Genomic DNA, 72089 nt, shown 5'->3' with positions numbered 1-72089 from the left:
AGATCTAAGTTTAACACAGGACAGTGAGCCACAAGTGCGAACAGGGAACTGTCTGGAACATATTGCCTTCCCCAACTGAGGTCCACCAAGACTAGTGATTTTGGAAAACGTTTTGATATATGCACAGTATATTTAGATATTTTTGTAGTTAGTACTTTAAAAGGGAAAATATGAATATACAAAACTGTGCCAGGTGTGGATTTGTGGTGTATCCAGCTGAAAAGGTTAATCTCATTGGTCAGGTAAGTCTGGATCTTTATAATATCTGAAGACATTTAATTTGCGGCATTTACAGTAGTGCTTTTCATTAGTTTAAATAATAAGATAGATTATTGTATATTAAATGAATCTAATAGCACCAAAGCAGTGAGCAACTTCCATATTATATCCTGATGCAGGAATATTAATCAGTTTACCGGTTAACGATGAAATAGAAATTATTTTAATGACAGTGATTCTTCATCTGTCTTTCTCATATAAGCAGAACTGGCACAAAGCATGCTTTCACTGTGAGATCTGTAAGATGGTTCTTACGGCCAATAATTACATCAGTCATCAGAAGAGACCATATTGTCAAGTGTGAGTATAAGGCAATTTTTGTTTTATATTTTATGTGAAATACACATTTTTGTTTTAAAGCATCTACTGTTCCTGTAAGGATACTCACACAAAACTTTGTGCAACTATGCATATCACTGTGACAATCCATCAGTTTTGCTTATGACTTGTGTGCAATTTACAGACACAATCCAAAAAACAACACCTTCACTAGTGTCTATGAAACCCCTGTCAACATTAATGCCAAGAAACAGGCACAAGCTGTCAGTGAGGTGAGCTTACAATTACATCCAATATGCCATTAAACACACCATGGCTTTGATTATTACTTACACAGAAAGCAATAATCATATAAAAATAATGACCCAAAAGCTTCAGTATGTTTGTTTTTAATTATTGATCGGGTGTAAGGTAAAATATTATGTATGTATGTATGTATGTATGTATGTATGTATGTATGTATGTATGTATGTATGTATGTATGTATGTATGTATGTATGTATATATGTTATTAATGGATTAATGTTAACACTGAAATGGCATGTCAGTGGCCCACTAATAAAAGTCATAATAGTGCTTTTTATGAGTGTTGTAAAGCTGTTTTAAGGAAAGTTCAGAGGCTGTGGTGAGTCTACATGTTTGGAATGGGGACTGAGTTTCTAGGCTGAGCTATTTCGGTGGTATGACTGCGACTCGACACCTTACTCTGATCCACTTTATGTACATGGTGTTTAAATTTATGCATCATGAATGCAGCCCTCTTCTTTTCCTGTTCCTCTCTCTCTCTCTCTCTCTCTCTCTCTCTCTCTCTCTCTCTCTCTCTCCCTCTCTCTCTCTCTCACTCTCTCTCTCACTCACTCACTCTAAACCTGGGATACCCACCTGCTCATGTCTGTTAGTGTCTCTCTAGACTCTGCAGTTGTAGACTACAGTCTATTAAATCTCCTTTACTTCCTGGAATGATCACCAAAGCATTTTCCTATATAGAAATGTTAGAAAATGAAGCCTGTTATAAAACTAAGGAGAGGCCACATGCTCTGATCAAGAGTGTTGTATCTCTGTGTGTATGCCACGACTGAACATTGTGATTCTGAAAATATGTAGACCTTTTTTTTTGAAAACTGTTGGTCTTTGATGATTCACTTAAAACAATACAGTATGTTGGTTTGCAGATTAAATATCGAGAGGATGGTGAACGGTTTATGTCCACCTTCCACTATGACATGTCCAAAGAGATAGAGCAGGCTCGTAAAGCCAGCCAAATGACCAGCCAGGTAAGAGATCAGATACAAATACAAATAAAAATAATAATAATGCTAAATAAATTTTTTGTAGTATCTTTTTTAAACTCAATGCCACTTTACAGAAGGAACAAAAGTTTTCCAGTTGTGAAATGGCTAAATCCAGGATCAGTATAATGAATAATGTCTGTGTTAAACTGTCCTCAAGGGCTACGAATCTTCAGAGCAGCAGATATGGTACTCAGGGAGTGTAAGCAGCCAGGAGGTAGTTCGCATGACTCAGGCACAGAAAATCATCAGTGATGTAAGTAATCTCAGATCTCTATAAAATTAAGGATGATTGTGTGGTGGTAGCAATCATTAAACATGAAAGGATATTTCTAAAAGCCTGTCTGGTTTTAGGTGGAGTACAAGCGTGGCCATGAGGAGCGAGTGTCCCAGTTCACCTCTGTAACTGACACACCTGGGATGCTACATGCTAAGACTGGAACATCACTGGCAAGCGATGTATGAACACCTTTGCATAGTAATACTCCTAATTCACTCCTAATTCAGCAGAACTCCAAAATACTTCTGCTCAAATATCATCACAGAAGGAAACTTGCTGAAAATCAATCTTTGCTTCTCATACAGTCTGATAGCAGCAGAGAATATTTGATGGTTTATAGGGAAATGCTTTAAATGCACTTATTTTCAGTGTGGTTTTAAATATTCCTTCATATCCCTGGATCTTAATTGACAGGCAAAATACACAGAGGGATATGAGCAATCCAAAGGCAAAGGCAGCTTCCCAGCCATGCTTACGCCAGGATACGAAGTGGCCAAGAAAGCCAACACTCTTGCCAGCAATGTAAGAAAGGAATCATGTGGACCAAATCACATATTGTGATTTGATTATTTTGAAAAATGCATAATTTGTGTTTTTACACACATAGCACGTGAAGCAGAATTTTGCATGTGTTCTATTAATTTTCAGGTTGAGTATAAGAAGGGACACGATGAGAGGGTTTCAAAATACACCACTGTGATAGATACACCTGAGGTACTACTGGCTAAAAGTCAAGGAAAGATTGCTAGTGATGTAAGCACAAACTCTCTCAGACATTATTAATATATCTCAAAGATTTTATGAGACTTATCTGTGGCTATTTGCAATTGATTATTAAAAAACTCAAAAAACAGGTTGTCTACATGGAGGAATATGAACAGCAGCGGGGCAAAGGAAGCTTCCCTGCTCACTTTACTCCAGGTTACCAAGTGGCCAAGAAAGCAAATGAAATGGCTAGCAAAGTAAGTACTCATACCTTACTTGTACGCTTTCCACACTGAGATTGTACCACATAAACATTGCCTATCTTGTGCAGGTGAAATACCAACAGAGGTATGAGCAAGAGATTAAGGGTAAAGCTTGCACTGATGCTGGAGCAGCTGAGTTCACTTTGGCTAAAGAGAACGCAGAAAAGTTTAGCCAGGTAATAAAATTCCTTCCTTTTACATTGAAGGACTATATAATGTAGTTTCTCCAGGCGCATGTCTTAAAAGCCTAAAAATATTCATCAGTACTTACTGCAAGAAAACATACAATTTCCTGTCTGCTAATAAGTTGATCTTTAGGTAAAAGTATTTGCACATTTAGTTCTCATTGCTAGGAATGTGTAATAACTGAATTGCAAAGAAAAGTTTTGACAACCTCTTTAGAAAAATGTAAATAAAAACTAATATCTGAATTTTTTTCCAGTAAATGATTTGTTGGTTTTAACAGAACTAAATGTATAATTATACATTTAACTGAACTACATGTATAATTATTGACTGCATACACACATTTACTCTTATAGTAATAATATTATGACAAGTGCATATGCTTGTGATTTGTTTTCAGTCATCCGTGTCAAATTAAATGGTTAATAGTTGTAAGGATTGGTGACTGTGTTTGTGTTCACCATAAGCACTTATTAATAAATCACTTATTAATAAATCGACTTATGAAAATGACATTGTACATTGATTTTTGTGGATGTGACTATTGTATCTCAGCATGCCTATACAGAGGAATATGAGCAGCAGCGAGGCAAAGGAAGCTTTCCTGCTATGATCACTCCTGGATACCAGATGGCTAAGAAAGCCAATGACATGGCCAGTGATGTGAGTTTTGACAATCTCTTGTCATAGAAATACAGTACAATTTTATGATACTGTAAATGAATACTGTAAAAAATAGTGATAGACATCTTTTTTTTTATTATTGATGTGTCATTTCTGGGTGAAATCTTCATTCCTATAGTAGTTAGGGAATTAATCATACTGTCATGACTCCCATATAGGAATTGAATGTTGTCACTCCAAAAGCTCCCAGCAGACCAATATAGTTCCACCGTCTGAGTTTGTGTGTGACAGCGTGTTATCTCACACTACGAGAATGCAACCTGACATGGATATTGTTGTTTTTGAGCAGCACAAGTAATATCTTCCCTGCCCATTTTAACCCACAGCTGAAATATAAGAAGGACCTGAATAAGATGAAGGGCTCTACCTCTGCCTACCATTGCCTGACCTCCGAAGACAACCTGGCTATGAAGAATGCCTGCAAGATTAACAAGCTCGTTAGTGAGGTGAACTCTGGATTTTAATTTGCTTGTTTTTAAAAAAAATGTTTCATCATACATGAGTCATATGTACAACGTACACTTATTCACGCTAAAGTTAGGAGCAGTATGTAAACAGTTAGAACATAACTATTCTAGTGCACACTTAACATTCTTGAAACATCATCTGACGTGTGTCAATAAAACCATCAGGATGAAGTGTGGTTCTATGCAGACATATATGGCGAAGCAAAGTGTCATGCTATTGAGGACAGAGACCATTTAAAACAAGTCATCTGTCATGAGATTATTTAGACACAAAGGCACCACCAACCCTGTGATGTGTTCATCTTTCATGGCTCTCCTGCTGAGTTCAACTCCTCACACACTGCACAGAGACAAAAGTGACATCATGTCACTGAACCACTCAGAACATAGACATGTCTAAATACCTCTTTTGATACCTGATGACACCATATCATCATCTCTGTCTGATTTATGTTCAGGGGTCAAAGAGCAAAGATGCTTTTGATTAAAGAATGGGAAGGTCACTAAAGGTTTAAAATAGAGCCACATTGTATTAGATCATGGTTGTTTATATTACAGGTAATCACCAATTTTTTTTATTTATTTAGGTTGAATACAAGAAGGATCTTGAGAACACAAAAGGACACAGCATAAACTATTGTGAGACACCACAGTTTAAAAATGTGTCCAAGATTGCCCAGTATACCAGTGATGTGAGTATGGCATTTATGTGCCCGTTCAATGAATGAAAGCATTTTCTATAATTAAGTGAGATATTACTGTGTAGAACTCACAGTGCTTTATGTCTAATAATCACGATAAGAAACAGAATCATATGGTTACATTTGGAATATAAATTCAAAATAATATAAAAATATGTCTACAAAGATTTGTATTTCTAACCACATACTAAGTCATCAAAATAATGTAGGTACTGTATACAATTCTTAAATCATATTTTGTTTGCAGAATAAATATAAAGAGAAGTATGCCAATCACATGAAGGGTCACTATGAAGGAACTGGGCTCGATAAGAAAACTCTGCATGCCATGAAAGTCAGAAAGCTGGCCAGTGATGTAAGACTTAATTTCTAAACATCCTTCATCTTAAAACATCGTAACTATGAATTCTTTTTTAACTACTACTTGGTATTTTGTTTGTTAATAAGTTAATCTTTTCAATATCAGATTGCTTATAAGTCAGAATATGAACAGGAGCAGGGTGAATACAACTACCCTGCTGAAATCACCCCAGCTTATCAGACCCAGAAGAAACTGGAGCCTCTCAAAGAAGTAAGTCTTCTAATATGTACAATTTTGAAAGTGCCATTTACAAAAAAATAAATACATAAAAGGCATTTTATGTCAGTAAACACAGTACATTAGCTTGTTGTGGAACAATTAGCTTTTGAAGCAAGTGATGTCAAAGTTATACCTTTTTCCTGCACAGAAAAATTACAGACAGCACATTGACAAGCTAAAATACAGTCAGGTGACAGATACTCCTGACATTGTACAAGCCCGAATCAATGCACAGCAACTTAGCAATGTAGGTATCCATCTTTTTCTCTAACAGTGAATTGTAGTCTTGGTTATGGTCAAATATAATAGACTGAACTATTCTGAACATACTATTACTAATATACATTGTTTTGTTGTTAATGTACAAAATGTTTATCTAATACAAATATATAAATTCCTTATAACACGTAGTATTCAAGTAGAATGTAAAGCATTTCAAACAGTAAATTGTTTTGATTGATACTTTTTCTCGTCTAAATCCTAATTCTAGATCTGATATTTGATAGTGTTAACGTTCATCACTCATTATATCAAAACTTTTGATAAACATAAGATAAACATGCTGTACTGTATTTTACAGTTGAACTACAAAGCCAACTATGAGAAAACTAAGACCCATTATACCTTATCTCAAGATACACCACAGCTTAAGAAAGCCAAAGCCAATGCAGATCTCATTAGTGATGTGAGTATATTTTACGAAATATAGTCAAACTTATTTTGTTCTCTAGTTTTTGATCTGTGTATCTGTTTGTATGATTAATGCTCTTATTGGTCATAGATCAAGTATAAAGAGGAGTGGGAGAAGAATAAGTCTAAAGCATGTGACATTGGTGTGGACACACTGACCTTTAAAGCTGCAAAAGCTTCAGGAGATCTGGCCAGTGATGTATGCGTTCCTTTGCTAATTCTATGACACAACTTTTTTTAAGTTGTTTTAATTTTGGAATATAATCTCAAAATAAGATGTGATGATAGGAAATTTAACATATCTTGCAGATTAAATATAAAGAGTCATTTACAAAGAACAAAGACAGATCAGTTGGTATGAATGTAAGTGATTCGAAGACTCTTCACTGTCTTCAAGTGGCCAAGTTGAACAATGAGGTAAAGAACTTTTTTGACAACACAAGCTATAAAAAACTATACATTGGTATATGGTTATATTTATATATGGTTATAGTATAACAATTGTTATATATCCTTATGACCATAGATTGCCTATAAGAAGGACTCAAAGGAGGCTCAGAGCAAGTGCCACCTGTCAATGGACATGGTGAATCTAAACCATGCGAAGAAGGCCCAGGCACTGGCCAGTGATCTGGACTATAGGAAGAAGCTTCATGACTACACCATCCTGCCTGATGACATCAAAGTGCAACAGGCTAAGAAGGCCTACAACCTGCAGAGTGATGTAAGAAAAAGTGGAAGCAAACATTGGATTACAAGAACTGTTTTTATTTGTTTGCTTTTTTGGTATTGCGCTTTTGAGCTTGCTATATGGTTTGATCCTAACAGAACCAGTACCGCTCTGATCTGATCTGGATGAAGGGAGTGGGCTGGGATTCTGATGGCTGCCTGGATGTTGCACAGGCCAAAAAAGCTGTAGATCTTGCAAGTGACGTAAGTCAATTGTATGTGCAGGAGAATGTGTTTTATTTGAACATTTAAGTGGTATTTACTCTACAACTTTTTATTTTGCAGCAAAAATACCGTCAAAAAGTGGACAGGGTGAAGTTCACCCAGGCAGCTGACACTCTGTCTATCAAGCATGCCAAGAAGAGCCAGGAATTGCAGAGTGATGTTAGATAACCTTTTTTGTCTGACTACATATTCATGTTCTAAATCACTTTACTGAGAGAGTCTTATGTTTTTTGACTGATCTCTTTTCAGCTGGCATACAAGGCAGGCACAGAGCAGATGATCCATAGGTACACTGCAAGCAAGGATGAACCTCTATACAGGCAGGCCAAAGCTAATGCAGAGATTCTTAGTAATGTATGTGTTTATTTGCACGTCATTCATTCACATATGAATTTCCCTAGAAATTATTTAAGACTTTATGATAATAAGCCAATGGTGTTTTCTATTTGCATTCTTCAGAAAACCTATAAGAGTAAGGCCCAGCAGGACAAAGGCTTTGAGCTACGCATGGATGCACTGTCTATCCTTACTGCCAAAGCTAAGAGGGACCTTGCTAGTGATGTGAGTGGCCAAATTAGAATAAATTTTAAAACATTACCTGTAGAGTAAAACTACACAATTCAGAGTAGTGTGCTGCATAAGCATTCTTTGGACTTTCCCACATTTTGCAGTGACTGGTTAAACAATGTGGTAGATACTTGTGCAACACAATGTAATCTATAAAGACAATGGTTACGTGACTGTTGCATTAACAGTCCCTGTCATTGTTTTGTAGGTGAAATACAAGCAACAGTATGAGATGACAAAAGGAAAGATGATTGGGGTAAAGACTGTGAAAGATGATTCTCAGTTGGCTCACTCAACACTGGCCACTAAACTCCACAGTGACCGCAATTATAAGAAAGCATATGAGGACAGTAAGACCAGATACAGTGCATCACTTGATATGATGAACATCAGTCAAGCTAAAAAGGCCCAAGATCTGGCTACAGAAACCACCTACAGAACTTTCCTGCACAAGTACACAAGCCTGCCCAGTGACATGAAAGTGGAGTGGGCCAAAAAAGCCTATGGCCTACAGAGTGATGTAAGAATCAGATATAACTATACATTTTATTCATGTATGCCTGCAGGTATAGACAAAATGAAATATGTTGACAGTTAATTATGTATGAACTGGTTTCTCTTTCAGAAAAAGTATCGGTCAGATTTGAACTGGATGAAGGGTGTTGGGTGGGAGACGTCTGGATCGCTTGATGTACTGCAGGCTAGGAAGGCTGGCAATATCATCAGTGAGGTACTGATTAACTGTCTTATCTCTCAGCATTACTAGCATTTGCAAGACCCCCAAAAACATAATAGAACTAAGCTAAACAGTGTAATTCTCTTCATTTCTATTTAACTCATATAGCACTTACATATATATATATATATATATATATATATATATATATATATATATATATATATATTTCAATTTATGAAAATATACAAATGCATACAGTAAATTAGGGTTAGGGTTAAAAAAAATACACAAATGTGTATTATTCATTTAATCATGGCCTTGAATACAGAAACACCTCACAGAAAAATACTAAAAAAACACATCTGAGAACTGCATATTCTATAAAATATTGCATTATTTATTTAGTGTATCTGAAAGTCCGTATGACGATTTATTGTTTTTTTTATATGTTTTTATGTACCTTTGAAAGTGTAAAGTGTAAAAAATGTAATACATAGTTTATTATTATCTGCTTTGGAGTATGAAACATAAGAATTGTGCAGTATCCATGAGCCATTTTCATTGAATGTATAATTATAGTATAATGTGTGTTTCAGAAAAAATATCGTCAGGATGTGAGTGCTCTGAAATTTACCAGTGTGGAGGATACACCAGAGATGGTACAGGCCAAACTCAGCAACAAACTGGCACTAGATGTAAGCCCATTCTTCACCTATCGGGATCAGCATTATATTTGTACATATAATGCATTTATTAAATAAGTCCATATAGTCAATAGTAGAAACATTAGAAAGTTGAATTTATTTATGTTGGTTGTATGTTCATATTTTGTGATCATACAGAGGTTGTACAGAGAGAAGGGAGAGAATGAGAAGCACACTTACACAATGACAGGAGACCTTCCAGAGCATGTGCAGGCCAAGATAAATGCTATGAACATCAGTGAGGTGAGCTTGTTTAATGTGCTGTTTCAGGTCCATCATTATGCCTCACCTTAATGTACACTTATTTAATGTATTCTTCCTGTGTGTTTATTTTTAAGACACGCTACAAAGAATCATGGACGAAACTCAGAGATGCAGGCTACGAATTACGTCTGGACGCCATTCCTTTCCAAGCAGCCAAAACCTCTGGAGATATATTTAGCAATGTAAGAGTGATCCTATCTCGTATTTTATTCTGTTGTCATTTATCAGGGCAAAGTAAATGAGCTCTATATTGTTTCACTTCTAGCAAAAATACAAAGAGCAGTTTGAGAAGTCAAAGGGTAAGATGATTGGTCTGAAAGGATTACAAGATGACATTAACATTGCCCACTCAGTGCATGCCACCCAGCTACACAGTGATGTGAGTACACCAGCTATATCCACTATATTGAAAACTGCAAACTGTTTTATATATTCTTGAATATATGAATATTTGAATGATGTCTTACTGATTTAACCCATGCACACATCGTAGATTAAATATAAGAAAGATTCTGCAAAGGGGCACTCTCAGTTCCACCTTCCAATGGACATGTTAGATGTGGTTCATGCTAAGAAGGCCCAGGCTCTGGTTAGTGACCAAGACTACAGATTTTCTCTGCACAACTACACTGTACTGCCTGATGACCTAAAGGTACAAGCAGCCAAGAGAGCTTACGAGCTGCAGAGTGAGGTAACCTTTGATTTCTTCTAAGAATAAACGTCCTTAATCAGTTGCTGGTATATTGTAAAATCACATGTTTGTGTAATATAGAAACACATTTATGCATGGATTTACTGCATATATGTATGCAGGCTCTGTAACAAAGATTATCTAAGACATATGCAGTAGTTCTTAAAGGTGCACGTATATGTAAACTGACTGATTTTTGCACAATTACTGACTTCATGTTTGTCTAATAGAAAACATACCGCTCTGATATGAATTATTTGCGAGGAGCTGCTTGGATTGCTACTGGTGCCTTACAGATAGAAGGCTCCAAACGTGCAACAGAGCTGATCAGTGAAGTATGGTGTATTGGTCTTGTTGTTTATCATCTAATGTAAAATCTCAAATAAATAAATGAATGAATAAATAACATTATAATCTTGCAATTACTCTTTTTTCAACAGAAAAAATATCGACAGCAGCCGTATGCATTTAAGCATACATCTGTTACAGATTCCCCTGACATTGTTCATGCCAAGTTCAGCAACAAGATCAGCAATGAGGTACCTTTATTTTTTTCATCCTATGTCTTCACTGTTTTTTTATACACAGTTAAAAGTAGGAGAATCAGTCTGTATGTTCAAAATCAACAGCGGCTGTACAAAGAGAAAGGCGAGAACCTCAAGCATAACTACACCATCACGGCTGAACGACCAGAGATCACCCAGGCCAGGATTAACACTGCTAATTTCAGTGATGTAAGCCATTTAGGACAACTTCATGACAGTTATTTTGTTTACATAACTATATATATTTTAAACTGATATTTTAGATTATTATTAATTAATTTCTCTGTATTTCATTGCTATTAAATGCAATTAAGGAATCTTGCATTTGTGTTCTTCTTCCAGACCAAGTACAAAGAGTCCTGGCACACGCTGAGAGCTCAGGGATATAAACTGACAATGCAGGACATCCCGTTCCAAGCAGCCAAAGCATCCACAGGCATTGCCAGTGATGTAAGTAAATCCATGCTAATTTTACATATTCTGTAAATGGCTAAAGGCATAGCTCATGATTTTCTGTCTAGTGAGTGAGGTCAGTGCAGCATGATTCATTCAACCAAATGTTTTATACCTTTTATATCAGGCGTGCATTAATATTATTACTTTTTTATGCTATTAACTGGGAATATTATAACCTGAAAATTCAAATCAATTCCATTCTACAGTACATGTACAAGCACAACCATGTGTTGGAGAAAGGCAAGCACATTGGCGCACGGAGCATTATGGATGACTCTCACCTCCTACACTGCTGGCAGATGGCACGTCTGCAGAGCGACAAGGACTACCGTAAAGATGTCATGTCCACCAGTGGGCAGTATCACCTTGGACTAGACCTGATCGACCTGGTTCATGCCAAAAAAGCCCAGGCCCTGGCCAGTGACCAGGACTACAAGACACGCCTCCATTCCTACACTGTTTTGCCTGATGACATGAAGATGCAGTGGGCAAAGAAAGCTTATGAGCTGCAGAGTCAGGTGAGAGGAAAAAAAAGCTTATTGAGGAAGAGTTTAGTAGAGAGAAAAAACTGCTTGGTAAATATATGCAGTTTTTCTGATACCGTGCATGATCTTTTTCTCAGAATATGTACAAATCAGACCTAAACTTCATGAAAGGAGTGGCCTGGGACTCAGTTGGTGCACCTCAGATTGAATCTGCAAGAAAAGCTGGAGAGATAATCAGTGATGTAAATCCACACTATCAGAACTAAAAAACACAATGGCTTTAAACAAATTATCCACCTGTTTATGCAATTTAACCAAACGTTTGGTTTTCTACAATTTAAACCTCTCTTGTTAATGCAGAAGAAATATCGTCAGCTTCCTGGCAATCTGAAGTTTACCCAGGTGGCTGATTCCCCTGATATTGTCCATGCCAAGAACAGTTATATCCAGTGCAGTGAGGCAAGTTGTTAGCTAATGTCTTACAAAATAAAGTGATGCATAGAGAAATAAAAGAATTGCCAAAATAATAATGCAATATGTTGCCATTGGGTAACAATCTGTTACTGTGCATTACAGAGATTGTACAAGTCTGGTGATTCGGAGTCCATGCACAAATACACCCTGCACGCAGATCACCCTGACTTCATCAGAGCAAAGATCAATGCACAGCAGATAAGTGATGTACGACAGAAACATTTTAAGCTTTAAAAACATACTGAATTCATTTAATTAATGTCACTGGCTCATTTTCTATCATATGTTTTACTCTACAGAAAGTTTATAAGGCATCAGGAGACCAGGTGAAGGCAGCAGGCTATGACTTCAGACTAGATGCCATACCCTTTCAGACAGCCAAGGCCTCTAGAGAAATTGCTAGTGATGTGAGTCTGTGTAACAACTTTTATTTATTTATCAGACCTATATACAAGGAAAGAAGCTACATTTTCTGTCCAAGCAGCTGTTGGGTTGAATTAAAGTTTATCTATTTTTCTTTAGTTCCACTACAAGGAGGCCTTTGTAAAACAGAAGGGCCAGCAGATTGGACTCCTCAGCGTCGATGATGACCCCAAGATGAGACATTCACTGGCTGTAGGCAAGCTGCAGAGTGACAATGAGTACAAGAAGCATTACCAGGAGACACGGTCTCAATTTAAGATCCATGCAGACCAGCCAGAATTCCTGCATGCTAGGAAGAACCAGGCTCAGGCCAGTGACATCAGATACCGCCAGCATCTTCATAACTACACATGTGACCCACAGCAGCTGAACCTCCAACATGCTAAACAGGCCTACAAGCTGCAGAGTGATGTGAGTTGAACATTTTGTATTCTGTGTGATATTTATGTTATAACAAATATTGCTTCAAACATTTTAATCATATATAGAACCATGTAACATTAAGGACACTCAACAGAGAATGTACATTCACTGATATTTTTGTAAGCAAAGCTGAACTGTTATTGTGTTATTTTTTCACCAACTGCTTTTGGTAGCAAGTTTGTTACTGATCTAATGGACTCACATTAATTGTTCTGGTTTAAACTTGGGACTCGTTTTTGTGTGGATGGTTGCAGGTGAACTATAAATCTGACCTGAACTGGATTAAGGGGGTGGGCTGGACTCCTCCAGGCTCCCATAAGGTAGAAATGGCCAGGAGAGCTGCCGAGCTTGGCCTGGCTGAGGGGCTGGACACTGAGCAAGCCATCTCCAAGTATCAAGAATTGATGGTGAGACAACTTAGAATCTACAAAAAATTTAATAATTAAAAAAGAATAGACCTAATGTAACCTAGTGTCTGCTTAACCCTTCTCTCCTCTTCTCTCCTCATCAGATGCTCCAGCGTCAGTTGCAGTTGGAGAATCAGCAGCACAGCTCCTCAGAGGAGGTGGAGACCACAGAGAACACAGTTAAACAACCTGCAGTCAATCCTGATGCTATGGAGATCCTTCAAGTCAAAAGGAAGAAGACCATCCACACTACTTTCAAACAGGCAAAAACTACAAAGTCCACGACAATGCAGTCTGTAGCATCTAGCTCATCTACAAACCAGTCTCTCACCAACCAGTCCTCCGAGAAAAAAACGATTACAAATTAATGAAAAATAATGAAGTATGAAGGAGGTGTGGAGTAAATGTAATGAAAGTATATAAATCTAGTTTGTTGAGGTTTTATTAATGGAGATATGAGAAGGTTATGAACTGTAAGTAGAGGTGGAACTAGGACTTTTGGAGAGTGTCTTGTGCATGTGAAGAAGGCAGAATTACTGTAATGGAAAGACAAATGTCTTTCTTTTTATTACTGAACAAATAAACATAAAAAATTTTTTTTTGAGAAATATGCCTTTATTGAAATTGCTGGAAAGCTTTATTTAACAGAAGCATTGTAAGTCAAATGTATAAGAGCTTTGTGTGTCACAGGTGGACAATTTTTATTTTAGACTGCCAATGGCAGGAGTTATTTGATGGCCAGTGGCAGGAGATGTTTGATACAGTATACTTTATGCCTGGCAGGTTCAGCTTTTTCAGTATGCCAATAGCTACAGACATAAGCTTAATTAAGAATACATGCTTGATGTATGACTTATGACAATGGGATTCAAAAATAAAAGTTTTTGAAAACTATGCTACATTATCAACTATCTGATGTCCACACAGTAAACACAGTCAATATTGCATACACATGCTACTCTATGTGGGGCGAATCTTTTCATTGATCCAGTCAATGAAGTGGGTGACACGAGCATAAACACCAGGTTTATACTTCTTGCCGCAGCCATCGCCCCAGCTCACCACTCCATATATATAATGTGTGCCATTCTGCTTGCAGACAAGAGGGCCCCCAGAGTCTCCCTAAAAAGAGAACAACCCAACAAAATAAAAGTGTGAACAATACATTCTAACAACATTTCTACATTTATGTACACATTAACTTTAAAGCATTAGATAGCTCATTAGTGGTGCCTATATGTTTAATCTAATATGTCTATTTTTTAAAAGGTTATAGTTACAGCCATGCATAAATACAAACCTGGCAAGTGTCAATCCCTCCTTGTATTCTTCCAGCACAGAACATGCTGTCATCCAGCACATCACCAAGAATTTCAGAAGCCATGCAGCGAGTCTGGTTGACCAGGAGAACTTTTGTGTCCAGCAACTGAGTGGAACCGCCTTCATCTTCAGAAAAAAAAAACAACAAAAGAATCTAAATTGATTTTGAGTTAGCCAGTAGAAGAACAGCTCATGAGCAAGCAAATAAGAATTAAGCAGATGCAGAGAGAGAAAACCACACCTTTCTCAGTGGTTCCATAGCCTGATATAGAGCATTCCATCCCATCAGGAAAAGGGCCAGGGGGCAGACAGGCAGATTTGACATACCGAGTTTCTCTGGCACAAAGACCATCTTCTGTCACAGCCTTCAGTTTGAGCAGGGCTAATTATATATAAATAAAAAAACAAGCACAGTGAATGATTTTGTCATTGATTAAAAAGTGATCAACACTAAAATAAGTGCAAATTCGTTGATTCATCAATGGTATGTGTAAGCAGGATAATAGATGACCTATGTCATTATGTAAGGCGTGTTTGGATTCAGTGTAGTTCTCATGCACGAAATAATCTTCAACATCAATAGTCTGATCTGCTGCCTCTTGCCTCTTCAGGTCCACACCACCCAAAACCACCTGCATCTCATATTGTTCCTCACTGTTAAGTCAAATGTGCATAGATAAGCAAGCAAACAGACAGTCACACACACACACCAACACACACAATCATTGTGCAATATATTTCAAAAGTGCACTTTCTTAATATTTTTAAACTACAATTTCCAATTAATTCGTCTAGAACTTAGACATGAATTTGTTTTGAAGATGAAGTTGTTTGTCACTTACATGCAGTGAGCAGCTGTGAGGACCCAGCAAGAGTTCAGGAGTATTCCTCCACAATTGTGACCAAAGTCATCAGTGCTATTCCAGACACGGACCTGCAATGAGGCTTGCCAGGGATGAGCTCCAGGTTTGGTCTTTCTCCCACCAAAGATCCTAGATGTAATCCTACTTGGCTTTGGCTTTCCACACTCAGAGAACTCTGCTTTCACATAAGACTCTTCCCCTCCAGTAGTTGGTAGCTCAGTTTTAGGAGCTACAGTATAAGAATGTTGTGAATATTAGAAACAATGCAGGGTTGAAAGAAAGAGGCTAGGGAAGTAAGAGAAAATGTGAAGATATATACCTGGTTCAGGGCAGCGTGTGACATTACAGTCATCCCAACGCAACTTATTTTTGTATCTCATGAAGCACCAGGGCTGACTCTCCCCATCTGGGTTCCTGCAAAAAAGGAATGCATAATACATTCATATTTGGCTTGTTTTGTTACTTCTTTCTTTCTCATACATATAGATACACAGTCAGGTCTGACCTGCAATAGTTATGAGGTCCAATTCCATCATCTTCTACATCGTCATCTTTATCAAAAGGACTAAACTGCATTATTAGGTAAGAGTTCCAAGGCAGACACTCCTGTCTAGACACTGTCTCACTGACGAAACCTCTGTATGAGGAACCATCTCCCTCATAGCAATCACCAGGACCTTAGACAAATAGAGTTAATCACCAGCATGTTGAAAAACAAAACAAAATACTAAATAATTTTTAAAAGCAGGCCACATTACCAACTTGACAGAACTTTCCACTGTAGTTTTCAGGACAGATACAATGGAATTGAATCCGTGTACGACCCTTTACACATGTTCCACCATTCAAACAGGGACTGGGATTACAGGGTGAGGCTGAAACAGGAAATAAACTTGAATGACTTTATATTGTCCTTAAAAAACATTGCAGTAAACACAAACATCTAATTTTCCTCAGCATAATTAATACAGCACTCCAAAAAAGATTTTCAGTAATGAAGTAAGTGAATATTTATTGAAATTGTTTAAACATTTTTCTAAAAACTGTTTTGTTTCAGTGTCACTGAAAAAGACTGATCAATCGCACTCACCTTTCTTGCAGGTAGGAGGCTGGAAGGGGGCGATACACTTGCACTCATAAAAGGGATCTTCATCGATACGGACACACTCGCCACGACTGCATCTGACATTCTTACAAACATTTATAACTGAAAACCAGAAAATCCAGATATTACTGACCCAATAAACTTTTCTTTTAAAATAAGTAGGACTAGTAACAAATTAAGGGCCTCTAACCATCTTGACATCTTTTGCCAGTAAACGGCAGAGGACAAGTGCATTTGAAATCACCATAACCATCATTATTACATGTACCATTGTTGTAACAAGGATTTGGTTCACATTCATCTGAGAAGAAGGGAGACAAAGGGTGGAGAGAGAGCGAGAGAGAGAGAGAGAGAGAGAGAGAGAGAGAGAGAGAGAGAGAGAGAGAGAGAGAGAGATGTTAAATGAAACACATGCATCCTTACTGTTGATAAACCTTTAAAAACAATGCTTTGTACAAGCTCCGATGGATATTTGTTGATATCAAAGAATAAATCGTTTTCCACATTTTATAACATAATAATATGGCTTTAATATATTTATCACCTATTTCATCAGAGAGGCCCATCAGCCAATCAAGGTCTATTTCACTTTCATCATCATAAGATTCCTCATCGTACTCATTTACGAACTCTTTAATTGCTGTTATGATACCTAAACCACAGAAAAAGTTACTGACATGACAAAATTTATTTAATTAACATATATTTATATAAGGTATAGTATAGTATAGTACTGAATCTCACCTTCAGCTATGTCAGAAAGAATTTCCAGTAGCAGCCCCTGAAAAATGTAAAACAATTTCCACTAAAACATTCCACAATAATTAAAATAAAACTTTACATATAACTAGCTAAAAACTTATGTGAGTTCTGTTAAGGTGATTATATTTAACCAGCATAAATTATAACTGAATGAACTGTGCAAAAGTTGCTACGCACCTTTTTTTCTGCTTCTGTTGCTGCTTGATCGAAACACTGCAGACTCAACAGCAGCAGCAGTAAAGCGAACATGATTATGCCAGTATAGGTCACAGGATTAAAGGGAAGACCTCACCATAGCCCTAGGAAATGCAGGCATTGATCATTCAGATCACCCGTTGGATATTCATACTGTACTTAGTCTCTCCTCTTTATCTGGCAATCATTAGCCCATAATATTGATTTCTCCCCAGATGCATGTCTAATCCTGTGACCGAAAACACATCCCACCCACTCACTACCACTAGAAATTTCAGACAGCTGTTTTTGTTTACTGGATATATTATCATGTAGGCAGGTCAGGTACAAAATGCCAAAAAAAGTAATGATCTTTGTTATGATTGCTGTGATCATTTCTGAATGCCTCTGTATAATTATTTTCATCCAAGTCATTGGCTGCTGTATCAGCAGTATAAGTGTATTTACTTTGAATCAGAACTCTGGACTTACAAATAAACAGATAGTAAAATATTCCACTGCCCATCAAAAAAGGGTAAAGCCTGTAGTACTTGTTAGGTGGCAATCAGGGAATCAGACTTTAGACCCAGTGTTTTACACACAATTAATGTTGGTTTTGTTATTGTATACATACAGGGATTCAGTTACAGTCTTTACAGATGTTTAAATCAAGCTCCATAAAATCCATTCTTATGGGTATTTCACAAAACATATAAAGAGAAGAGGGAAAACCAAGCAAAGAAAAAAACCGGCTCCCGGTTTCATGCAGCTCTTACGTTCATATCGAAGTTTGTATTTGTGTCTTTGTATTGTGCGTGTTCGCTTCGCTTGAGTTCAATACGGTATTTTCGTCAAACGCACATGTGAGTGGGATGAAAATACCTCAACGTTTCCCAGTAGGAGCAAGGTCATTTGAGTAAACAATTTGTGTCAAGTTCACTCTCAAAATGGCAGGGAAAAAAAAGGTGATGTTCATGTGTGCCCATGTGTATAATGTGGCTCTTTGTGGTAAAACAGTAAAAAATGTGGCCCTTGGTCCCTGTCTGGTTGGACACCCCTGATGTAGACTCTTTAGAAAATTTAGAAAATGTGCCCTGAGAAAGAGAGTAAAAGGATTTTATTAGACACTCTATTACCCAGATATATGTATATATTTCTGTCATTCTTTTAAAAAGTGTAGTTTTTTCATTCATTGGTCAGCAAAATGTCTATTACAATATCATTAATAAAGACGCTATGGGGGGGCACGGTGGCTTAGTGGTTAGCACGTTCGCCTCACACCTCCAGGGTCGGGGTTCGATTCCCACCTCCACCTTGTGTGTGTGGAGTTTGCATGTTCTCCCCGTCTCTCGGGGGTTTCCTCCGGGTACTCCGGTTTCCTCCCCTGGTCCAAAGACATGCATGGTAGGTTGATTGGCATCTCTGGAAAAATTGTCCCTACTGTGTGATTGCGTGAGTGAATGAGAGTGTGTGTGTGTGCCCTGCGATGGGTTGGCACTCCGTCCAGGGTGTATCCTGCCTTGATGCCCAATGACGCCTGAGATAGGCACAGGCTCCCCGTGACCCGAGGTAGTTCGGATAAGCGGTAGAAGATGAATGAATGAATGAATGAAGACGCTATGTAAACTGGACCAAGAAAATATAACCCTAAATAATATCTGTATGTTTTTTTTTGTTTTTGTTTTCACTTTTAAATGCATACAAATACACTTGAGTATGTATAAATGTAGGCTTTTACTCAACTTTACTTTACTTTTACGTTTAAGCTTTAAGTATACTTTTGAGAGTGCAGTGATTGGGAGACTGGGTATGTTGGGGTAGGGAATAATGTGGCACACCATAGCTCTGTTGCCCCATGTTTATTTATGGTGTTTTTCTATTTTTCTATTTCTGAAAATCTGTTCTTACACAGGTACATGAACAAGGCCAAAAGCACAAATAAAAAGTTCACATGTGCCCTTACCATGAGTCTACTGTTCTCTGTAAAAAAGACTGTAGAGTCTATAAAATAAGTTTTCTAGGTGCAAGATTATAATTCTACAAATTACCTGGATGTAAGAGTTCTTAAATGGATACCAAATACTGATATTCTGAAATCCTTACTATGTACTGTACATTTAACTCAGCAATAAATAAACTCCCAAGTAAGGCACTGCCAAATGGGATAAATGCCAGTCATTCATATAGCCATGTATAAAAAACAGTTATCAGCGAGTTGTCTTGAACAAAACTTTAATTCTTGCCAAGAATGTTCTGTAGTGAAAAACTGATTTGTGTTATTACAGCTGAATTGGAGATTTTATAATACAGATGACAGGTTGAACTTCATGAGTAGATAACGTATTGTACAATATTTATTTTCTGACCATAAAAACAAAAATAAAGGTTTTGTGAAAGCTGGATAATAAAGTGTGGCCCAGCTTTATGTAGAACGCATCTTTTCACTGATCCAGTCAAGAAATTTGGTGACACGGGTATAAACACCAGGTTTATTCTTCTTGCCACAGCCATCACCCCAGCTCACTATGCCATATATATAATTTGTGTCATTTTGCTTACAGATCAGGGGGCCTCCAGAATCTCCCTACAAAGAGAATATTATTTGCACCTGGTAAACTCTATAAACTGCCAACATATTAGTATTAATATAGCAGTTAATTCTATTCACATTATGTGATTGGTTGAACCATGTTCTAGCCATGCTGTTACATTTATATAAATTTTTATTATCTGATTTTCAAAGCAAACTTATATATATATATATATATATATATATATATATATACATATATATATATATATATATATATATATATATATATATATATATATATATATATATATATATATATAAATAAATAAACACCTGGCAAGCATCAATCCCTCCTTGCATTCGTCCAGCACAGAGCATGTTGTCATCCAGCAGATCACCAAAAACATTAGGAGCCATGCAGCGGTTTTGGTTTATCAGGAGAACTTTTGTGTCCAGCAACAGTCTGGAACCTTTCTCATCTTCAAGAAAATGGGATTTGTACACGAAAAGAAATCATGAGTTAACCAGTAGAGGAAATCTGATCAAGCAAATAAGAGGTGAGGGAAAGGAGAGAGGGAAAACTACACCATGCTCAGTGACTCCATAGCCTGATATAGTGCATTCCATCCCATCAGGAAAAGGGCCGCTGGGCAGACATGCAGATTTTACATACTTAGTCTCTTTGGCACAAAGACCATCTTCTGTCACAGTCTTCAGTTTGAGCAGGGCTGTAATTTATTTTATACAAAACAATAAATGGCTTCATCATTAATGTAAATATATTTGATGTATATCTAAAATAGAACTATTTCACTTGTGTTTCACTTGCACTCATGTAAAACTAGATACATCCATATAACAAAAATCATATAGCATTTTCCCCATACATATAACAAGAGACATCAAAATATTACAACCTCATTAAAGTTAATATGTAATATGTCTATTGAAAATAAAAGATGTTTTCAGAGATAACCTATGTCATTGTACTGGACATCGTCAACTTCAGTGTGGTTCTCATGCATGATATAACTTTTGACTGCTATTGTCTGATCTGCTGCCTCATGCTTATCCAGGTCCACCCCACCAAGAACCACCTGCATCTCTTTCCCCTTCTCTATCATCTCTTGTCTGTTAAGTCACACACACACACACACACACACACACACACAAATTTATTTAATATTTTAGCTACAGGTTTTATTATTGGGTTAGTTTCCTATATACTATGATTGATATTTTTTTAATTAAGTATTTTGGTCAAAAATGCAACACTGCTGCTGCAGGCAACACTTACACGCAGTGAGCAGCAGTGAGTACCCAGCAGGAGTTGAGGACAATTCCTCCACAGGAATGAGTAAAAGAATGAGTGCTATTTTTGCGGCGTGTCTGCAATGAGACTTGCCAGGGATGAGTTCCAGGCTTGGCCTTCTTCCCACCAAAGATCCTAGATGCAATCCTACTTTGCCATATCCTTCCACAAACAGAGAAGTCAGTTTCTGGCGAAAGCGTGGTTGTTACAGGTACAGTCTCTGTTACTGGCTCAGGTGTTGTTAAAACTGTAAGAGTATGAAGAATGTTATTCCAACTAGGTATGATGTTAGTAGAGGGGGTGGACAGTCGCAGGGTGGGATCCAAAAAAGAATGAAAGAGAAACAATGAAGAATGTGTACCTGGCTGTCCCTGGCAGCGTTTGACCTTACAGACATCCCAGGTTATTGTGTTATTGTATCTTATGAAACACCAAGGCTGTTTATCTCCATCTGGGTTCCTAGATGAAGGGATATTCAGTACTTATTTATTTACAGTAACCTACATATGTACATTAATATAAGACTGAAATGGTTAGACTTAAAATAGACTGATATAACTATAACCATAACTAGGATCATGTACAATGAATCTACATCAAATAAGAATAATATAATATAATGTTGAGCAATCAATATACACAAACTCATAAACACAAATATGAAATTTGAAAAATTTCATTGTGTTTGTATTAGTAGCCATTAACATTGCAGTGAAACCTCTTAGTTTCCAGTTTCCTTCAAATGTCATATAATCAGTTAAAAAGAGTCTCTCTGTGTGCATTGAAACTGTCATGTGATCCTATAAAAGGGCTTGAGGAGATGGAAACATCAGTGACCGGGTAAGGAGACCAAGAGTAACAATACAGAGGCTAGAGGCTAATAATCAAAACGCAGTTGAGAGAAACCATTCAGTATGAAATAACTGCAAGGTATTTGAAATCCTGTTTGGAGTTTGCCAAGTGGCATGTTGGAGACTTAGCAAAGAGGTGTAAGAAGGTTTCTGCCATCTGCTCAGACTAAAATGTCGATTCTTGGCCTTGCATTTCCCTCAATGTTTGGCAGAAACTGACACTACTCCTCCATTAAAACATCTTCCACATACTAAAGCATGGGGTTGGTAGTATCATGCCTCCAGAGTCACGGATTTTCATTATTCATTCTATTTTTCTTTGTCTCAGACTTATAATGATAGCTCATTGATCTAGAGTTACATGATGCTGTTTGGTTAGAAATGTTATTTAACAAACACTACACCATTCCCGAAACATATTTATATTGTGTACTTATACAGTATCAAGAATATGTGAAACTTTCAGTGCACACAGGTTTACAATTTATTAATTATGTGACTTCTGATTACACCAGAAGTAATTTAGGGATTATACAGCACCTGGGGTGAATGCAGACAGAGACAGTGAGATGCACCGGGCAATGTTTTCTATTACGTGGACCATCTTCCTAAATATGGTGCAGACCAAGTACACCAGTTCATTAGGCTTTTCTTAATGTACTGTCCTCTTTCAGCAGGATCATGCTGCCTGCCACTGAACTTGACTGTTTTCTGTGTGAATCTTGGGTCCATGAAGGTTCCAATAGGTCTTCTGCAGTATATGCGATGATTATCATGCTGCCTGCCACGTTTTATTGTTCAGTAATAGTTTAAGGAACATGACAAAGTGTTGTTCATTTTGCCCCCACATTCCTCACATCCCAATCTGACTGAGCATCTGTAGAATGTGTTGGAGAATCCCGCAAGGTTCTGCTGCTAGCATCTTGCTGCCAGATACCACAGTACATGCTTCAAAGGGTCAGAACACACCTGCAATAGTTATGCGATCCAGTTCCATCCTCCTCCTCCTCCTCCTCCTCCTCCCCAGTATATTCAGGAAGGTATGCTATTAAATGAGAGTACCAATGCATACACTCATTTCCAAACTCTGTCTCAGAGACGAAACCTCTGTATGAGGAACCATCTCCCTCATAGCAATCATCAGGACCTTAGACAAATAGAATTAATCACCAGCATGTTAAAAAACGAAATACAAAATCATTTTTAAAAGCAGTGGCTGAATGTGAATAGGCCACATTACCAACTTGGCAGAACTTTCCACTGTAGTTTGCAGGACAGTTACAATGGAATTGAATCCGTGTACGACCCTTTATACATGTTCCACCATTCAAACAGGGACTGGGATTACAGGGTGAGGCTGAAACAAAATAACTTAAGGTTTTTACAAAACTCTTGCAGTAAAAATAAACATCTAATTTTCCCCAATAAATTAGTCTAGCTCTCAAAAAAAATATTTGATTTAATGAATGAATATTTTTTGAAACTGTGTAAGCGTTGTTATAAAAATAGTTTTTTTAGTTTTCAGTGTCACTGAGAAAGACTGATCGTACTCACGTCTCCTGCAGTTAGGAGGCTGGAAGGGGGCAACACACTTGCACTCATAAAAGGGCTCTGTTTCAATAAAAACGCAATCGCCATGTCCGCATTTGACATTCCTACACACATTTACAACTGAAAAACAAAGACACCCATAAACTAATGCACCAAGACCATTCTTTTAAATAATTAAAAATGGTGAGAAATTATAGGCTTCTAACCAGATTGACATCTTTTGCCCTTAAAAGGCCTGGGGCAAATACATGTGAAATCGCCATCACCATCATTCTCACATACACCATTGTTGTAACATGGATTTGGCTCACACTCATCTGAGAGAAAGCAAGAGGGTGGGAGAGAGAAGTAGGTAAGAATGCTAAGGTATACTACTATATATCCTGAACAATAATATTAAATATTTAATTTTTTATTTTTTTTACATAATATATTTTTTGCATCCAGATTGAGTTACAGTTTCTTTTGGAACTCATTTTAATGAGATGATTTGCGGACTGAGGGAGAGAAACAGGCAGAGAAGAAAAATTGTAGTTTAGTGAAAGAGGTTGTTGACCATACTGGATGAGTGGATGTAATGTGGAGTTTCTGCAGAAGGGAACAAAAAAGTGATGGGGAAAAAATATATTTAACCTCATATAGAAATGCTTCCATGATTTGGAAAGGCACATCCTGATCTAGTATGTAAAGGCCCACAGCTGACACTGCATGCATGAATACAAAGGTTTTAGTCAGAGATGTGACCAAGAACCTTAGGATTACTCTGATGGAACTCTGAAGGTTCTGTGTAGGAGACATACACCCTGAATAGGATGTTTAATCTACCAACCACACACATTCACACATACACTACCTGACAAAAGTCTTGTCGCCTATCCAAGTTGTAGGAACAACAAATAATAACTTGACTTCTAGTTGATCATTTGGAATCAGAAGTGGCTTATATGAAAGGCAAAGGCCTCAAGATTAAGCTTATTTTACCAAAATAAAATCTTATCATGCCTTGATTTTTAATTATTTAATTAGGACAGAAATATCAGACTTTGCTTAGACAAAAGTCTTGTCACTTAACAGAAATAATGTACAGTAAAGAACATAAAGTCATGGTGCAGTGGAAAAAGAATTAATATTGTGTATGACTCCTATGAGCTTGGAGGACTGCATCCATAAGTCTCGGCAATGACTCAAATAACTTATTAATAAAATCATCTGGAATGGCAAAGAAAGCATTCTTGCAGGACTCCCAGAGTTCATCAAGATTCTTTGGTTTCATCTTCAATGCCTCCTCCTTCATCTTACCCCAGACATGCTCAATAATGTTCATGTCTGGTGACTGGGCTGGCCAATCCTGGAGCACCTTGACCTTCTTTGCTTTCAGGAACTTTGATGTGGAGGCTGAAGTATGAGAAGGAGTGTCATCCTGCTGAAGAATTTGCCCTCTCCTGTGGTATGTAATGGGCAGCAAGAATGTCTTGATACCTCAGGCTGTTGATGTTGTCATCCACTCTGCAGATCTGTCGTACGCCCCCATACTGAATGTAACCCCAAACCATGATTTTTCCTCTACTGAACTTGACTGTTTTCTGTGTGAATCTTGGGTCCATGCAGGTTCCAATAGGTCTTCTGCAGTATTTGCAATGATTGGGATGCAGTTCAATAGATGATTCATCTGCAAAATCAACCTTATGCCACTTTTCCACAGTCCATCCTTCCTGCAACTAACTAGGCAACTAACAACTAACATCCTAGTTCCTCTTGCCAAGAAAGGTGATCTTACTCTTATGACCAACTACAGAGGAATCAGTCTTATGTTGATGGCAACAAAAGTCTACAACAATATTCTACTCAGCCGAATAAGAGAGCCTATAGATAAGATCTTAAGACCCAATCAGGCGGGCTTTCGTCGTGGAAGAAGTTGCACCGATCAAGTACACATCATACGCAGATTGATAGAAAGTGCACATGACAAAAACCTGCCTCTCTACATAACCTTGGTAGATTTCGAGAAGGCATTTGACTCAATAGATAGAAGGAAAATGTTTGAGATCCTGCGTCATTATGGAATCCCAATCAAGTTGGTCAACGCAATCAAGACCATATATAACAACTCTAAAAGCGCAGTCCTAGTCGAAGGAGAACTAACAGACGAATTTGACATAACAACCGGAGTCCTAAAAGGAGACACTCTTGCACCCTTTCTCTTCATCGTCGTCACTGATTACGTCCTGAAGAATACAGAACTTAATCATGCGAGATCCCATGGCATCAACAAAGGCGAAAACGGCTTTGTTACTCAACCAAGACAATGTCGACGAGAACCAGCAATAGCCTGCTATGTGCAAAAAAAGAACCAGCATAGCCAGCTATGTGCAAAATCAATTTTTGACCTTGATTTTGCAGACGATCTCGCACTACTGGAAAAAGGCCCTTGCATGGGCAGCCTTCTGGAAAATGAAAAATATTTTGCTCAAAGAACCTTCCCATCCGTCTCAAAACAAATATTTTCCAAGCAGCATGCTTACCAATACTTCTGTATGGCTGCAAAAGCTGGATTATAACAGAGAAACGCAAACAAAGCCTCAACAGTTTTGCCACCAACTGCTACAGAGTAATGCTCAACATCAAGCGCTTGGAAAAAAGTCTCAAATGCAGTGATATACCATACGATCGGTATTGACCCGCTATACCTCCAGATACAACGGAGGCAACTTAGATATGTCGGCCATTGTCTACACAAACCAGAGTTTGAGCTGATCAACAAGTACGTTCTCTATCAACCATTGGAAAGACACGGGCGAAGAAAGCGTGGTAAACCAAAGCTTCTCTACCCATAGTACATAGGCAAATTGATCAACAGCGAGATACCACCAACAGTTGACGAAATGAGAACAGCAGCAAGAAACAGAACAGAATGGAAGAAGATTGTTGACGCCTGCAAACCACAAATATTTGCAGCCGACTGATGATGATGATGATGATGATGATGATGATGATGATGATGATGATGATCCTTCCTGCAAGCTGTGGGCCTTGGCAAATGCAACACGATTTTTTAGTTGTCAAGGCATGATAAGATTTTGGTAAAATAAGCTTAATCTAGAGGCCTTTGCCATTCATATAAGCCACTTCCGATTCCAAATGATCAACTAGAAGTCAAGTTATTATTTGTTGCTCCTACAACTTGGATAGTGTACACACCCAGGAGCAATTGGCCTTAGCATGTCCACTGACTGTGTTTGGGTGGGTAGAAGAAACTAGAAAACAGACACAATAAGAACATGCAAAGAAACTCTGCATAGACAGAAACCCAAGTTCAGAATCAAACCATGAATCCTGAAGCTAGTGACAACTCTATCACAAGTCCCAATAATTCCTCACGGTAATGTAAATTCCTGCATTACTGTTACCTCTTTCTTCAATAAATTCATCCAACCATTGTGAGTCAGTAGTAGTTTGACCATTATAAGATTCTTCATAGTAGTCTTCAGAGGTCTCGTTAGTTGCTGGTGTTGGATCTAAAACACATTTTAAAAACAGTCTCTGTGTTAATAAAAAGTTACTTAAACTCAACAAAATCAAGGTCAGTGTTTAATGAAGGTCAGTGCTTTTATTAAAATAAGATATAAACCTCACCTTCATCAACTCCTTTAATCTTCACGAAAGATCCCTGAAAGAGTTCACAATTGTACCATTCAACATTCAATAAACATTCTAACAGATTTTGCATGAATCAAAGTCAACTCGAATATGAAACGTTTTGATGAAGAAAGACCTATAGACTGACCCAAATGTATGCTGTAGCATATTGAAAAGCATGGAGCAGTGTGATATGCAGAATAACTACAGTTTAATAAACATTTTCAGCTTTGGTCCTGGAAAGTCAACATCCAATAACAGGCAGCCCAATAATAGTCAAATTGCAGAATACATTTATTTCTCAGGGACATAAGAATAAACATTGAAAAAGGCATTATGCAAACTGAATCCACTCGTTAAACTCATCTACAAAAACATCACAAAAACACACACATACCTCAAATGCAACATACCTCACTTTTTGCTGTTCCTGCTGCTACTGCTGGCTGGTTAAGAGTCTTCAGACTCAGCAGTAACAACAATAGTGGAAGCATGGCACTAAAAGGTACTAATTACAAGAAAGAAAGTTGTAGGCAATGATCATTCAGCTCAACTCCTGTAATTAGAAATCAAACCTACATATCTCTCGACTCTAACTGGCAATCATTAGCCTAATGCATTGATTTCTTTATGTAATCATGTCCAACTTTGTGATCCTGTAAACACAAAACACCCCCTTTAATGTGTTTCTCTTAGCTGTACTGTACATTAGCATTAAGGATTTCCACCTAGGTTTCTTCTTTGGTGTTTGTGATGCACAATTCAGGTGTAGATTTAGACATGGACATGTCCCCATTTGGTGCAAATTATTATTTAATGCGTTTATTGATTCATTTTTTTAAATTGCTGTGACATGTGCTCTCTTCTGTAGGTCATTGACCAGGTCCACATACCGCATGTGTACTCAGAATCAGACCTTTGAACTAATCTTTGCTTTTCATGTCATTAGAAATAATCTACTGCCTAACAACAGTCCTGAAATAATTTTATAGCCTGGGAAATACTTTAAGGGGAGAAAAGTATTCTAACACTTTCGTTATTTACATTTATAGCATTTGGCAGCTGCTATAATACACATAATGTTTTATAATACACATAAAGGTGGCACATTTATCTTATTATAACAACTGACCAGTTGAGGGTTAAGAGCCTTGAACAGAGGCCCGGCGGTTGCAGCTTGGTGGACCTGGAATTTGAATTCACAACCTTGCAAATAGTAGTCCAGCACCATTGACCACTGAGCTACCACATTTAACATGCAGTACTTTCACTGTATATTTATAATTACTTCTATTGTCTTTTTACTTTTATTTTGTACTTAGTACTGGAACAATAAAGTCAATTTTTGCTATACACTGAAGACATTTGGGTTTGAAATCAAAAGATGAATATGAGACAATAGATCAGAATTTTAGCTTTTTTTCCCCCTGATATTTACAGCTAGATGTGATTTTACATTTAGATGAACATGTGCCTGACTGGTTTCTTGTTGGGTGTGGTCTGTTAGATTGATTGTGTGCATTTATTAAAAAAGATAAACCAACAACAGAAATCAGAGCTGTCTATGGGAGAAAAGCAAGACATATTAAAGCTGAGAAAAAAGGGAAATTCTACAAGCATTGGGCATAGCCAAAACAAAAATTTGGAATTTACTAAAAAAAAAAAAAAAAAAAGAAAAAAGACTGAAGTGGAAAAAATATGATCTACAAGCCTGGAAAATAATCACAAAAGAAAACTCGGTTTGGTGATGTTGGCCATTAGCTTGATGTACTTATGGCAAGAAAGAGATTTGCAACCAAATATTGTTCCTTTACTTTTGCTCACCTAAAATCTGGTGGTCTGCCACCAAACGTGCAATGTTCTAAGTTGTTTAATGTAATGAATTAGATCTCAGGGAATGAACACTGAAATTCTGATCCATAATCTTATCACCTGAGAAAATCTTATTGCTTCTTTCCATAGATGTCTCTTTAGATGTGTCATTTCCAACAGCTTTGCAACAAAGTGCTAATGCTTATTTCACTATCAGTTTATTTGTCAAACATACCTTTGTCTATGCTGATACATGAAGCAATGTGTGTGTATATTTGAATCCAAACACATCTGTAAATGAGCTCCTTGTCGTATAGATCCATTCAGTCATTAAGTTTATTTTTCCTAGTTGTTTTATTCGAATGAGAAAGGAATAGATTGCTTGTGACTGGAATACAGTACATACATGGTTACTATACAGCATCAGAGATGAATATGATGAAAATCTTCAATAGTATGTTAAAGTGGCATGCATCAAAAAGACCTCTAGGGCTTCCAAAAGATGAATTCACTATTGATCAAACTCCTATGTGGCTCTGGCTCTTAAACCCAATCAGGATCACTGTAAGGGACAATTCATTCAGAAAATTGAAAAATACTAAATTATGGAATACTGTATTTATAAAAAAAAACAAAAAAAAAACACCTCTTTACATTTTATTTGGACTCAAATATTGTTCAGCATATATTGAGTCTTGTTCTGAGTTTTATGAGAGATTTGCTCACTTTGTTAATTGTTTGTGTTCACATACACATTTGAATATGGGATGTTTCTGATTGTCTAACAAGCAAGTCTAGCTCCAATATGTCATGCTCTCATACTTTACTCTCTCTAGAAATGGTTCTTGCCAGTGTTAACATATCCAACCACTTCATTCTATAACCTTTACTTCATGGTCTATTTCTTTTAGCAAACCAGTTAGGTGCTAGCATATATTTCGACTTGTCCTTCCCAACTCATATGTAGGCATTTACTGTTTATTCAGTCACCTTAACATAACCCATGCTTTTACACAATCATTTCATTCTTTCTCCAAACTCAAAATGCAAAGTTATAGTTGCTCTTCAAGAATGCCACAATGAGGAGATCAGAGGTAATGTTCATAAGAGAAAATAAAGGAAAGCCAGAAAATGCATTCATGGAGAGTGACATTTTGTTCCCAGAAGCAGCAATGGTCTGCTTTCTCATTCACCACATCAAGCCATCACTCATTAAGTAAATGCACATTGTCCTTTCTTCCACGTGGCTCTGCAGCTCAGCTTATTTGTGGTGGTTTGGGATAGCTGGATATTTCTCTTCCTCTGATGCAGCTTTCATGCTCAGGTGTATTCTGACTTGCGGATGTAGGTGGAAGGTACATAGCCTCGCTGTCCTCCGGCCTCACCCAGCCACCACTCCTGGTTGCCATTCATGTCCTGGAACTCTAGGATTCTAACTCTCTGATTGGCTGAAATGCTCAGCTCATTTGAGCAGCGTGCAGTGAATGAATAAAGAGCATAATATATCTGAAAAAAAGGACAACAAAAAGTGAAAAATGGTAAGTAACGAGAAAAAGAAATTACACTTCCTATTACATTTTCTCAATTAAGAACATTAGGCAAAATCTGTTCTAATTAACCATGTTTACCTGATGGCCATCCAGCTCATGTTCAGGCTCTATGTATTTATCAGCAGAGTACTGAGGCTTCCTTTTTTGTGCTGAACACTCAGTGTTCTGTCTCTGCTGAGTGCCATAAGCTGTGTGCCTCTGAGATGCATAGTGTCTAGAGTTCTTATTGGAGCAAAAAGAGTCTGTCTCTGAAGAGTCTGAGTGTTCTCTGTGATTCGTTGGTGTAGTGTAACCGGAGTTAGAAGAATCTCTGTAATTCGCAGGATTTCGGTATAAAGGCTCTGAATAGTCTCTGTGATTGGCAGCATTATGAACAGAAGTCTCAGACAGTTCTTTCTGATCGGGGGAATTCCTGTAGGTAGAATCAGGGGTATCTCTCTGATTAGTCTGAGGGTAGCTTGGTGATGAAGCATCGATTTGGGGCATCATGTGTGAGGGGTTAGAGTCCTGAGACAGACATAGTGATGCATGGTTTGGAGTGTGACCTGACGAGAAGCTGACAGAAGATGTCTCATGGTTGAATGTCAGTGTGCTGTTGCTGTTCTGTCGTGAGAACACAGGAGAGGAGCCACCATATCCTGACTCAGTGGAAGACTGACTCTCAATAGAAACATCTGAATGGCTTTGTCGTGGGTTATAGGGCTTTAAGAAGGAGCTGTAAACAAAGCCCTTTGTGACTACGGGATAAGAATAAAAGCCAGAAGTTATTCCAAAAATCAAAAACATTAGTTACACAATGAATATAAAAACAAACAATAGTAAAAATTTACATTCTTAATTTAAATACTTACCACCATTATCTATAAGCCAGCGATTCTGACTTCCCATGGGGTCTTGCTGTTTGATGACTCCCACAATATCACCCTCCTGTATGGACACATCCAGGTCCTGGGCAGCATTAAAATTCCTTTCAGCCTGGTAGAGTTTCTCTGGGCCGTAGAGAGCAAGGAGTCCTGTCCGATGCTCGTCTGTCTGCATTATGGAATTTGGCTATACATGGAAAAAAGTGAGAATTTAATACTACTATATACACTGGGTGTTTGGGATTGATTGCTTCAAGTGTGTTTAACTCACAGGGTTTAGAAGTGGCTTCTTGGAATTCTGTTTCTCCAGGGTTTTCTTTTCGTAGGTTTTGCGTAGCGTGGGCAGGTTCTCTGGGAAGAAACTGAAGCTCTGTAAAAGCTGGAGCACTCTGCTGTGCTCTTCCTGAAACAGCGACACCAGGTTCCCCTCTGTGCCTCCTATACCCGACAGCTATCAGAAGTCACAAGACACAAATTATACACTCACATAATTTACTGTTAATAACATCATTTGTGATTTGTCTTGTGGTCGAGTTTTGGTGCTTCTAGTTCGGGCTTTAAAAAGATACAGCTTCTGGCATCTAACCTTATCTGAACTGTTTTGCTTTGAAAGTCATCTATTCCACCTGTTATATTTTTGCGTACCACTGCTGCCTTAACACATGTCTCTATTATCTTATGACCTATCCTCACCTGCATGAGTGGAGAGAGCTCTCCCTGTGTGAGAAACATGAAGTCTCTCTGTGCCTGGGCAAAGCCCCGCATACAGTTGGTGAAGAGCTCCTCAGCAGCCTGATGAAATTTGGGAAGCTCATCCAGCAGCTGGGCATTCAGGGCTTCGTAGTTGTTTCTTGCTGTTTGCAACTCTTCCTGCACACGTTTATCTTTCAGTCTCTCTGCTCGCTCCTTACAGTTATCGTAGTCAAGCAGCTTGTCAAAGCGTTTCTGGATCAGCTTGTGTGGACCAGCAAACATGGAAAGCAGCTGGTTGAGGGGAGAGATGACCAGAGCCTCCATCCTCTCTTTCTACTCACACACACAATGCCAAGATATGTCATAAATGCACAATATAACTTAAAAAACAAGACCGCATGCATACATTTGTGCAGTTATTTAAAGTGATGACAAGTTTTTTCACTCACAAATTCAGTGAACTGCTTGTCGCTGATACACCGATGGGCTCGTTGGAAGCGCTCAGGATCCAGATTCTTATGTCGCTCTGTGTAGATATCACAGAAACTGATGGCTGACAACACTTTCACGGAGGCTGACTCCTGGTAAGCAACATCAGAAAAACATCAGAAAAAAGTCTAATTCACTGTACCACTTGATTCAGCTTGTCTAATCAATTAAAATGAGTGTTTGAATGCTGAAGAAATATACTCACCCTTATGTGTTGCAGATAAAGAGAGATATCCCTGATAAAGGACTTGATTAATCTTTCCTGGAGTCTAAATCGCTTCTCTGCCTCATCAAAAGCTTCATCTTTAATCTGAAAAAAGTCAAACAAGGGTAAACAACAAAATAGTTTGCAGATGGAGTTCTAAAATGTGGATGTGCTATTAAAGTGACATGATTATACCTGTGGTGCAATTCCAGTCAAGTGCTTTAGGTGACTGCTCACTCTGTTTGACTTCTTGATGATGGAGTGCATGCTTAGTTTTGAGATCTTGTCGATGAGTCTGTCCTCATCCCCTTTGCGGTACTTCACCACTATAAACAGTAGAGGGCAGTCTGGCATTAACACTGAATAACAAATGCATGGTTCTGCAATGGTTTTCACAAAAAAAAAAAACAGGGAGCACCAAAGTTCAGATTGTGGTGCACATACTGTACACATACCCAAGTCCTTTCTTCTTTTGTACTCATTGATGTTGACGTTGATTCCTTTGACAGATGACACTGCATCTGCAAGCTGCTTCCTGTCATGGTGTGACTCTGGTGTGGCATTTAAAAGCTCCATGAGCAGTAGTGGATAACGCATCACCCTCTGTACAGGCTTTATTAAGAACGAACCCAGATTTATGTAGTTGGCCTTTCCCCTAAGAAAAAAACAAAGAGTTTTATAAGACTTTCTAGTCAATACAAATCGACCTGCTTCATTGTAATTCTTTTACAGTGGGTGACAGTTAAGGAAAGCTTCTAAAATGGTATATTTTAATCACTATATTGGTAGAATAAAAAAAACAAGGTGATGAACTGCATGTTACAGCAATTTTTTCAATTCGGTGGAAAAAACAGAATTCAGTGTTATATTGACCACCAATGATACCAAATTATATATATATATATTGTAAGAATTGTGTACAAGGTATTTTTTCCATAGTTCCTCAAGGAAACAAAATAAACAGCAAAATTCACTGGGATTAGTAATTTGCTTAGAGACTGTGTTAATATTTAAATCACACCGCCACACAGCTTTATGCCCGCTGGCAGTAAATTGAAAAGAAAAAAAAGGTAAAAAGAAAGAAAAAAAAAACATTTCACTTGGGGTTAAATTCTGACTTGACATATTATGCATGTGTACAAGTTAAGTATCTAATTCAAAGTTCTAAATAAGTGCGATCTGATGTCAAGTCAGAAAACAGCCCTAACAAGAGACAAAACAAAAATACAGTACACAGAAAAACCACTGTGAGTACACAATCCCCTTGGCTGCACACACACAACAAACAGGTTATGAGGGTTAATAAACACCATGCATGCTGTCAGGCACTTCACATGCAGAAGCTTGTTTAGACTTACCACTCATGGTATATGGTTCTGTCAGGAAGAATGGAGAAAAGAGAGAAAGACGGGACAAAACAGATTATGTCTTATGCTTCTATGTTTGCAAATTAGACACTACTGGCTAGTCTAATGATCACACAAAGCATTAGATATTACTTATTAGATTTTGGTATTGCTTTAACAGAAACTTAAGGTTTAGTGATTTGCCCTTCCTCCAATATCGAGACTGAAGTAAGAAGCAACCATCACAAATACAAAAGAAAATAAACTACTTTGAGTTAGTTCAATAAACTTTCAGTCGCCAAGACAGCATGTGGCATCAGTGACTCAATTTATAGGTGCACTAATGCACTACTGGCCTCACTGCTTACCCACTGAGTGAAAAAATTAAATGTCAGCTTCCTATGGCCTCAAAATCTCACATGGTTCACAACTACTTTCAAAAGAACTCAGCGGGAGAGCCAAGTTCTTTACTGACAGAAGCTCAGATACAGTAAAACAAAGCTGTGCCATCTCTAACAGCTTTAACAGCCAAACACCCTCATTTACAAATAGTAATGTTAAAAACATTGGTGTGCTTTTCCATTTCTCTTGCAAGCTGTGTTTATAAACGGAAAATTCCAAATGAACTTGATTAATTAAAATAGACTATAAAATATGTTAGCGAGAAGCCTGACAAGCAGAGTGAAATAAAGCGACTCACATTCACTGGTTATACTTTACTACATTATGACAAATTATAAATGAGTCAAAGGGCAAAACCAAGAGGAAAATGTCTTAAACTTGTTGATAACATTAGACATCACACCATCATTATTTGCCAACTTATATTTACTTTTGTCAAGTTAAACACCAGATGACAAGGAAGACTTTGGGCATTTAAACTGTACAAAAAATGACCAACACAAGTAAGATCTTTGTGTGTATACATAGAATCATCAATAACATTTGTTTTGTAGGTGTAGGCCTAAGTTCCTGCACATTAACATGAGCACTACCATTAAATGATGATCTCACACACAGGACTGCCTCTTTTTAATAAACAAAACCATTAAATAGCAACTTATCGCAACTATCATGGTCATGCTTCAAACATGTATTGGTAGTTCTATAAATCTAAATAAATCTTTTCTCTGACCAACCTGAGGTTCTCCAGGCATTCCAGCACCTGTTTCTGAATGTTTTCATCTTTCTCATAGGACTCCAGCAAAGCAATGGCATCATCATGATTCTGACAGTAGACCTTGTACACGTCTTCCAGCTCTGATTTGAAGTCCAAGAACACTTTTCCTAAAGAACAAATGATACAGTTAATAAATAGTATATTTTAAAAATAAGGTTTGTGCAACAACTCTAACGTAGAGATCTTTTTCTTACCTATTGAGTCTGTGTCACGAAGAGCTTTTTCAAGACGTGTGGAGAGATCAGTTACAGCCTCGATGTTGCCAAAGAGCCCATCAAAGTCTACATTCTGGACCTTAAGGTATAAGCATTATGTTCAGATCAGAACAAAAGATAAAGCCTGAGAATACATTTTAAAAACAATATTCAAAATCTGCAGAACTACACAGTGCTATACTAAGACTTACCTTTTTTTCCTGCAGGGGTAGGATAATTTCTGTTTTACACATGTTCAAGTCTTTGATGTAATCTCTCTCAGTTTGCAGAAGCTCTTCTATGACCTTTGACCTTTTCTCTAACATTCTTTGCTCAGGATCCACTGTGGTGGCTGGAGCAGGTTCGTGCGATTTAGGCTGGGCCGACAGCACAGCCATCTCTGTGTGAAAACACAATGTTATGCCTTTGGTTGGTATGAATGGTTAGTAAATGCCATCTTTCTGGATTAATCATATTCTGTACCTTCCTGGTTTTGGCTTTGATCACATTGTGAAGGTTATATGTCATTTAATTAGATGCTTAAATAGAAATAGGAAACAGTTGAGTGGCTTAAGCAATCACGGCAAAATAAAATAAAATAAAAAAATCACACCCTGCTTCAATTATATTGATTTATTTATCAGGGTACAAATAACAATGGGGTACAACTCACCACCTTCTTATATACCAGGGTTACGAAGAATCTCTATGAGATCAACATGTCAACACACCGAAAGTTCACTCCTGGTCATGACTCAATGAATGACTGTAATACAGTAAATGCTTTCAGCCAAACACTTGTGCTTAAACAATAAATGAGTCAGGCAACTACTGAGAAATCAGGCAATATTAAACGTACAATTCAAAGCCAGAATTAGTACTTTACTTTACTTAAAAAATAGTATTTCATGATTTAACATGAGACCTGTGTCCAGAAGAGTAAAACTGATTAAGAGTAAAATTTATCCTGGTCCGGGTCAAGGTATATCTGGAGTTTATACGAGGAACACTGAACATGAGGCATGAATATTCTCTCAATGGTTTATCAGTCCAATACAGGGCACCACATACACACATTTTTTATATCCAGAAGCAATTTAGCATTTAGCCAATCCAACTACTGACATGTTTTTGGGAGGTGGGAGAAAACCCAGGATGAAACCTACATAGCCACCTGTAGAAAACATGAAACTCTACAAAGACAGTAACCTCAGGATCAAACCTCAGATCTTGGATCTGTGAGGTAGCAATACTATCTATGTGCCATATCAGAACAGTGAAAGTCATTATAAGTACATTCTTGCAGGGGAGTGGCACATGGGACTGTGAAACCCATAAGAAAGTGTCTTCTGTCAGCAACGCTTGTGTGAATAGTTGAAAGGGTAATACCAAGCAGATATATACAGTACAAAAGACACTTTCTTTCTTCCCCTCTTTCTATTTTGTACATGAGAAGTAATTCATGTACAGTGTCTGATCTCTTTCCATAGTGTTCATCCTGACAACGTCCTCTGTAGCCCCCACACACCCAGGGATGGCAGTACAGAGGTTTCCCTAGTCATTTCAACAGTGCAGTTCAACAGTGGTCCCTGGCTATAAATCATCCTGTCTATTTATATGATGCTCCAAATAAAGAGCAGGTTGTGCAAGGCATGGTTTTCATGTGTTGTGTAAGTCACACAGTGGCCTGCTCCATAAATTCACAAAGTTGTCTGTGTTTGTGCTACATAAATACATCTTCAAACACACATTTAATAATGATACATTTACTTTGGAATTAAAATTAAAACTTTGTTTTGTAATTCTAATAATTTCATAGAACATTTGTCCAAGACTGTAAAAGTAACTCTAAAGGCGTCAATCATATAACCTCTTTTTTCGCTTATCTCTAGTCAACTTGTAAACACACCTGTCCTCCTGGCAACCAGACACAAACATACAAGTGGCAAAGTCATGAGCAGTGTGTTCTTCTGAAGCAGAGAACCTGTTATGTCTCTCTGCAGCTCCAAGTCTGGAACACGGGCTCCATTCTGGGCCCACATTTCCATGTGAATGCATGGGAACCTACAACCATTACACACAACTGAGTGAGCACACTCACTAGTGCACACAGTCACAAAAGGCTGGAGCTGGAGTCCTGAGGCCTGCCTGCACACACACACACACAAACACACACAATCACAAATGTCACATCAACTCCAATGCCAAGTGATTTTGGGGGGTCTGGCCCATGACTTTGCAGTGACCAATCCCTGCATTCAAAAGTCTACCTCATTTAAATTCCATCAAGATCTTAAGGATCTCTCAAAATGAGGCCTCTCTTGATCCTATTGCTCATTCACACTTTTGTTCAGATATATCAACAAGCAGGTGGACATTTTCTTTTCATGAGGTCTGAGCTCCATATACAACGTAAAATCTATGTTTGTGGGAAAATACGGTTTTCTTAATAATGTGCTTCACATAAAAAAAAAAATAATAATAATAATACAAATAAAGAAAACAAAACCAATTAGAGTCAGAAAAAAAACATTGAACGATTTCTCCAAAGTACAACTACGGAACTGAAAACAATTTAAGGGGAGTTTCTGTTTGAAGTGTGAACCGAGTGTGATTTATGGGTTGACGCTGAGAGTCTGCCCTATGAGCTGTTTAACTATCACAGCAGTCTAAAGTCACACACTATCAGCACTGCGCACAAAGTTCACAGAAGAATGCACAGTTGCCATAGATACATGTGTTGGTAGACCAACGTAATCAACCCGAGATTGAAAGCATGTGGTGGAGCTGAATACTATGTTTGAAAATACTGAGATTACTTTTACTATTTGTTACTAATACAATGGCAAACAAAGCAATAATCACATCCAAATAAGCACATCGAGATTTATTTTAAGCCTAAAGCAAACATCCCAAAGAAAATACGTACAAATCTTACTGTACAGGTCAAGATAGACATAGTACACAATATATTTAATAGAAACACGTTAACCAAAGAGTATCTTCAAGACAGGAAATATATTCTACATTTCTTTCTCAACAAAAAGGCACGGGTCTGTCTTGCTATTGTTCAAAAGCCAGTGGGGTCACATTCCAGTACTTCCTCAGGACTTATCATCAAATACTTGTGTAGGTTGAGAAGCCTGAACTATTACGCACCAGAGACAAAAGTATGTGAGTATTCATGAAACTAGAGGCTTATTTGTTTCAGGAGTAACACATTTATATAGCACATTCTGAAGCACGGATGTCTGAATTGCAATCACAGTATGATCTAATGTGCAGGTCTAAAACATCAACAAAAACATTACATGAGAACTAAATGGGCTAATTGTTAATCACCATAACAAGCTGCTGACTAGGCTGTAGATTATTATGTTTTGTCTACTTTCTAGTTTATTTTGTGTTCTAAGCAATTTAGAGACGCTATCTAATAATATTACTATTACTACTAAGTAATTGTGGTTCCTTACACTACTTAGCTGTGCACTATTTGTGATTTGACAATTTTTGTGAAATCTCCCAGCCCTATGGAGATTTCAGTGCACATTTTGCAACTTTGAGGTAAAGCCATTCACATTCTGACACAATATAAAAAACAACGCATCCTTAATCTAAATGCAACCAATAGTGCTGCATTGACAATATTTCACTCTTCTTTACACCTTTGTCTGATAAGGTTCCACATTAAACCATGTAGTGTAAGTGATTTGGGTGTCTGTAATCCCTTGAAAACAGTCAGATTAGCATTACAAACATATGCTATAAATACACACATGTCTACTGCCTTTATCTAGGGCTCAAATGGGACAAAGCAAGACATTCAAGGACAAAAAAGAAGAATAAAACATGGCTGAAAGGTCTCATTCAACAGTCAAACATAGAAGGGTTTTTTGCATTGGCATCAATCCTTAGAAGGCTGCTCTTGTGGTGCATCAGCACTAAACTTGGCGCCTGCATGCTGACTGATAACTCAATACAATAGTTAGTGCTCTTCACACACATGAACGTACACATTGTCATCTCCTTTACACCTTTGTTACAAAGATCTCGAGACAGACAGGTTACATTTTATAATTTCTTTACATTATATAATTATTTAAGGTTTTATGTTCACCATATACATGAGCATTAAAATTTTATCTTATAAAATAAAAATAAAAAACTGCAATCTATGTTAGTATGTAATTTCAATACCTATATCAACAAGAGTTTTATGGAAAATATCTTTCTTTAATAAAGCAGTGAAGAGTCACCTTAAGTGCTGACTGTTGCATTTGTGTGTCTGCGTAGCTGACCTACATTATTAGATAAATACTTCTCAAGACATATTGTGTAGACTGCTCATGATGCTGCTCAAGCTGACCCTAAGCTTAATGTTATTTGAAGGTTGTATGCATGTTTCCTAAACATTTCTTTGTAATCCCACTCAACCACATGGACAGCTGCACAGGGATTAAGCAGCATTTGTCTCGATAAGCATTAACTATACCAGCTGGTCAAGTCTTGCTATCAAATGACCTCTGCTACTCAGACTGAACTTGTGTTTTTTGGTCACTGTACCTGCTAGATGTTGCAGATTACATTAACTATTAGATAACACTGAGGATTAAAGCTGGCTTTTCATGCATAATCATGTTAAATGTGAGATATTTTTAAAGGCAAGCATTATTGTTGGCTTATGAGGTTAACATAAATAAATATCTTTGTAGCTGAGAGCTCTGTTCTCAATTACATACCTCTGAATCATCTGAACCATCATATCTATAGAAAAATTAGACTGGGGTCCCTAAAACCCAAAAGTGCTGAGCTCAGTCTGTGAGTCAAGCTGAGGAAGCATGACCCTCCTTTCAGGAGTAAACTATTCTGTTTACAGTTTCAGCTCCCTCTAAAATGTATAAAGGAGGGTCTCTGGTGCTAGACACGTCCTAGTCCCAGACAAGACGTCCGAGCCTCTTTCCTCCCCCAATGGGTAATTATAGCTATGCACTACAGAGGATTACCCAGGGCTCCCCAGGCTGCCTGTTCTATGTCATACACAACACAGGCCAAAGGAATCTCACTTTTCACTACTTTTCAACGCTTCTTTAGGGGGTTGATAGATAAGTGGATAACACAAGTTACACTTTAAGTGGAACAGATTTACACAAGTACACCTGGACACCCCCCCCCCCCCAAACACCCCCAAGACCCAGGCCCATGTCAACCTCCCAGATCTCCTCATGTCTCCCTATCATGGCAGGGCTGAACCCTCCTATTTAGTTGCTTTACCACAGAACCTGATCTCAGAGTCACAAGATCAAGTCATGATCGAACATGCTATAAAAAAAAAGCCAGGACACTTGTTCCTACAAGCCTTTTTGTGTCATTTCTGCAAATCATGTACTTTTCCCAAACATGTTTCCCACGTTTCGACACAGTGATTTAAGACACTAGGTAGAAACTAAATGAGAGAACACAGAGAAGGAAAGAAAGGGAGCCAACAAAAACATGAAGCCACAAAACCTGCTTTACTAGTCTCTCCACCCTACATGCCTTGCCTTAAAGATCACCTTTCGTGAAGAATCAGTGAAGCCTTCTCTGCTCTACAGTAGGAGCCAGAGTACCTAATCACACACATATACACACTGCTAGCTAATTACACTGGTGACAGTGTAATCAGCACTTCTGGCATTTCCTGAATTGATCAGATACCACACAAGGCAGAAACTGAAGGTCAGAGCCTGGCTGTAAATAAAGGTGCTAACCACATGGACTCTGCTACATAGTTTCGGCAGGTTTCCCTGTCATCCTTTTAATGTCAGTGTGTTTTACATTTTCTGGCCTTGTAGGTGTTGATGTACTGTTTGTACTTGAACAGAAATTTTTTACCTTGCTTCTCTTTCCTGTTGATGACAAACTCAGACTTCCTTAGCGAACTAGGAGCCGTTCTTCTGTAGAAACTGTTCCTGTCCAATGAACCTCCATATTGTGCCTTCTGCTTTTTCCAGCCTTGTTTTCCCACATCCAGTCTCCCTGAGCCTGGGTCAATGCATGCCCCATTCCTGGTGTCTTCGTGATCAAAATGGGTCAGAGTGATAGGATCTTCGTAGCTCCTTACACTCCTCTCTCTAACTGTCTGTGAATGGTAAACATCCTTTTGCCATTCCTTTATGTGTTTCCAACGGTCATAATCACTGCTGTATCCATCTGTGGAAACTTTGCAGTAACCACTGCTTTTATGCTCATACTGATCATCCTCCCATTCCCTGTCCTCAAAATAGTCTTTTACCTCATTATCATAGGAGTCATCAGATCTATGGTATCTGTTACCCTTGTCTCTGTGATAATAGCGATCATAACCTTGGAGTTGGTAGCGGTCCCTTTCCCTATAAGTGTCTTTTATTCTTTGCTCATGAAGATGTTCCATGTATTCATAGTGACCCTTTTCTCCACGATCATATTGGACCTTCTCATTGAGTTTGTACCTGGTATCTTTCCTAGAATCATATGTATCCCTTTCTTTAAGGTCAGCTTGGGCATCACCCTGCCAAGCATAGTGGTCTTTTTCTTTATATTCTGCATCTGGATTCTCTCTGCGTTTATAGTGGTCTACTTTTTTCCGATCATCAAAATCAATTTCCCTATATTTTGAGCAACCCCTTTTTCTTTGCTCATACTCATCATTGTCTCTCTGATCATCGCTGTCTTTCTCCCTGTATGCATAGCGATTGAATTTCTTGCGGTCTTGCTCACTCTCTCTATTGTAATTACGGCCCTCTCCCCTACAGTCATACTGGTCCTTTGGTTTACGGACATACTGATCTGAACCTCTGTGATCGCTGAACTCTTTTTCTCGATGTCCACAGTATTCTGTATCCCTATATGCATATTTTTGTCTCTGTCTAGAGTCGTAGTAATCCCTTCGCAAACTGTCCTTGTGTCCATAATGGTCAGAATTATCCAAATCTTTTTGGTTATATCGGTCATATGTATCCAGCTCCTTATGATTATAGTAATCACTGTCTCTATGCTCATAATGGTTCCTTTCTCTGTAATTGCCTCTCTTTTTGTCAGAATAATCCCTTTTGTCTCTGTCATAGTAAGCATCCCGTCCTGTTTGATCGCGTCTTTTTTTGTGCTCCTGCTCATCATAATACTCATCCACATCCCAATGGTCATATCTGTCCCGTTTTATATGGTTAGGATATTCCTTTGTTTGCGGGCTCTGGACATGATCCCTATTCCCTTTGTGGTCAGTAAAGTTCACATCTTCTTTAGGCTCATAAAAGCAGTGGTTTCCAGTAAACTTCTGTGGACTCCTGGGCTCCTTAAACACAGCCTCAGGTGTGTGATAGAAGAACTGGTCCCTCTGTTGTGGAAGACCATCTCTGTATGGGATCTTGTCACAGTCTTCATATTCCCAGCAGGTTTGGTGCATACCAGTGGTTTGTTTGAGGTAGGCTTGGTTTTCCAAATAGCCCGGTGCAGGCCCAAAATCCTGTGGGAATACCATTGCCTGTTGTAGATGCTGTAGCTGCTGCTGTTGTTGAAAGTGCATATGCATTTGGATGTACCTTTCTCTCTCCCAGCTGTCACTCACCAACTCCTCCATGCTTTTTCCTCTCTGAGGAGGAGCTCTGCTGAAATCCCATGGAACTGGGGCAGCCACCATAGGGTGTCCCAGTGCTATTTGAGCATTCATTCTGTCTGGAAGAATGAATGTTCCACCAAAGCCAGCTGTGTTAAGTCCTCCAAAAGTCACTGTTTACATCCACAGAGACAGGAGTCCACCTGTCAGGCATAGTCATGGCCAAGCACACACACTCTCTCTTCTCCTCAGTCTCCCACAGCTGCTAGAGCTGAACTGTGTGGCGGAGTTGTAAGAAACTCAATCCTTCACTCCCTCTGTCTTTCCAGCCAATAGAAAGAGGCAGAGGACGAAAGAAAAAAAGGGGGAAGGAAAGAGGGAGGAACGAAGGGTAATTATTCAGTGGAGTCACATGAGTGGTGGATTACAGGAATTTTGTGATTGGCTGTGAGTCTCTGTTTGCAGAAAAACAAAGGCTAGCCTTCACAGAAATGCCCTTATGCCAGGGAGAGGCTTACTCCTTTTCTGCAGATACTTCTTTCTTCTTCTTTGGTGTTTTCACACTTGACACTGTCAACCAGAACTGTGTCTTCTACTTCAAACGATTATTCCATAAGTTATCCATAAATTTATTCATACCTATTTCCTAATTTGCAAAACTGCTTTAGTTTAACAGCTATTTAATCAGTTTGAAATACTGAGTTGAAGCTATGAGACACTTAAACTTCAGCCTTTATCTCAAATAGGATCCCATTATTTTCTGTTTAGACTCGATTAGCATAACCCTTTCACTAGGTGCCAGTGTCGTGTAAGCAGCAGAAAGATAATTGTCTGACCCACATTTGCATGAATCCCATGATTTTATAAAACTTTCTTTTATGTTTCAGTGGGATGACCTGGGAAAGTTTGGACACAGGCTGATTATCTCAGAGACTACTGTGTGGTTTAAAATGCCTGTACACTTCACAATGGGCTATTGTCTAGGGCCGTGCTGATCTCTGGCATGTTTTAGTGAGCGAAGGAAAAAACAGCTATTCATGTCCTCCAGTATAGTATATCTCCTGCTTTTGAACCAGCTGAAGGAGTAATTATTAGGAATGTGTTTTTTTCAAGCTGTTCCAAGCTACAGAAAAGAAACTTGAGGAAACAAATCAAAAGAAGAAATCATTATAAAGTGAAGGTACTTGCTCTGAAAACAGGATAAGCATGTGTTAAATAGAAAAGAACCATTTTGTTTAGGACAATTTAGAAAGTATGTGTGTACACAAAATGGTTCTTTTCTATTTCGTCCTTTTCGTTCTTAAGTGTAATCAGCATTAAGAATCTTATATTACCAGAATTCAGTCTAGGGAGGTCAGGTGCAGCATTCCTGCTGTTTAATGACAGGTAGAAACCCATTTATATTCATATACTTGGTTCTTTCACACTAAAGCAATATATATTCTTTTAGCTAAATAATCTGTTTGTTTCCTTACAAGAGAGCAATAATATAACTGTACCAATGATTATATGAAGTAAATAAGACATGGGTGAATGATATGTTATGCAAGTGCCATTTTTTTTTCAACAGATTTAAACTTTCTAGCAAAATGTCCAAGAACAGAGATGCACTGGTCTAAGAGAAATAGACAACATCTGTCAATCATTAAACCATCATTAAATTATCAGTGGTTACCCTGTCATGCATAAGTATTTTAATTATAGCTAATTGTTCACAAAAGAGCACGAAGAACCAAAAAAAATCAATAGCTGAGATGATGTTATTAATGAGGTTCTCTTGGGTTTCACGAAGGCATGTTTCTTACAGTAGTGCTGGTAAAAGATATCCCTATTAAACTGAAAGAGGTTTCATCTGTACAAGAGGAAAACAAAAAAGATGGGAGTTGAGGATCAGAAGCAAGATAAGCATGTGTATTTTATTAGTGACCTAACAAGTTCAGAGTAAGAGGCATAGTGGAGGAGGTGGCAGGATAACTGGAGTCACACACACACACACACACACACACACACACACACACACTATCAATTCAGACCAGAGTCCAAATTCTACCCCATGCTAAAGCTGTTCACTGTGAGAAGTGAATCAGCGAAGAGAATGCCAGAAACACAAGAGTCTCCAGATCACACAAAAGCGTTTGATTCCACTCTGAAACTCGCAACTTTTTTGTTTCATGTTCCCTCTCCATGTACAACCCCCTCCTGTGTCTGTTGTCATACTCTTCCCCCACTCCCCATGCCTTGGTATGTTTTCATGAACTACTCAACTTTTTTTCATTATTCATGTACCTTTCTCTTTCTCTTTCTGCCCTTTATTCACCCACCTACTTTAAAGATCTTCCCATTACCAAGAATTTAGATGATGTTCTATGAACCCTCCCATCGTCCATTTGAACAATATGCGTTCGTGACTCTCCCTCCCTCGCAGAGAAACACACCCTGATACTACATGGAAAAATACATATACTGATACTAACATGAAAGAGAAACCTGTGAACTAACACAGTTATTCATTACGTTATTAAATAGACTGTACGACTGCAAACAAATCCTATAAATTTTAACTTAAAATAATTTTACTAATCAATATGAGGCAGTCAGATTACTCTAAAATAAGAGAACAAATATCGACCATAAATTCTATTATAAAATCAAGACTTCTGTTTTTATACAAACTGGTTGAAATTTGTAACTAGATTTGATTAGGTGGCAAAAACTCAAACAAAAGTGTTTACATAGCTGTGTGAAAACATTTCATGTGCAACTACGTGTATGGTACACTCAGACATTTCTGAGCATGTATGCTATTTAAAACTAAAAAGCATCCTATATAATAACACTAATACCATTACAACAAAATAAATCTGAAGGCTCAGATTACCGTATGTAATATTTAGTCTTAAAAAAGCATAACAGAACCTTCAGTACATTGTCCTGTACTTGTACACAGTCCTACCTGGCACAATTATCGCCCTGCTCCACAGAACATGGCTAAAAAGAGCATTGAGACGCGTTGCTGACTGAAAGAGAGCGCTCCAAAGTCGGCGGTGGATCCTTGGCTGAGCCATGATCTTCACACAGCCCTAACAACACTGATATGCTCTTTACCCATATGAAAGGGAAGAAAGAAGAGGCCCTCATTCTGTATATATGTGTGAAAGTTTTGTAATTCTGCACCTTACTAACATGCTCAAATCATCACTGGTTTTTATGTCACTTTTATAAAACAACACTAATTTATTTGTATTGTAGTCTGTGTGCTCAGACCTGCACTGGTTTCCAAGCACAATGATGAATATGTGCCAGTATATCCCAGCTGAATCTATTCTGAATCTAAGTATTTGTAATAGTGCAGTATAGATTTTCTTAAATAACATTTTAATACGACATAGAGGATATGCAAGTGAGCCAAAGCATGCAAAATGGATTCATTTTACTGACTAATACTTCCTGACTGAGGATCAAAATAGCACTTTTTCCCCCATCTGCCATATGAAGTGTGCTACATATTTAAGAACACTGAGCTTCAGTTTTCAAACTAACCACATGTGAGATTGTTTAACAAGATAACACCCTTTCTTACTCAGTTCACTAAATAATGCAGCCGCACCTAGTGCTAAGTTATTTCAAGTAAAATTTGACATGTGTTGAATTCACATAGTAGTGAATGCTGCGTGGCCTACAATATTGTGCACCAAATTCTATATCAGACCTGGCCTCAATGACTGCCTTTATGGATAGATAAATAAATCTATGATCTGGAATAAATAAATAAATAAATAAATAAATTAGTCTATGACACAGCCATAAGAATTTCCAAAGATCCAGTTTTTCATCAAAAAAGTCACTGGTTAAAAGAATTATAACAAAGATCATTTCCCACTCCCTGGGGTGAGACAGAGAAAGACTAGATGTTGATAGCTCAAAGGCAATGGACAAACCTTATACTGTTTCATGAATATTCTTGAATATTAATAGGACAAAATCCTGAGTCCTATAAACATCTGTAATGGAAAGTTTAACTTGAACTGAAATGAGTCATACTGGCTCGGGCCTGCATCGACTAACACCAGTGCTGTATCGACTCAGCAATGAATTACAGTGTATTAAATAAATACTTGTTTCATTGTACTTTTTTTACTGTGTTGGAGGTTATGACGGTATGCGTTACCTCGCAGCTGCTGTTGCTCCAGTGTGAGAGTCTCCACAGTGAAGTTGCAGAACTCCAGATTCTCCAAGGCCTGCTGACGTGCCACTTCATCCTCCTCTCCCTCTTCCTCTAGCATGGCACTCAGCTCCTGTGCTGTGTGTGTGTACATGTCAATGTCCCTTTCAACTTCCTCAAGTCTTAGGAGAAGCCTATATTGCTCCTGCTCTCTTTCCCTCTCTTGCTCAATCTCTCTCTCCCTCTCTAGAGAATCTTCAGCCTCTGCCACCATTGCCTCCTGTGTACTCTCCTCTTCCTCTTTTGAGACTAAGGGGTTGGAGTGCTGCATAGTAGGTCGGGGATATGGTGGAGGTGGCCGTGGAGCTTGTCGCATTGGCCTATAGGGTTGTTGAGTGACTTGACCGTTGTTAAGAGAAATGTGACCATGAGAAATACTAGGTGCCGGTCGTCTAAGAATCCTGGGACGGGGAGGAGGAGGGCGCAGGGTTTTCCGTCTTTCTAGAGTGGAGCTGGGGCTAGAGAGGGGTGAATCATGGGGCAATGGGTGGTAGGAGCCTTTGATGATGTCACTCTCGCTATTGTAGTCCATGATAGAAAAGTGGCGGGAAAACTTGTCTTTACATTGATTGTTACTCATGGACTGCTCCTCATTTCCTCCATACCTGCCTGGAAGGCTACTCTCAAACTCCAGTAGCTGCTGGGTCAACTTGGATTCTAGGTCACCAGACAAAGCGCCTAATGTATAAGATGTGGGCAGTCCATTAGTGCCCTGCTCCTGAGACCATATATTATTCTCCCCATGTCCATAAGTTCCAAGGTCAGCATCACTGACACTTGTGTGGCGGGTCAACCTCTGTCTGCTCTTAGATTGACTGGCTGATTTTTTGCTGTTGAAGGGGAATCTGCTATCATAGGAGGCATAGTAGCCTTTGTTCCTTGTCCAGGAGAAACTGCTCTGAATAGTTGAATTTCTATTAGGTCGTTTAAGGCTGGTGTTTCTGGTGTAAGGAACAGGTGGTGGTTCAGGAAGGCTGCTGTGATTACTTGTGCTGTTCTGTCTGTTGTGCAGGTTGGGACGAGGAGGCAGCTGTGGTCGTGGTGGAATCAGATTTCCTGAGTTAGTACTCTGGAGTGGCCTGGGGCCTGAATTGCCTGTTTTACTGGGATGGACAAGTGGTGGTGGTGGCTTTTCTTGTCTCCTGGGACCTGGCTGATTCTGAGGCAAGCTCTGAACTTTTGTTCTGTCATGACAGCTGATTTCTAACTGTGTGTCCCTTTTAAAGGCCTCTCTGCATTCTTCTCTTCTCTCAAAGTAGTCCAGATCCCACACTGTGTAGTCCTCATGGTTAGTTCCATCCTGAGCATGAGCTTGTACAGCTTGGTCTTCTTGACCACAACTATGATCAGAAGCATAACTGTCCTCTTCTTCTTTGTCACAGGGCACTTGTTCCTCTAACTGTTTCTCAATTTTAACAAAGCGGTGGGGGAAAATACCTCTTCTGCCCTGCAACTGCCCCTCAAGCCAGCCATCCTCTAAAGTTTTGAGTATATGTATCCTGTCCCCAACATCAAAGTCCAGCTCCCCAGGCTCCAGAGCTCGGAACTCATACTGTGCGATACCATACACACCAGCTTCCTCTTTATCTATTTCCTGGGTCTGCCCTTTTACACTGTCTTTCAGCCTCTCCTCCTCTTCTTCTTCTTCTTCTTCCTTCTCCTCCTCTTCCTCCTCTTCCTCCATTTCGCAGGGGGGATACTGACTCTGTCCATGGCTCATAGACTTGGCAGGCTGGAGCGAGCGCAAAGGTGCAAGCAGCTCTACGAAACCCTCAGGAAAGATTCCTGTCCTTCCTTCCAGCTCACCCTGGAACCAACCTGGCTCAGGCATGCCCACTATAGTGATGATGTCACCTTCACGAAAGTCAAGCTCTTCATCCAGCTGGGCGTGCAAACTCATGAGAGCACGACCCTGGCCCAGAGCATAAGGAGGCAGCTCAGAATCTTGGGCAGCCGCACTGCGCTCACTCAGCTGTCTAGAGCGGCCTGAGAGCTCCAACTCTTTTACACAGGATAATGGAAAAATTCCTCGTGAGCCCCAGGCATTCCGCCCCCTGTGACAAACTGCGTCTACATTGCCTTCTCCAGCCACCACATCACCTATGGCAGGATAAAAGCACAAAACACACAGATGACATATTAATATTACATTCAGTGTTTAAAGATTACACAATCTTACTACTGTGCTAGCCCATATATGAAGAAACAAATGACTGGAAACCTGAGCGTCATAGTGACTGTTAAGGTCACTGATGTCAAATTCCAAACAGCAAAGCTCCACCTTCTATTGTGTCCAACATATAAACTTAAAGACTTAGCAGTCATACACAGGAAATGTAATTCATATGACACTTTCACAGAAAAACAATGAAAGGAATTGTAATTTCCACTGAGAGAAAGAGAGAGTCAGTTCTGATGGTTGAATACCCTAGTATAGTATTTTTAACACATCAAAAAATAGGTAAACCTATGAACTAAACAATGCTCTATTAGTAAAATAAATATGTCAAATCTATACAGAATAATCCAAAACATTTTCATATACATTCTTTCTAAGAGGATAAGAGAAAGTGCAAAACTACTGACATCTAGTGGTTATTTACATCAGAGCTGCAAAGAGCAGGGAATCAGATGTTACATGGGGCTGCTTAAAGTTTTTTTTTTAGAAATGTCAAAAATGAATTTTGGGTGCTAATATTTTGAAACCATTAAACTAATTATTTTTTTCCTGACATGGTAAACTAAAACATAAATAAATAAATAAACCACACACACACACACACACACACACACACACACACACACACATACACGTACTACTCTAGACCACTATTTAGTACTAATGTCATCTGTGCTCGTCTGTGTGTTTAAAATCACTGTGAAATTAAATTGCTAATCATTTTACAGAGGAAACTTAATGGACAGGAACATTTTGAATGTACATGCAAAATCCCACACAAAGCAAAAAGGCCTGCTTTATTTACCACTTGAATGGTTAGTTAGTGCAAGGAATATTCCTTTGACTTTTAATCACGTAGGCTGATTTAAAATGTTCAAATGTTACAGAACATGTATATTGTATATCTAGAAGTTAGATTCATTTGCTCCAAAAGTTTGGAAACCCCTGGCTTAGAGCAGGTAGGAATATAAGCATGTGTCTGGCTATAGATGTTTACCCACAATCACGGTTTAAACACTTCAGTATTTTACACAAAACCTTCACATCTAGGTTGAGGGGGAAAACTTGAAATTATTTAGATAACAAAAAGATAGAAAAAAAATTGTTGCTACAAGAATGGCCTACAATAGGACTAAAACATTAAAGTTACTGCTTAAATGAGACACTATGACTTTTTAAATGAGTGCACTTTAACCTGAGACAGATAACATACAGAAACAGAGCAGATTATTAAGGAATCTGTACCACACACAACTCAAATGCTGTATGTACAGAGCATGAATAAAACAGCACTCGTTTCAAAATTGGCCACGTGGAGGATTTACCTCTCTTCAGGGGCAGGTTGCCTGGCTCAGAGGAGTTGAAGTCACTGATACAAACATAAAGTTGCTCTCTTGCCTTTGTAGGGGGAACTGTGACAGATTCAACAAAGGTGCTCGGAAACTGACCTGAAAAACAACAGGAACGTTTGGAGAAAATATGTCATTATTTTACATTCATTTAGTGTGGAGAACTACAGATATAATAATGCTTAGTCACCACAAAACTTATTTATATGCAATTACATTTGGGAACAATATTTATTGATACATGTTTTAAAATGTATCAATAAATATTGTTCCCAAATGTAATTGCATATAAAAAACACACAAAATGAGCTTATGATTCAGAACGTTTGACTAAACCTGTGACTCCGTCTTTGATCCCGAGCAACCAAAACTCATCCACTACACTCAGGACTTCAACAACATCACCAGTAAAGAGAGGAAGCTCCTCTGAGACACTGGGCAGGAACTCAAACACAGCACGCACCACACTGCCTGCTTCCATGTTAAGGCATTACCTGAGAGAGAAGAGCAAGACAGTCTGTGATGACTATGAAGCAGTTGTGAGATAGAAATGGGTGCAAAATTCAACAAAAAAAAAAAAACACAATTCACTTTAAGTACAGCAAACAAGAAAATTATTCTTTATTATCTAATAATCTTAATTGGGAGAACAGTTGCAAGTCCTTACAGACTTCTTCACATGGAAATCAAGCCCTTAAACTCTTTAAAATGTATTTCATTACTCAGATGTTTCTTAACTGGGTGGATCATGGAAGAGAGACATTGACTGAGTCATACAGCCCAGGGTGACGTACTGTTTGGAGAGAGAGAGAGAGAGAGAGAGAGAGAGAGAGAGAGAGAGAGAGAGAGAGAGAGAGAGAGAGAGAGGGAGGGATGGAGGATCAATGTGCATTTGTGTAAGCATCTGAAAATGTTTATGGAGAACATTTCTTGGCCTTTATGACCAAGTTCTTCCAGTCGCTTATAATGTGATTGTGTGGAAGTTGCTATTGCTTGCCTCCATAAAAAACAAGTATATAATTACTCTTTATGAATTAGATGTATGTAGTGTGAATAGAAAATAAATAATAGTATGTGTGAAAAGGAAAGCTTAAGAGTGATAAAGAAAGAAAAAAGAGAAGGGGAGGCACATGTTTCACAGACTCAAAGGCCTCTCTGTCTTGTGTGTGTGTGTGTGTGTGTGTGTGTGAGAGAGAGAGAGAGTGCGTGTGTGCGTGCGTGCATGTGGGTGGGGGCGCTGCCTCCGAGAAAAACCCAAGCATCTGGTAAATGGTGACAGGTGATCCCCCTGTGTGGGTCAGAGCATTGTCACCTTCAAGAACCATAAGGTGTATCTATCTCTGTTTAAGTAAACTGCATGTTTATTCAATCAGACAGTCAAGGAAGCTAAATTCTCCATTATCAAAAGGTCTTTTATGCCAGACAGACACAACTAAGCACACTATTTAAACATCATCAACATGAAAAAACTCAGTCTATCTTCAAAAGCTTAAAGAAAATCTTTTGAGACAGGCAGATAAGTGACACCCCTTCTAGATCCAAAGTCTGTTACTACAGGAATGTTAAGTGCTATAACAAGTTATGGGCAAGTACCAGCCTTTCACACAGGAGACACCCTACAACCTGATAAGGAACCATTAATGTTGCACCATTCTCACTCAGACACTTACTGTAATTAGCTTGTGTCTAGGTATCTTCTAGAAGATCTATCTACTAGTTTAAAGAATCTTATCTCCATTGAATAAAATGACAGTTTTGTGAACTCTTAGCGCATATCATGCTACTAAAAATGTTAGTAATAAAATAAAATAATCTTAATCAATTACAAAAATGGCTAGGAAAAGAGCATTAGAAAAAATGCTAACTAATATTAGTTAGAAAATTCTTGGCACGTGACTGCTAGATTTTTTGCTACCAAACATCTAGTTCTGTTTCAAGTCGGTTACTGAGGTGTAATCACAAACTGAAGCAGGCCAAAAAAGTAGCAGATGTTTCTGCTGGCTTTTACAATAGCTTAGCAATTGTAATTGGTGTTTATGTAAAACACCATAACAAAGGAAGCTGAATAGTTTTGGGTATGTAACTGTTGTTTTGTTGTTCTTGTAGTTTTTTTTATTTTGTTTAACAAAACCTATATCCTTGCTCTCAGCTTTCTATCAGCATTTATGGTTGCTTGTTAATAATAATAAAAATAATAATAAGCCTTTATTATTGTCATATATACATTACAGCACAGTGAAATTCTTTCTTCATATATCACAACTTTGGAAGGACATCGGATTTAAAAAATTGCACTAAAACTCTTTGAATCATCATTAAATAATGTTTCCCAGCATTAGGAAAAGACGTTGGTGCCTGGCAGGTTTTTGGATCTGATATCCAGCACCTCTGAGATGTTTTGTCTATTGATTTCAGGATGTGTGGACAGATAGAAGTGCTGAGCAGGATTCTGACTGAACAAGGCTAGCTCATACCAGAGCGATTATTCATCAGTGACTCAGCTGCTGTATAAAACATCATGTTTTAGGGTATGAAGAGAACTGCAAGTTTAAACAGAGAGAAGGTTACTGAGAAGATGGAAAGAGAGAAATTAGAAAAGTCAGCAGAGTAGCTTGTTAGAAATGAATCCAGACAGTAATTCAATCTGCCTAAATTTGGGTGGCAAGATAATTCTTAAAATCTGAATTATACTAATTTTCCAGGACGGTTATACTGAAATGACTATATAAAGAACATAATATTCTAATGATACTATGCCATATCAACAGAAAAACTTTGATTCATGTAGCTTATTATTAAGATATAACATTTCTATTAATGTATACACCTCAATAATTAAAATAATACACTATACAACAAAAAGTATGTTCACACCTGAGCATCACACCCATATATGACTGGTTTTTCCCCAGACTGTTCTCACAAAGCTGGAAGCACACAATTACATACAGTATAATGTCTTGCTCTTGCTTTGTGTGCTGTAACGTTTCAGTTTCTTTTCACTGGAATTAAAGATTCCTAACCTGTTCCAGCCTGAAACAACATGAGCGCCATGTAGACATGATATGCCAATGTGGAATGAACTGGAATCCGGACTACGCTCCAGGTCTCCTCACCTGTCACTGAATGGACAAATGGTTGAATGGACAAGTCCACACAGCCACATTCTAAAATCTAAATGGAAAGCCTTCCAGAAGTGTGGAAATTATTTTAACAGCAAAGAGGTAAAAAAATTCAAATAAACAACAATATTCATTCAGAATGAATGAATGAATGAATGAAAGAATATGCATAAAAATCTATAGCAGGTTCTACAGATATGTTAAAATACTAGCTCAACTCCAAGAAGCTATGGTTAGTAATTTCATTACAAATATTATTGTACATGTGAAGATGGCCTTTGCAAACAATGCCTTGTTTATGCTCTACTGGTCAAGAGGAGAATGTGAAGGACACTGACATGCTGGCACACAGCTATAGAGGCCTTACGGATAAAAAGAGCTCAGTGGCATATGGTCTGACTAAGAGGGGGTAGTTGTGTGTGTGTGTGTGTGTGTGTGTGTGTGTGGGTGGGTTTGTGCATGCATGTGTTGATCAGGAAAAATAATTATTAACACCTACATAAAAATAATAACAGAAGGGCAGTGCAAGAAAGTGACCAAAGAGTAATCCAGATAAAATATGTTTTGAAGCCTATCGGTGAAGACCGCTATTCTCTTTTAATTGAGAATATCTATTCAAACATCACTACTCCTGAAATTCAGTCAGCACACACAAATTAAAAGAAGGGAAATGTATAAAAATAGATCAGTGTGCAAATAACGAACTGCCAGCAGACAGTAAATACACGGCATGCTGCACAATGTGCTGTGACTTCTGATGGATGGCATAATGATTTATCAGACACTTATCAGGAAAGTAAAGAAACAAATAGGACTGCAATGATTCTGTAAATCATCCAAGCTTAAATCAAGTACCGTGTACTCGGGTGACAGGTGAAGGGGAAAATGGCACATGGTAGGGCAGTGGTAGGTCACTGGGGTTAAGACATTGAACAAACTGAGTGGAAGGCTTTGGGTTTGAATCCCAGCACTGCCAAAGCCTTTAACCCTCATCTGCACAGTTGTATGTTATGTAAGTCAATACTACTGAGGCAAATAATGAGTCTGTTTGTCTCTTACCACTTGGCAGCAGGGTGAAAGTGTCAGTAGAATGATAGACAGTTTTATAAACACAGGCCTCATACTCATTCTACCAGTGTGTATATTCTGAGAGTTAGCTGTGCGCGCACACACACATACACACACACACACTCACACAGAGACACAGACACACACAGACACACACACAGAAATAGACACACACAGACACACACACAGAAACAGACACACACAGACACACTCAGACACAACCAGACACAAACAGACACACACAGACAAAACAAAGACACTGCTGTGCAGTCACTGATGCCTCTGTCCCTTAGTAGAGTATAATGTCACATCACTGAAGCCTTACAAATCAAATATTATCTAGATCACTTTATTCAAAGTATGTTGTAACAGCTGTTCACAATCTTGTAAATAATTACATAAGTACACATCAGTACACATATTGAAGATTTGTAAACAACTAAGCAAACAGAAAAGAACTATTTAACAAACTAAACATATTTAATTAACTTTAATAAGTAAACCATGGACCTGACGTCAGTCTGAATTAGGATGACTCTGATTACAATTTACTTAATAATTTGGTGTAAATTATTGAAACTAAAGGATATTGAGAAATTAGATTATTAGATTAAATCACACAAAAAAATGACTTTGTAATACATTCATATAATTTCTTCACCATTATCCAAAAATTCAGCAGGAGATTTTGTTTCGAGTTTTAGAAATAGAAATGATGTCTTCCTTTTTTTCGCCATTTTTTTCTTCCGTGTTTAATATTTTTAGAACTGACACCAGCTGCTCATGCAGCAAATCTGTCATCATAAAAATAAGTTGATTATGTTAAATAATTACATGTTTTGGCACAGTCAAATACTGCCTCATTATGATTCTTAATTGTAGTGGGTTGTATTCTGCTGGGTTTTGTTAATAATAAGTTAAAATACTCGCACTACTTGCCACTATATAACTCTAGGCCAGTAGGTGTTTCTCTTATGTGTAATGTGTAAAAATGTCTTATATACAAAGTCTGTCATAATGCTTCTGTTTTTGTGTCAGATTTCTCAGAAAGATTGCATATGGCCATGTACCACATGCAAAATCACCCATATGTCCACTTTTCCACTATTTATGCTTCCCTTCCTTCCCTTCTTTGTTGTGCAAGGTGAAGTCTCATGTTTTCTAGCCCTGGGGAAATTGAAAAAAAAAAAAAAAAAAAAAAAATACTTTGAATCGTCAAATACCTCTACATATCTATTTAGATTACCCAATCTTTTAACCCTCCCATAACCCTCCAGTCTTCCGTAATTCTCCAGCTCCATCTCTTTCAGACAGGAAGGGATGTGGCATGCAGGCCTGAAACTTGATCTGCTGACTGCCTGCTTTTATTTATTGAACAGGACTGATTGCCTACCAACAATGAGGGACACACTAACTGCACCTCTCTATTATAGCCTACAGCGTGCATGTATTCAGAGCTGGAAACGTCCTTATTGTTTACTGTTTTTGTGGGGCATGTTTTTTTATTACCTCTCTGTTTACTGTGCAGTTAACAGATCATTCCAGATCGATAAACACTTTTCTCTTTTATATTTCTGCACAAAACATTTGGTACAAAAAGACAACATCTGTTTGAAATAAAAGTTCATGATTGAAGGTTTAAAACAAGAATGGGTTCAGAAGCAAAAATATATAATATCTGAATGCTGTAGGAGATACATAGTTAAACAATACATACAGCAATACAGCAATACATAGTTAAACAATCTTTAGCCTGACACACTCTCAGAAACTCCAGATATGTTTGGGCAGTGTTCACATTTCAGCATGTGCAATCTGGAGGCTCTGAGCCACAAAGTGAAAAAAAAAAAAAATTAATAAATACTCAATAAACTGACTTAGGTACTCTAAACAGACACTAGTACACATATGCCACACAACGGCCTTTCAAAATCCATAAACAAATTCACTTTTTGTATCTGGAACCTATCTTTTATTTATCCCTCACCCTCATCTAAACCTTCAGACTTCCTCATTCCTCACCAACATGCTGATTCTCCGTTCTGACACCATTCCAGTGTGAAAGGGGGGGTTGGTCAAGTCAGAGGGGACTTTTTGAAGGGAAATCCACAGCACAAGTAACGTACAGGGGTGGAGTATTTTCCCAGTGCATTAATTTTGACAGAGATGGAGGACCATGGAGCCTAAATGCTATAAAGCTGTGTGTGCAGGCTTTAAGAATCCTCACCAACCTTGTATAACATCCGGTAGAAGTCTAATAAATTGCATTTTTTTTTAATTAAATTTTATTGTAAATGTTGTCATAGGAAACGTGAGGAGTGCTAGACTTCCTGACTCACAAATCTTATCACGACAGTTTCTCAGACACAACACACAACCATCTTCATGAAGACACTGGACTACAACCCATCACAAATTTTGTTTAAGAAATCAAAATTGTTTTTGATGATCTATTCCATTGTTAAAAATATCACCAGTTCCTATCTTGACTCCCATATAACATATGCATGAGGGTCCACATAAAAAATTGAATTAGTGAAAGAGCTCTATAACAGTTCTGTTTTTATTTGGATAAATCCAACCCTCCATCCATTTTATGAACCATTTACCCATTTACCAATTGCCTAATCAGACACACATATTCACACACAACAACAATTTAGTGATGTCAATCAGCCTACTACACGTATCTTTGGAAAAAAATAGAAAAATGAAACCCCCACAAAATGTCCCTGGTTGATGTCATTCAGTCACAGACCCTGGTGATTTTCCATTGTTCAAAGACCGACGGTTGCATATGCACTATTTGATGCCTTCTAACTGCCAGGGGTGCTGAATCACCCAAACAACACAAAGAAGAACCAACCAAACTTAAAATAAACTGGAAAGAAAACAGTAGTGCAGCTAGAACAGCACACCTCTACATAATGATCAGAAGGAGGAGACACTCGATGCAGAGAGACAGGTGTCCATGATAGGCACCAGTTATTCAGCCTACATATAGTCCAAGGTAATGATGTCTAGTTTCAAGTTTAGACAAATGGAATAACAAAGAAGTGTGGGCTCTTAAGGAAACATGGCACACATGGCAGCAGCTTCCACAATGCTGTGACACTCTTTGGTGTAAAAAAAAAAAGCATTCTCTTCTGTTAGCAAAACACCATTCAGTTCAACCTGAAAGTGCACAAGGTCTGTGTACAAGGGCCGGATGTGTGTTGAAAAAGAAAATACTGATAGATAATGAAGTCAAATAAGAATAGTTAAAAGGTCTAGTTAAAAAAAGAAACTCAGTCTGATAAAAAATAAATAAAATAAAATAAAAAATTAAATATGTTTGTGAAATTCCACATCAAGCTGAGACAAAAAAAAAAAACAACATTTACATGAGAAAGATTTGTGTTTAAGTTTTGACAAGCAACTAACATCCCATCAATGGAAAGAGTTTAAATAATGTTGAAGTGTCAGAGCTGCAAATGCATGTAATACATCATATGACATGTACTGAAAGAGGAAGTGATTAGTGGAAGTGTTTATTTTAGCCATTAATATCAGAATAAATGCAAATAGAACTCGAAGAAAAGGACAGGGCATGAGAATGAAGGCATTCTTTTAGGGAACAAGGGACTATATCTTCTCTCAGAAAAGTAGTTTACAATAGATATCAATGTAGACTTTACCCATTATTTATCAACAATGTGTATTTTTATAATCTTTACATAAGAGCTGATAAATTCATAAGTTCATAAGTGCAACCAAAAAAATGTTCTGAAGCAAATTGGAATGAAAATCAGGATGAATGAACTGAAAACAAGTTCCAAGGCTTTGTAATATTCTGTGATTCTGACATACACTCCAGTTGTCATCTAAACTCAAATGACAGTAGAATCTCTGGGAGATTTAATAAATATCATCATTCTAGTGTTTTGGCCAAATCACCTCAGCATTAGGACCTACTGTACAAAGCAAGTATACTGCAAGGCAATAAAGTACAGTATTTCATGTGTCCATTATTTTTGTGCCAAGTACCAAATATTCTGCAAATAAAACATTTTTAAATGCACAATTATCTGATTACACTGCTCAGTGATTACAGTTATGAGCTTGTAGAACAGAGGTTTCAATCCAATAAATGGAAGTTCAACTCAACCGATAGTCTGTCAATAAATAGAAATTACAATTTCACCATCATTTCCCACTACATGTCTAAGAACATGGACATGTCACAGATATCATGATCTCGATATCAAAATCAGGTATAATTGAAAAAGAAATGTATATAAGGATCTACTCTAACATTTCATATCGGCACAGAAAAGTCATGGTCCTTCCTCTCTTACAAAGACCTCAAGTGGCGAGTCAACTGTCACCAAGTGCCATGTGGCAGGTGAACAGCTAGGACATCTGACAAACAGAGCACCATCTCTCTCTCTCTCTCTCTCACACACACACACACACACTCACTCACTCACAGGCACACACACTCACTCACACACTCACTCACTCGTATACTCACTCCCCCGCATACTCACAAACACACTCACACACACTCACTCACACACACACTCTCACACACACACTCACTCATTCACACATTCACTCACACACAGACTCTCTCACACACAGACTCTCTCTCTCTCTCTCTCACACACACACACACACACACACACACACACACACACACAGTCTATGCAGCTGTAGTGGTCTAGTTGTAAATTTTAGTATTTCCATAAAGCTCGTGCTGAGTTTGTGATAATCAGTGACCACCAAGATGATGATTTGGGTTAAACACAGTTCCTTTTCCCCCCACAGTCTTATCAGAAAAACAGCTAGAAGTGATTAAAATGCACGTCGCGTCACTACAAGTGAAAGCAGAGATTTCTAGAGCAAGAGACTAAAGAGGAGTTCAGAGATCAGATCATCTGTCTGTGTGTTTAATCTACGAATATCTCCAGAAACAAATATTTAAAAAGATAAGAGAAAGAAAACAACAACAACAACAACAACAACAACAACGCATTAATAAACGTTATCAGAGACTGCTAGCTGTTAGCTGTGGAGAGAGATGTAACGGTCCGTAACTAAGGAAACGTGTTCAAAATCCTGTCACTGTTAACTTCCGGTAATAACAACACACTGTCGTTTCCGCAACATTTCGTTACTTACCTGTCTGATAAGTAATTCTGGATGTTTAACACGTTGTTGTTTTTGTAGACCCTTATTTACAGTTTGTTCGCTTTCCGATTTCTGCCATTCTTTCAATAAATCTATTCTCGAGCATTTATATCATGGAAAGTTTTGTTAACGTGTCGGTTACTTGTTGACCCGCTACAGATGAGTCCCTGTGTTTGGCATCTGCGTTACACAAGGATCAGCTGTCATCCCGATCCAACAGGCTGATCCTCTGCTCCTGCTCCCCATACTCACATCACCGCCCTCTACTTTTCCCACCCGTTTTCTACATGTCCCCCACCTCCTAAAATAACTGATATGATTTCCTGAACTAGGATTGGATGAAAAAAGCAGCTCCGACTAGGATTGAATGCAGGGACCGACCATTTTTTCAGGCACAACCCTTGTAAAAGGAACGCTGGGGTTTATGAATACGGGTAGGTTTAAAAAAACACGCCAATATGGATCCTTCCATATTAAAGGTGACTTTCACGTGCCTGACAGAAATTAGACGAGGTTCCGCTGAGCATGTGGTGTTAAAACGTTTAACAGGAGGAATAACCTTCTGGGCAACACAAAGGACTAAATAGATTCATTAATGTCTGTCTGTGTTGTTTTTGTACTTTTAGAGTAATGAGGTAAATGAGGTATATGAGTATTTAGGTGTCTGTGATTTTTTAAGCAAAATATATTGTTGTTTTTTTTGTAGTTTTGTATAAATATGCAGTTTTGTGTGGAACGTTAACATTTTAATCTGAAATATTTCTGTTTTATATTAATATCATTTTTGAATAAAATCACAATAACAGTAAAATATATATTTTTAAGTAATAGCTTAAATTCCAAAGCCAATAAGACCTACAAGTAAAAAATTATACTAAATAACACCTTATTCAGCACTATTTCATCATATAACCTTTACAACTGCTTTAAAAAAATCTAATCATCTATTATCAGATATTCCTGCTGTAATTCTTATTTTATAAAATGTTTATAAACTATGTATAACACATTTATGGTGTCAGTGTTTACTGACCTTCGTGAACCGGAAACAAGAAGGAAATTTTTATCAAAATGGAAAAAACATGTCATGATCCACTAGACAAGCAGATTATTGAATGTACTCATGACAATTTACATGTATGTATGTATGTATTTGTTTGTTTGTTTATGTATGTATGTGTGTATTTGTTTGTTTGCTTGTTTATTTATGTATGTATTTATTTGTTTGTTTGTTTATTTATTTATCTATCATCGGTGTACTATGTGCCATGCAACATTTACCATGTGATGCCAACTGAGTCAAAACTGAGTCACTAGCTGACTTGGTGAAGGAATTATAATGACTATAATATTCATTGTAGCCCACTTGTGTATTCAGTTCATTTTCCTGGTACTGTAATGCCCACTGCATCTGAGAGAATTTCCCAGACTAGTCCATGCAGACTGCATGAAAAGCTTGTTTTATGTTCACGCCTACTCTCCTTTTCATTGATTGTGATCATGTGACTGTTTAGCCCTCTGTTTCCATTCTCTGTTTCCATTCTCTGTTTTCATTCTCTTTCTATTTCTCATTATTTGTTTGCTTACACCATTTGGTTAAGTGGTTCGTATGCAGTGGGATTTTGTGGCTTGATTGTACTTTTGTCACAAATGATACAATATAATGACTCCTAATTGGGGAAAAAAGCTTATTTAGACATATTTAAACCTAATGATTTTATGCTGCGAATGGATAATGACAGTAACATTAATTCTAGATGGTAAATTTAATTATTAAAAACTAGATTGCAAATAATTACAGTAATTACCTGATGTATGGTATGCAGGCAAAAAGGACTTTATGTTGAAAAAATATGAAACAAAAGAAAATAACAAAACACTGATATTAAGAACATTGCTTAATCAGCAATCTTTTTCAAAGTATATATTACTTTATACTTGTGTTTCAGGCTTTATACATATTTTGTCCTGGGAGATCTATTTATAAATGTGCTTTTGTACTATACTTAGCTGCACTGAAAACAAGAGTGTGTGTTTTTATCAACATTTGATGACCTGTTCCTGTAGTTTCTGGTTGTAGGGCACATGTTCAGGCTTCAGGACATTCCTGGAGCGAGTTTATCCTTTTCCTGTACGTCAAACATTACTTTTTTCAGGTTGTTTGTCATACATAGGAAAAACCCACTAGCTGTTCAAAGAAAACCCACTAGCTGCTATTTTTTTTTCTAATTCCACATGCATACATTTTAAGTGTACAACAGTGACATCTGGTGTACAAATATACAAGAAGTATGAAATAATTAACACGTTTATATATATATATATATATATATATATACACACACACACACACACACACACACACACACACACACACACACACACACACACACACACACACACACACACACACACATATATATATATATATATATATATATATATATATATATATATATATATATATATATATATATATATATGTGTGTGTATATATATATATATATATATATATATATATATATATATATATATATATATATATATATATATATATATATAACATTTTCTTTATTAATTTCTTTATTTTAATTTTCTGTATTTTTACTAACAATTTTCTTGTTAGCATGTAGTATTTTTCATCTTACTCTAATTATGAATTACTCTAATTAACTGTTTTCTTGTAATCAGAGAGATCTACACAGGATATAAAATGGTTTTTACATTTCTGTAAGTAATCAGTGCTCTACAGAAATAATACTGATTCTGTAACAGTCTTACTAGATGTTAAAAGGCTATATGATAATTACATGTAATATGGAATCACATACTAATCAAGACGATTCATATCAGGACCCATTTCATTGTTACATTTGATTACACTGCATAAAATGTTGTTTAATCATGGGAAATTGTTAAATTCTCTATAAGTGCTAATGTACAAAATATGTGACACCTCATAACATTTCCTTATTAACTAAACAATTTAATGTGTTATAAAAAGAATTCCTTTATATAAATCTGACTATATTTATTACAAGAATTTCGTATTAAGTGTTACATGAATGTGAATTAATTTCAAAAGAACCTCTTTGTGAAAAACATAACATTTAGGATCCAAGATAAACTTAGGCCTGAGGAAGTATGTTTAGTGATTGATTTGTAACAGTGATAAGCTATTTTTATAGTATTTGCCAACTATTTCATGGAATGTGTCCCTTTATTTTTCTTTTTCTTCCTTTTTTTTTATCTTGGACCAAGGTTGGCTGGAGGAACCTTGGCTGCCGACAAGCTTTTCTTATCCTGATGGTCCCCCGCATTCAAGTTTGTCTCTTTTGGTGCTGGTTTCAAATAGAAGTGTAACTGAAAGCACAAGACATATATTCATGTGTGCACACACCATTTTGTGTAAATGAAATAAATGTAGATGTATGGCATTGCTTAATGTATGGCAATGTTTTATTCTCACCTGTATGGCCTCTGCAGGTCCGACTGTCACATTACTGGTGGAAGGCAGGTAGCCTGGTGCATCAGCAGTTACAGTGTAGGTTCCCGGCAAAAGCAGCCGGAAGTAATCTCCATCTGCTCCTATATGAGAAATAGACACGCTCAGTATCAGACACTAGCTTTATGGTATTTATTAAATCATTAAATCTTGTTTATTTATCCATATTGTGATTGATTTACTAACCACTGGTTATGTCATGGTTTATCCCTGCGACTGAGATCACTGCGTTGCTGATGGGGTTGTTATTTTCATCATAGACCATTCCTTTAATGCCATGATTAACCTAGGGATAAATCATATTACAGTCTGTTTGTTTTTCTTACATTTTATATATTGTGTATGTCCTATGGGTAAGTTGTAAATGATTCTATCCATGTTGTGTTCTGTGCTAACAATGAATAGTATTACATAGACCCTGACTAAGTTGTAACATTTATATCTTTAGCCTATTCAACGCACAAAGAAGCTGGTCGTTACAGATTAATGCAAAAAAACAACACTGGCTTGTTTTCTGTCCCTCTCTCACAACCCGTCTACAATACTGCATCCTTTAATTTCCCATTTCGTTATAGACACAGTACACTTTAACCAGGTGCATGTTTTCCCCAGGAAGATAAACTTCTAAGTATTTCAGTGAAATGAGATGTGAACCAGGTTCTTGGAAGGGGAACTTGCCTGTTCCAGGTAGGACACCAGAGCCTCCCTGTTGGCCAGCCATTCACTGGCCAGCATTCTCGCTGGGGGGAATTTATCACAGCTCAACTCCAGTGTGATCTCAAAGCAGTTTGTGTATAAGTAGTTGAAGTCCTGCATGCCTGCAAATACGCAATGCATAAAATGATGTTTAACTATATGTATTAATCCAGTGAGCACTCTCACACAATGTGTAAAGAATCAGTTCTGGCCTTGCATTGATTTGAGTAAATAAATAGCTCAATAATGACACATTTGTCCAATTTTAAATCTATATATATCAATGAAGAATCCAATAAATGCTTCCACTGACCCTTGGATAGAGTGTACCAGCTGGCTCCATTGGTAATCCCCTCCTCAAAGTAGTCTCCACAGTTATAGCCTTTATGCATCCAGCTGTGAGCATAGGAGTAAATCTTTGCCAACTACAAACACACAAAGAATATAATAAACAAATTAAGTAATATTTAATTAAGTATCTAAAATTCACAAGCATTCACTCATTTGAATTATTACATTTTTACATACATGTTTGAAGAGCTTGTCATCTGCAGTGGCAGAATAAGTAGACCTGCCTCTTATATAGACTTCTCTGGATTTGTCAAAAGGGTAGTTTGCCACCACTGCTCCTCCATGCAGATTGGCTGATAGAACAAAGTTATAACTTTGCATCCATCTAATGACTGCAAGAGTTTCTGGTTCAACCTAAATAGATAAAAGAATGAAAGTGTACACGTTACTGTAACTCGACAGTACTCTAACACACCGCATGACTGCATATACTGTCCCTGGAAGTAATGATTAACTAAGTTAGTGTAAAGTTATCTTGGCCATCTAAAATGTTATAATCCATCCCATTAATGCAATAAGGAAAATAAACGAGTGGCTGCATTTATTGCTCTATGTCAGTTGGGACAGATCAGTCACCAGAGTTTGTTGCCCTTGCAGATAACTGCTGGGATGTTAACCCAGTCTAAGCTCTGTTTAGGAAAAGATAGATCGTATGATGTATTGAGCTAGCATTCATAGTCTTCTCAGCTGTCAGCAGAGAGCTTGGTTTCATGGGTGGGGGGAAAACCCTTCCAAGTGCTGTTGTTTGTGGGTTGAAAGTCGTAAAGTCCGTTGTGTCATGAAGTAACATCACATATGTGTCAATCTCACTTAGCTCTTATCTGAAATATTATTGTCTTATGTGAAATGAAAAATTTATATTCTGGAGTGGTTTAACTTAAAGGTTTCAGCACACCATTTGAGGAGCTGATCTTGAAAATGTTCCCTCCAGTGTCTGCTTATTTAAACACAGTTAAATTGTCAGGGTCTGATACAGGCCAGACTAGTGCTTTAAAACCTTGGAAGGATACTTATCTATTAGATGATGGATATCTTATACTGATATACCAACAATATTTCTGTTCTGTGGGTTTATGTAATCCATGTCATATGCAGTTGTTTACCTTTTTTTAACAGGTTTAACATTATATATATATATATATATATATATATATATATATATATATATATATATATATATATATATATTGTTTTCTTGGTATACATACTATTATATAGTAAAATTAAAAAAAAGCTACCTTTAAGATGATTACTAATGTGCTGACTACCCACCTGGTGCTCCCAGTTGTCTGGAAGGGGCAAATGGTGATTCTGTCCATTGTTCTTTTCATTGTAATACAAGAGGGCATTCAGGTCGGGGAAATTGCGGTTTAGGTCCACATCTCTGGAATTCCCGCGGCCCACCAGGTAACCATTGAACTCTGGACCCTAGAAGCCATACAAATAACTTTTTACAGTATTTATTCTGAACTCTGCTTAATGACTATAAGTATAAAAATATCTTCGAAAATGTGGACGATATATTTTACAATGCATTAGTCTGCACAATAAACTGTGACAATTTGTCTTTTTCAAGCTAAGGGTCTATATGAAAAAGTATTGTATTTTCCATTTGGAAATATGGTTTTAATACCTGTCTAGCTGCCACTTCATAGCCATCTGGATTCATGGAGGGCAGAATGTGAATGCGTGTGTTGTGGATGAGCTCTGTAATCCGTTGGTTCCCTGCTTGGTACTCGTCACACAAGAACTGTGAAAGGTGGATGAGTAGCTCACGGCCCAGCACCTCGTTTCCATGCATGTTCCCCACGTACTTGAACTCCGGTTCCACTGAAAAACACATATCAAGCGAATACTGTCAGGAAATCAACAGAGCATGTAACATGTTACTGTAATCCGCTCAAAAGTGGATGGCAGCAGAGCTCTAATTTGTGTTTCGGGTTCACATGTAACTAGATTTCCAGCAATATCTGTCATAATTCTGTTCAAGTTTACCACATTTTTTCCCAGCAATGGTAGTTTCACAATGATGATAACCTACATTTCTAAGAACATTTTTTTTTATAGGAAAGATGTACTAGAAAGGCTACACATTAACTAGTTGTTAATCACATCATGACTGGATTACAGGAACTGTATAAGTTCATCAGAATACATCTGAGGTCCTATAATCTCTCATATATGCAATCACAGTTCTTAATACAAGCACCCTGTTGATCGTAAACTGACAAGTGGAGTCATAGTCTGGACTGCTGGCGAGGTTCCTGTTTTTGTGCTTTTCACCTTATTGTGGAACATGCATACATCCTCCAATTCTACTGAAGGAAGCCCATACATCAGCAAAAAAGCCCTCCTGGCCCAGGCTTAAACCACTCACACAATATTTTGTCAACTGAATGTTTAATCATAAAGTTTCTCATATGGTTATACCTAAGCCATTGCTGATGTTTATACCAGTGTTTACACCAGACATTGTTATCCCAGTTTATTGCAAGCTGAAAGACAGAGCTTTAGCACCATTCACAGCATGTCTTGCTTGGTTCATGTAAAGTTTGTGTGTTCTTTGCACAAAGGCCATTTCTGTGTACCTTAGTTGTTGACAGACCTTTCATTTTCTTTCAACATCTGAGTGACAAGCTTGTCAGATCCAACCAGATCACATTATAAATCAGAATTCTACACTCTCTAATTTATATGAAGCAGAAAAAAATTACATTAAGTGTTAGCAGCTTCAAAACTAAATAGACAAGAAATATTTCTATTTAATAGTTCATTCAATTTGCTTGCATGAAGTTTACTGTGGTTTACATTTTCTGACTCATTTACGTTGTGCATCATCTCCTCTGTTAGGGATTCTTGGAAAACATTTTTAAGATAAACTCTGAAGTGGGTAAAGACACTCACTTTTTTCATGGATTCCTGGATTATCGCTGAACTCTAGGACATAAAGGTGGTGTCCCTCCACACTGCGACCAATGCTGTAGATGCGGGTGATGTAGGGGCATTGACTCTGTATGGAAAATAGAGTGCGCACCATCTCCTCATATCCATGGTGCTGGAATTCAACAGCCCTAGTCAGTGGAGCTCCAAGTCCCAGGAGTAGTGCTCCAATCCAAACTACACAACTGCTTGACAACATGATCCTGTTCTGCTCTACAAACAGAGAGCTGTTCCCTCTCCCTCACTCTTTCCCTCTCCCTGTCCCTCCTTTTCTCATTCCACTCATCCGCTCTGTCTCCTCCCTCACATTCACACTCACATACAGGAGAAAGTAGGGACAACTTGCCCCTCCTTCTCTATCTTTCATGTATAAGGTTTCCTCACCATGTTTTATCATGTATGTGACAGTTATTTTATTGGCATGACATAATTTGTAGGCAACAGAAGAAGCCTGCCTGTGGTGTAAGGGACCGTGTAAATTGTGTCTTGTAAATTTTACTTTTGAAGCTGCTTTAACCTCATGCTTTGCATTGTTCTTTATCTGGCTGTGTTCTTTATCTGGCTGTGACATCTCATTGCTGATCTGCGGTATTTCTCCACCACTGACAGAAAGGAAATAGAAAGTGGGGGATCAAGAAAGACAGAGAGAGAACATTTTTCATTCCCTCTTTGTGCATCTACATAAACACTGGTTCATTCATTAACTTTGGGTAAACAAAGTAGGAAGGCCAGAGGTTATGCTTTTTCTAGTGTCTTTTGGGAAAGCAGTGCTGAGATTCCTGGAGGACCACCCCCTCAACACAAACCCCCCGGGAGCTGCCGTCAATCTCCCTGACCATTTAAGAGCTGTGGCAGTCAATTAGTGTGTGTGTGTGTATGTGTGTGTATGTACTCCACCTGGACTAACTTATCACTTCCTATATGGCAGACTGAGCACACACTAAGAACTGAACATGTAATGTTGTGAAAACATACTGGCCCATTCCTAATTTTCTAAATTATTGCAAAATTCAAATGTTAAATTTATGAATTCAAGACTTATTCAGTAAACACAAACCAGCCATACTGTAATTAATATATGGGTTTATTGACAAGATAAGTAACAACTAACCTAGTTTAAAATAAAATAACAACAACAAACTGTTTAGACACTGATTACACAGAGCCCTACCCAGTACAAGTATTAATTTGTTTAACCCTATAATCACTGAAAAGAGTGGCTATACAAAGAATCATTTTGATCTTTGCTTGTGTAGACTACAGAATCATATTCACAAGCAAAAATGGAAACAAATTAAGTAGTTTCTATTAGAAATTAAATTCTAGTGTCATAATACACAAAGACATTCAAAGTCATAATGAAGAGAGAAAGGTTAACAAAGGGTTAAACTAACTAAACTAACTAAAAATAAGTCATTTTCTAATTTGACTGTAACAAATAAGGTAACCTTCCTCTTCTAAGAGATAAATTAATTAATGTCAGTATTAAAAAGTAAAGATACTCTTGAGAAACTCTGGTACTCAGTGTGTGCCAAAGAGGAAACAGCTTGCATCATTTAAAATAAAAAAGCACTGACTATGAACAGAAGTAAAATATAACCACCTGAAAGAAACCACAAAAAAGAAATGTTTAGAGCCTATTTATTATAGTCCTGTCAGTATAGTCAAGTAATAAATGCAAGAGACTGCAATACCTCGACAATACATGCTCACGGATGATGCAGAGGCCACTTCTGGTGTGGGAGAAGTGGGAAACTCTCTAGTGCAGTTTAAACCTACAATTAAATGCACTATTGAGTCAAAATGACTATTACAAAATGTCTAAAACGTCTTCACACAGTATAAAATGACTACATGGATGAAAACACTGTATGAATTTTTTTGAACTTACTTTCCTGATCTTCAGCACATGTTACATTCCCTGTGAAGTGTAAGATACTTATTAATTAAGTATTATTTTTTTATTATTAAGTAATAAGTAATAATAATTACTTATTATTATTAAGTATTATTATTATTATTATTATTATTATTATTATTATTATTATTATCTTAATAATTCTTAAGAAAATGTATAGACAGAATGTTTGCGAGAGGCAAACCTACCGATTGGGACCTCATTAAGATCAATATTTCGACATGTCACATCTGCACCAGACCATTTGATGCACATCAGGTCATTCCTTATTTCACTTATGCAGTTGGGATTCTCTTTATTACAGGGGTTTGTATCCTTCATTTTTCTAAAACAGGAGACAGTCTTACTTTGTAGAAGTGCCACTTTGTACTTGCAGCTTTCTGCGGGGGATATATAAGGGTAAATATACTTTAAAACAGCAGATGTTATTATAAAAAGGAAATTTACTGATCTGTTAAGTAGCCAGTACATATTTTATATATAAATCAAATCATTAATGTTGGGCTCAAAGCCAATCTCACCAACCAATGACCAAGACAATAAAAAAAGGGAGCCCAAGTTAAGAGCAAAGATGTGAAAGTGGCAAGACCAAGACAAGATCAACACCACACATGGCTGAGTCCACATTAATTCTGAGACCAAACACTCAAATGTGCTGATTTGCTCGTAGCAATGTCTTCGGACATGACATGAAATTTCTCTTGAATTAACAGAAATAATCAATGTAACATTTTATACAAATAAGTACACAGGACCTATGTGTATAGGACATGTTAAGCATGACCTGTTCTAATACCCAAGTGCTGCATTTTAATCCAGTTTTATATCATTGCATTGGAGGGTGATAGATTTTTTAATTATACTCAAGATGTATTTTTAAATGCAACATCACATGTACAGATTTGCAAATTAAAGCACATTTTTGATTGCACATTGATGGTAAATAAAATAAATTAGCATATAAAAATAATGTTTGGCTCATACAAATTTTTGACATTTACAGGTCTCCAGCTCTCCATTAAAGGAACTTGAGCAAAGTTGGGTAAAACGAACAAAAACTTCCCGAGTGCATATGAAAGTTAAAAAAAAAAGCACTAAGACCTTTGCTGGCAGTAGTCAAAATATGCTTTAAAAAATATGTTTCAAAAATGACTAAATCATTTTTTACCTTGTTGAAGACTGCTGCTAGCAGAAAGAAAGATACACAGCACGATCAGCAACATTTTGTGCTTCTGCAATATAAAGAGATTGTAAATGACATAAGTATTTCACAAAGTACACAATTTATCAGCCCAAATTTATATCAATATGCCAATAATTATATAATAGTTATAATATATTTTAGCAGATATTCAACATAAAATATTCAACATAATAATTAATAATAATTTATAAATAGAGTTTATAGTGTACCCACATAACACACACGTACCACATTAGAGCATGAAGAGACTGAAGCTTACAAAGAACAGAGACAACACAGACAAATGAACTTCCTCCACAGACAAATTAACTTGCCCGCCCCTTCTATGTACACGTGTGTGTGTGTGTGTGTTTCACAATCTAGCTTATAAAGCTATTTCTATATTATTATATAAGAATCATCAAAAATAAAATCAGTATCAAATGTATTAATACTTCAGTACCAATACACCCATCACAAGTGAACTTTACAATTCTATTGTGATCTCTAAAATAACATTAGCAGACATCCCAAGTCTCCTGTAAGTTCCGGAAGTCCCCCGCATATTGATAGCGCCTCCCTGATGCACGCAAATTAGTTACAATCTCCCGGAATCTAGAGCGAGCGAGCAAGAGCGCGCATGCGCGATAGAGACCTTGTAGCGCGCGCACGGCAGAGAGAGCTGCGTGTGTGTGCTTTTTTTTTTTATTATTGCATCAAACACAAAATACACATTTTGTTCAATGCGACATGAACAAGAGTTATCAGTCACATAGGTTACCAGAGAAGAAAGAAGAAAAAAATTGCAGACCACTGCGGGGTGCTGGCAGGGCTTTCACTGCAGCCGGCTTTGCTGTGTACTGTAATTCCCACGTAACTCATGCTGTGCCTTTTCCGCCT

General features: G+C 37.6%; 4 protein-coding genes across 8 annotated transcripts; 1 reads left to right on the top strand and 3 right to left on the bottom strand.

Annotated features, from left to right (window-relative positions):
- The first annotated feature begins 24 nt into the window (after positions 1-24).
- Positions 25-14084, top strand: nrap (nebulin-related anchoring protein). Its single transcript, XM_060858059.1, has 43 exons — positions 25-242; positions 485-579; positions 743-830; positions 1731-1832; positions 2008-2103; positions 2202-2306; positions 2542-2649; positions 2776-2880; positions 2982-3089; positions 3164-3271; positions 3837-3944; positions 4292-4411; positions 5020-5124; positions 5381-5488; positions 5600-5704; positions 5862-5960; positions 6294-6398; positions 6495-6602; positions 6713-6820; positions 6930-7127; positions 7232-7336; positions 7418-7516; positions 7607-7711; positions 7817-7918; positions 8133-8444; positions 8550-8654; positions 9200-9298; positions 9446-9550; positions 9646-9753; positions 9837-9950; positions 10065-10262; positions 10493-10597; positions 10703-10801; positions 10892-10996; positions 11150-11257; positions 11470-11781; positions 11886-11990; positions 12109-12207; positions 12325-12429; positions 12522-12629; positions 12745-13056; positions 13323-13475; positions 13580-14084. Exons 1-43 carry the CDS (start codon positions 171-173, stop codon positions 13841-13843), a joined length of 5478 nt encoding a protein of 1825 aa, XP_060714042.1. The 5' UTR covers positions 25-170; the 3' UTR covers positions 13844-14084.
- Positions 14085-14143: 59 nt separating this feature from the next.
- habp2 (hyaluronan binding protein 2) lies at positions 14144-28182 on the bottom strand. Of its 3 annotated transcripts, none has more exons than XM_060858081.1 (13): positions 27996-28173; positions 27580-27613; positions 27354-27461; positions 24153-24263; positions 23950-24066; positions 23636-23752; positions 16164-16335; positions 15978-16072; positions 15638-15887; positions 15307-15449; positions 15037-15177; positions 14776-14921; positions 14144-14597 (listed from the first exon to the last, which is right to left on the bottom strand). In XM_060858081.1, exons 1-13 carry the CDS (start codon positions 28074-28076, stop codon positions 14436-14438), a joined length of 1677 nt encoding a protein of 558 aa, XP_060714064.1. In that variant the 5' UTR covers positions 28077-28173; the 3' UTR covers positions 14144-14435. The 3 variants fall into 3 exon arrangements, with proteins under 3 accessions (XP_060714064.1, XP_060714072.1, XP_060714055.1); XM_060858089.1 differs by lacking the exons at positions 23636-23752; positions 23950-24066; positions 24153-24263; ... (1 more) ...; positions 27580-27613; positions 27996-28173 and adding exons at positions 16417-16533; positions 16749-16865; positions 16954-17064; ... (1 more) ...; positions 17508-17544; positions 17703-17856; XM_060858072.1 differs by lacking the exons at positions 14144-14597; positions 14776-14921; positions 15037-15177; ... (2 more) ...; positions 15978-16072; positions 16164-16335 and adding exons at positions 19915-20283; positions 20566-20711; positions 20820-20960; ... (2 more) ...; positions 21906-22003; positions 23365-23542 and having other exon boundaries at positions 27996-28182.
- Positions 28183-29729: 1547 nt separating this feature from the next.
- Positions 29730-60847, bottom strand: dnmbp (dynamin binding protein). 3 transcript variants are annotated; one of them, XM_060858030.1, is made up of 17 exons: positions 60588-60847; positions 51571-51728; positions 51211-51333; positions 47653-49806; positions 36127-36314; positions 35915-36014; positions 35680-35827; positions 34553-34570; positions 33650-33849; positions 33390-33520; positions 33195-33299; positions 32950-33081; positions 32501-32833; positions 32079-32258; positions 31796-31994; positions 31023-31681; positions 29730-30900 (listed from the first exon to the last, which is right to left on the bottom strand). In XM_060858030.1, the coding sequence occupies exons 2-17, from the start codon at positions 51713-51715 to the stop codon at positions 30715-30717; spliced, it is 5001 nt and encodes a 1666-aa protein (XP_060714013.1). In that variant the 5' UTR covers positions 51716-51728; positions 60588-60847; the 3' UTR covers positions 29730-30714. The 3 variants fall into 3 exon arrangements, with proteins under 3 accessions (XP_060714013.1, XP_060714022.1, XP_060714030.1); XM_060858039.1 differs by lacking the exon at positions 34553-34570; XM_060858047.1 differs by lacking the exons at positions 47653-49806; positions 51211-51333; positions 51571-51728; positions 60588-60847 and adding an exon at positions 41786-43796.
- Positions 60848-63561: 2714 nt separating this feature from the next.
- cpn1 (carboxypeptidase N, polypeptide 1) lies at positions 63562-68354 on the bottom strand. Its single transcript, XM_060858008.1, has 9 exons — positions 68053-68354; positions 66782-66978; positions 66421-66576; positions 65326-65502; positions 65111-65222; positions 64780-64919; positions 64288-64387; positions 64066-64184; positions 63562-63959 (listed from the first exon to the last, which is right to left on the bottom strand). Exons 1-9 carry the CDS (start codon positions 68285-68287, stop codon positions 63843-63845), a joined length of 1353 nt encoding a protein of 450 aa, XP_060713991.1. The 5' UTR covers positions 68288-68354; the 3' UTR covers positions 63562-63842.
- Positions 68355-72089: the final 3735 nt, after the last annotated feature.

This window comes from Tachysurus vachellii, chromosome 2, assembly GCF_030014155.1.
Source record: "Tachysurus vachellii isolate PV-2020 chromosome 2, HZAU_Pvac_v1, whole genome shotgun sequence".
Lineage (NCBI taxonomy): Eukaryota > Metazoa > Chordata > Actinopteri > Siluriformes > Bagridae > Tachysurus > Tachysurus vachellii.
The sequence above is the reverse complement of the archived record's forward strand: the minus strand, read 5'-3'. Positions and strand labels throughout refer to the sequence as shown.

Excerpts from the sequence above, each read along its gene's own strand:
- cpn1 (XM_060858008.1), bottom strand. The coding sequence starts at position 68,287 with ATGTTGTCAAGCAGTTGTGTAGTTTGGATTGGAGCACTACTCCTGGGA. Across the intron at positions 66,577-66,781 it reads ATGAAGTGGCAGCTAGACAG|GGTCCAGAGTTCAATGGTTA; the intron begins GTATTAAAACCA and ends TATGGCTTCTAG. Across the intron at positions 65,223-65,325 it reads ATGACAAGCTCTTCAAACAT|TTGGCAAAGATTTACTCCTA; the intron begins GTATGTAAAAAT and ends GTGTGTTTGTAG.
- habp2 (XM_060858072.1), bottom strand. The coding sequence starts at position 28,076 with ATGCTTCCACTATTGTTGTTACTGCTGAGTCTGAAGACTCTTAACCAG. Across the intron at positions 27,614-27,995 it reads CAGGAACAGCAAAAAGTGAG|GGATCTTTCGTGAAGATTAA; the intron begins GTATGTTGCATT and ends GAACTCTTTCAG. Across the intron at positions 20,284-20,565 it reads GAGGGATTGATGCTTGCCAG|GGAGATTCTGGAGGCCCCCT; the intron begins GTGTTTATTTAT and ends TTCTCTTTGTAG.
- dnmbp (XM_060858030.1), bottom strand. The coding sequence starts at position 51,715 with ATGGAAGCAGGCAGTGTGGTGCGTGCTGTGTTTGAGTTCCTGCCCAGT. Across the intron at positions 36,015-36,126 it reads TACCCCTGCAGGAAAAAAAG|GTCCAGAATGTAGACTTTGA; the intron begins GTAAGTCTTAGT and ends TTATACCTTAAG. Across the intron at positions 31,995-32,078 it reads AGAAGCCACTTCTAAACCCT|CCAAATTCCATAATGCAGAC; the intron begins GTGAGTTAAACA and ends TTCCATGTATAG.
- nrap (XM_060858059.1), top strand. The coding sequence starts at position 171 with ATGAATATACAAAACTGTGCCAGGTGTGGATTTGTGGTGTATCCAGCT. Across the intron at positions 7,919-8,132 it reads AGAGGGACCTTGCTAGTGAT|GTGAAATACAAGCAACAGTA; the intron begins GTGAGTGGCCAA and ends ATTGTTTTGTAG. Across the intron at positions 13,476-13,579 it reads CCAAGTATCAAGAATTGATG|ATGCTCCAGCGTCAGTTGCA; the intron begins GTGAGACAACTT and ends TCTCCTCATCAG.